General features: G+C 52.1%; 5 protein-coding genes, 2 long non-coding RNA genes and 1 pseudogene across 13 annotated transcripts; 4 read left to right on the top strand and 4 right to left on the bottom strand.

The window, feature by feature from the left end:
• Positions 1-384: 384 nt before the first annotated feature.
• Positions 385-2,260, top strand: Clic3 (chloride intracellular channel 3). Its single transcript, XM_032903097.1, has 6 exons — positions 385-438; positions 1,154-1,263; positions 1,342-1,467; positions 1,604-1,710; positions 1,792-1,967; positions 2,049-2,260. The coding sequence occupies exons 1-6, from the start codon at positions 403-405 to the stop codon at positions 2,205-2,207; spliced, it is 714 nt and encodes a 237-aa protein (XP_032758988.1). The 5' UTR covers positions 385-402; the 3' UTR covers positions 2,208-2,260.
• A 740-nt stretch (positions 2,261-3,000) lies between these two features.
• Paxx (PAXX non-homologous end joining factor) lies at positions 3,001-5,181 on the bottom strand. Its single transcript, XM_032903096.1, has 7 exons — positions 4,314-5,181; positions 4,182-4,242; positions 3,972-4,021; positions 3,694-3,884; positions 3,536-3,601; positions 3,296-3,380; positions 3,001-3,221 (listed from the first exon to the last, which is right to left on the bottom strand). Exons 1-7 carry the CDS (start codon positions 4,436-4,438, stop codon positions 3,182-3,184), a joined length of 618 nt encoding a protein of 205 aa, XP_032758987.1. The 5' UTR covers positions 4,439-5,181; the 3' UTR covers positions 3,001-3,181.
• Positions 4,553-6,135, top strand: LOC116901300. The gene is made up of 2 exons (XR_004387975.1): positions 4,553-4,635; positions 5,693-6,135. It is a non-coding gene; the product is annotated as an uncharacterized LOC116901300 (long non-coding RNA).
• A 4,422-nt stretch (positions 6,136-10,557) lies between these two features.
• Positions 10,558-12,978, bottom strand: Ptgds (prostaglandin D2 synthase). The gene is given in 7 exon segments (XM_032903095.1): positions 10,558-10,620; positions 11,031-11,132; positions 11,284-11,400; positions 12,044-12,120; positions 12,226-12,334; positions 12,337-12,364; positions 12,769-12,978. Coding segments are annotated over 7 exon segments (567 nt in total). The 5' UTR covers positions 12,883-12,978; the 3' UTR covers positions 10,558-10,600.
• A 24,700-nt stretch (positions 12,979-37,678) lies between these two features.
• On the top strand, positions 37,679-37,815 carry LOC116902552 (annotated as a pseudogene).
• Positions 37,816-42,093: 4,278 nt separating this feature from the next.
• LOC116901295 (epididymal-specific lipocalin-12) lies at positions 42,094-50,958 on the bottom strand. 2 transcript variants are annotated; one of them, XM_032903093.1, is made up of 9 exons: positions 50,379-50,958; positions 50,124-50,260; positions 49,874-49,944; positions 49,683-49,790; positions 49,323-49,424; positions 43,361-43,463; positions 42,585-42,661; positions 42,399-42,521; positions 42,094-42,255 (listed from the first exon to the last, which is right to left on the bottom strand). In XM_032903093.1, the coding sequence occupies exons 1-9, from the start codon at positions 50,514-50,516 to the stop codon at positions 42,137-42,139; spliced, it is 978 nt and encodes a 325-aa protein (XP_032758984.1). In that variant the 5' UTR covers positions 50,517-50,958; the 3' UTR covers positions 42,094-42,136. The 2 variants fall into 2 exon arrangements, with proteins under 2 accessions (XP_032758984.1, XP_032758983.1); XM_032903092.1 differs by lacking the exons at positions 49,323-49,424; positions 49,683-49,790; positions 49,874-49,944; positions 50,124-50,260; positions 50,379-50,958 and adding an exon at positions 43,906-44,391 and having other exon boundaries at positions 43,361-43,497.
• On the bottom strand, positions 48,963-49,316 carry LOC116901296. The gene is made up of 2 exons (XR_004387974.1): positions 49,213-49,316; positions 48,963-49,127 (listed from the first exon to the last, which is right to left on the bottom strand). It is a non-coding gene; the product is annotated as an uncharacterized LOC116901296 (long non-coding RNA).
• Positions 50,959-50,986: 28 nt separating the features above from the next.
• Fbxw5 (F-box and WD repeat domain containing 5) lies at positions 50,987-55,549 on the top strand. 6 transcript variants are annotated; one of them, XM_032903088.1, is made up of 10 exons: positions 50,988-51,141; positions 51,596-51,699; positions 52,164-52,379; positions 52,573-52,730; positions 53,026-53,200; positions 53,280-53,428; positions 53,558-53,987; positions 54,297-54,444; positions 54,526-54,738; positions 54,819-55,549. In XM_032903088.1, exons 3-10 carry the CDS (start codon positions 52,187-52,189, stop codon positions 55,060-55,062), a joined length of 1,710 nt encoding a protein of 569 aa, XP_032758979.1. In that variant the 5' UTR covers positions 50,988-51,141; positions 51,596-51,699; positions 52,164-52,186; the 3' UTR covers positions 55,063-55,549. The 6 variants fall into 6 exon arrangements, with proteins under 6 accessions (XP_032758980.1, XP_032758977.1, XP_032758979.1 ...); XM_032903089.1 differs by lacking the exon at positions 51,596-51,699 and having other exon boundaries at positions 50,987-51,141; XM_032903086.1 differs by having other exon boundaries at positions 50,987-51,141; positions 51,596-52,379.
• The last annotated feature ends 11,910 nt before the right edge of the window (positions 55,550-67,459 follow it).

Raw genomic sequence — 67,459 nt, 5'->3', positions numbered from 1 at the left:
CCCACTCATTCCCACTCCCTGGCTATCTGGGGTAAGGACTTGACAATGGAGAATGAGCCGCAGAGGGCTGTGAGACAGCGCCTGCCTGGGCTGAGATCAACCCTGTCTACATTCACACAGTAACTCCCCTCACAATCACACGGAGGCTTCAGTCTTTTGCTCTGAGCCAGCCTTCCATCCTCACAGCTGGCCCCAGACTCAGGCCCCCTTTGGCCACTGCTAACCATGGACACCCTGGTCTTGCACTGACGGCTGGCTCTGCTCTGGCAACCTATCTGTTGCCTAGGTGGCTCCATGGGGCGGGCCCACTGACTGGGGAGGGTGGAGCATCCTGAGAGACTTAAAGAGCTCCCAAGGCACACCCTGTGCCCTGCGCTGCCGCCAGATGCCTCAGCTCCCACCATGGCTGAAACCACCAAGCTCCAGCTCTTTGTGAAGGTTCTGGGCATGCTGGGTTAGAGGGGTGCTGGGTTGGTTTTTGTTGTTGTTCAGGTGGAGGGGTGGGTCTTCCTAATGGTGTCTACGTCTTATCCCTGTGGTGGGTTTGAGCTGCCCCACACAGGGCTGAGTAGAGCCAGGCATCCTGGGGGAGGAGCTACCATAAGGAGGATCAGATAGCCTAGGTCCTGCTCTTCCTTCACCTTGGCTCATGGACCTGGCTCAGCTCTGGGAGAAAGCTCCTTAGTGAGGAGGTGTCAATCGGTAGCTGGCACCAGCCATTTAGCTAGAGATTCAGGATCAGACTGGGCACTTGCCAGAGATAGCCTTATTAGCTATCAGGCCTGTGTTCAGATCTGAGTGGGAGCAGGACCTGACCTCCTCCTCGGTCCCTTCCCTTTCTGTCCCTGAGCTGTTAACCTCAATGCCCGGTTGTGTGGGTTAATCACTGGAAGATGATTCTCTGGCCTGCCCCACCCTGCAGCCAGTCTCTGTGACTAGAACCCTTTGGCTCTGGAAGAAAAACTTTTGTGCTCCCCATTCCAGGGATCAGTTCAAGGGCCCTCACTAGACACTTGTAGACGCCATGCCCAGCCAAGCCAGAGCCCTAGCCTGCCTCCAGAGCCAATGGCAGTGGGAGGCAGAGTCCCACCCAGCCAGGTGGCAGGAGTCCTGGGTCTGCTCAGAGCGGGACACCTCTCTTCCACCCACCCAGGCCAGTGAGGATGGCGAGAGCGTAGGACACTGCCCTTCCTGTCAGCGGCTCTTCATGGTCCTGCTCCTCAAGGGCGTGCCCTTCACACTCACCACAGTGGACACACGAAGGTGAGACACCACCCTGGACCCTCCCCTGGCCTCTGCCCACCTTGGGCCAGCCACCTCCCCTCTGCCTGGTGTCCACAGGGCATTGGATGTGCTGAAGGACTTCGCACCGGGATCACAATTGCCCATCCTACTCTATGATGGGGACGTCAAGACGGACACACTGCAGATTGAGGAGTTTCTGGAAGAGACACTGGGGCCACCTGAGTGAGCACCTGATGGGGCAGGAGGGCAAAGATGGGACCTCCTCGGGGGACACCTGGGAGAGTGCCTAGGTAGGGTGCTTTGGGGCACAGTGTACTTCAGGGTCTGATTGGAGTTCTCAAACCACTCACGCCTACAGCTTTCCTGGCCTGGCACCTAGGTACAGGGAGTCCAACACAGCAGGCAACGACATCTTCCACAAGTTCTCTGCCTTCATCAAGAACCCAGTGCCTACACAGGACGATGGTGAGACACAAGCCAGCAGGTACAGGCAGGAGGGCTAACGCCAGGCCAAGGCTGGTCCTCACTGTCACCGTTGCCCCTAAGCCCTGTATCAGCAGCTGCTCCGGGCCCTGACCAGGCTGGACAGGTACCTGCGTACACCACTGGACCATGAACTGGCACAGGAGCCACACCTTTCTGAATCCCGCCGCCGCTTTCTCGATGGCGACCAGCTCACGTTGGCTGACTGCAGCCTGCTACCCAAGCTGCACATTGTGGATGTGAGTGAGGGAGCAGCGGGTAGGTGTGGGTGGGTTGGGGGCATTGAGTGAGCCCCTCATCACGCTCTGCTGCACCCACAGACCGTGTGTGCGCACTTCCGCCAGAGGCCCATCCCTGCGGAACTGTCCTGCGTTCGCCGCTACTTGGACAGTGCGTTGCAGGAGAAAGAGTTCAAGTACACGTGTCCGCACAGCGCAGAGATCCTGGCAGCCTACCAGCCTGCTGTGCACCCCCGCTAGCACCCCTACCTCCATACACTCATCTGCATTCCCATAAAGCATCTCTGCCACAAGTAACCGTGTCCTGAACATCCATGGCCAGAGACCCACCATGATGCCACCTCACCTATAGTGAGAAACATAGTTAAAGGTGGTTGCCCAGAGAGATGAAGGCAAGAGAATCCACTGGGCAGAGCACAGTGCATCCTCCTCCATGGTGTGGCACAGAGGCCTGGGGCCCCTTACAGCTGCCTTGGCACAGAGGCATCAGGGATCTAGGGGACTGGATTAGTCTCCCAAACCAGTCAGGCCAGCACTGGGTGGGGTGCCCTGGATGGCCAAGAAGGGTGGAGAACAGAACCCCATGGAGCTCAGCCTTTCGGATCCCGGCCAAGTGGGTGGGGGCAGGCCTACATTCCTCAGTCCAGCCACAGGCTGTGGGCCAACCCTATCTATGAGGGACTTCCATTGCCTGATGCCCACCCTGTGGGGGCCTCCAAGACAAGTCCTCTGTGCACCTTTGTATGGGACAGGTATGATCTGCCTGGCCTGGGTGGGGCTTGGAAGTGTGGGACACCATTCTAAGCCGTAGAGAGTCCTGGCTCTACCAGAGCAGGACTCTCTCAGCTTCTGCGCTGACCACGTGGAAACAACACAATGGGTCTGAGAAAGCTCGCTGCCTGCCCTCAGACCCAGGCAGGAGAGCTTCCTGGATGCTGAGAGCCTGATGCCTCTGTTTGCATCCAGGGGCTCCACAGTACACCAAAAGGGTCTTCTCTGGTCCCCTCCCCAAGGCCAACCTTCACCAGTCAAGTCTGGCCTAGCATCTCCCCCCAAGGGAGTGGTTTATTTGATGGGGAAGGGATGAGAGGTACTTTTGCCCATCAGCAGGACCACAGGGGAAGTGAAGCAAAGGGTGTCTCTGGTTAGGGGTCCTAGATGTCCCCTTTCCTTGCAGACAGACTCCTGGCAAGGTCACACAGGCTTTGCTAGCTTCAGGTCTCATCGAAGTCTACACCACCAGCTGGTTTCTTACTAGAAGGCAAGAGAGTATGTAAGGCAAAGAGGAAAAGGAAGGGACCAGGGTAGGGAAGACAGGTGGCAAGTACCTTTTGAAACCAGGGTTGACGAGAGACTCCCCTGGACACCGTCTCCTGACCCCAGACCCAGAGCTGCCTCTCTGGTGATCAAGTTCTGCCAGAAAATAGGATCAGGGAAATCTTGAATTCCAGAGAACCCTGGCCAGAACTCTATCCACATTGAAAGAGTCTCCCTAGAGCGTGGGGCATCCGGAGAGGCAGTTCCGGGGAAAGAGCAGCCCCAGCCCACATGCCAGGCCTGCCCCTTACCTGGTAAGAACTGAGTGCCTGCTGGCTGGGTGCTCTTCCTGGGGCTAGTGGCGGTCTCTTCTGCGGCTGGGAGAAAGCCATGGCATCTCACTCAATGCCAGGAGGGTCTGCGAAAGCATGTCCCCGAGGGAAGGTACAGGTGCCCACACATACAGTACCTGCCAGCCGCCTCTCCAGGTTGCATACATGCTCTGCCAGGCTGAGAGTCAAAGCCTGCAGCCTGGGGGCTGCCTCTGGGCTGGGTACCTTGGAGAGGTCAAAGGCCAGGGCAGAGGTATCCCCTGAAAGGGTCATCAATGCTCTGTCCTCTTGCAGTCTTACAGTCACTGCCTGCTGTTGGCAGGCTGCCCTAAGGAGGGAGATGTGTGTTATGGCCACCATGTGCTATCACTACCCCAAGTTCCTCATTCATGTGGCCTCCCTAACTGGAACTCACCTGAACCGGGAATGGATATCCTCAGTCCCACTTAGGCCAAATCGGGCTTTCTGTTGGAAACACGTAATTGTCACTAAGTGCCCAGGACCCTGGACCCACTGGACATTCCAAACTGCCCAACCTTGGAAATGCTATTAGAACCACTGCCACGGGGAGGAGTGGGAGGTGGCAGGCTTCCAGATGTCTTGTATCCCCAGTGCAGTTACGCACGAGCGTCGCCAGGCTGTCAGGCGAGAAGCAGGTGCTCCAGAGCTCCGCGGCGTCCGTCACACTGGGTGGGAGGGGCTGTCAGGCACTGCGCCCGCTGCGCTCCCGCACCCCACATCCCTACACTCCACTCACTAGAGGTTGAAGTCGTCGCGGTCCCCGTCTCCACCATTCTCCGGCTCGCAGTAGCACACCAAGCGGGGAGAGCCGGAGCCCGGCGGCAGAATGCAAAGCGGCAGCGACAAGGGCGGAGGAGCCATGACAGCAGGGCGGTCTCTCCGCTAGAGCCAAGCCAAAGACAGGCTCAGGGCGCCTGCGCAGAAGTACGAACTCGGTGACTCGCAAGCTAAGACGTCCGTTCAGAGGCGGAACTTCTGGTGTCTGGAGGGACGGAAGGACAAGACTGCAGGGACCGGCGGTACTCAAGGTTGACGTTGTTTCCGGAATCCAGACTGGGGTACCTAGAGGGCGTGGCTTAGCGCGTGGGCGTGGCTGGAGGCACTCGGAAGACGGGGCTTAGCGCCTTAGCGCCGTCAGAAGTAGGCTCCTCAGTGCTATTCTGGGCTTTGCCATGTGGCCCTTGCACCCTAGCAGAGATCTACTATGGCCTCACTCCCTGTGCTCCTCCGCTTTTCTAGGTCCCTCTTAGCAACCGCACACATCTGCTGCTCTTCAATGCCGGTCCTCTTTTCCTATCTATCTCCCATGGGCTTGTCCTGGAGGGCCTCCAAACTGTTGGTCACTTGTCCCTTCATGTCACTTTAGATATAAACACATCTCTTTTCAAAGCTGAGTTGTAACAAAATACAAGAGTAAGTACAGTACATTTGACAAACGTTTGGAGACCTCCCCACATAATTTTCTCCCTGGCAATACCCTCCCATTGCTCGAGTCACCACCATCCTCTGTGTGCTACCTGTTGGCCCTGAGGACACCTTCACCACCACAAGGTCTCTGGAACCTGAGATCTAATGGGAGGGATGAATAATCCAATAGGACAGCACTCAGCTTGCAGCAAAGTGTTGATCAGAATCCACACAGGGCCTGCAGAATAGGGGCTGGTGCCACCTGCAGAGAGTGGAGCCCAGAGAAGGGTGCTCAGGAGGAGGCCTGCTAGGGACAGAAGTCTTCCCAAGGCTGTGCAAGACTATCATGAACCTGTAAGACCCACGGTGAGAGTGGTGAGTAACTTCGAATTGTGCTAACATTGAAGGGTGCTGTCAGCCAAAAACACACTCAATTCCCACTTTCCTCTAGTTTTGCTCAGGCCTACAGGCTCCCGACCAGAGCCTATGTGTGGGTTGTCTGTCCCCAGCCAGGGTACTACCCGTAGCTCCTTTGAAAGCATCCTATTGAGGCTCCATGTAGAACATTTTGCCTCTGCCCAAGTCTCCATTCCTCCCTCCCATGTCTTATTTTCCCTGCCTGTCTTTGTGTACCATACATCCTGGTCTTACAGCTCTGGTACAGCGTTGATGTCTGCCTGCATTTCTGTCGTTGTCTGACCCTCCCAGGAGCTGCATCTAAGGTCTTGCTACTGGAATATGGAAGGAATGATGGCTGACCTTTCTCCCACAACACAAGGCAACCCAGAGAAAACTTTGATATCAAAATACAGAGGCCTGCCAGTGCCGGTGCCAGTGCCAGAGCCAGTGCCAGAGCCAGTGGCAGAGCTGGGAAGCAAAGCCCTGTCCAGACCACGGGCCTGGGAGATGGATGTGGCATCATCTTCCACTAGAGGGCCTGCCCCAGCCCCTAAGGCTGCTTCTTGTGCTAAGCCTCTAAATTCTGCAGGGATTTGTTTCTTGGCCTCCTATGAGGCTGCTGGTTTTGTTTGCTTGCTCTGTTTTGTTTGTTTTGCCAATGTGAGTGAAAAATTTTAAACTGACTACAAAGCAGAAATAATACCATATAATGAGCCTCAGATGAAAGAATTATCAACATTTTGACAAATTTACAATCGGTATTTTTTATGAAATTCCATAACTTTTACAGAATGTTTTACATTACGGATAGCACTGAACTTTGCCCTCAAACAGTTCAGGACAATTTTGTCTTTTCTTGTAAATCCCGATGGAAAGGCTGAAGCCCAAGGATCCCAGGTACCTGCCTAGCAGGATTAGACGACAGGGTCCTAGCACGCACACAAAAGTTAAACGAGTTATGCGGTATCCAGTATAAACAGAAATAGTACACTTACCTTTCCCCGTGTGTTGTACATATGTGTGTGTGTGTACACATGTATGTGCAAGTAGAGACCGGAGGCCAATGTGAGTGCCACCCCCCCCAGTCATTCTCATTTTTATTTAACATTTTATTCATTTTATTGTGTATGGGTATATGTATGCCATGGTACAAAGGCCAGAGGTCAAAGGGTAGCTGGTTTTCTTCTTCCATCCTGGGTCCCAGGAATCAAAATCAGGTCATAAGACTTAGAGCAAATACCTTTATCCTGAGAGACAGCTCAACAGCCTTCTTCTATTTAAGGTACGTGAATGCTGAATCTGTCTACAGTGGCTCCCAGGGCCCGGGCACACATGAAGCAGGGTGGAATATGGCTTGCCCCATGTAATTATGGTCCCAGAGCAGGAGCTTCTGGGCAGCTAAACCAGCAGTATTATACTCTCAGGCCAGATGCTGGGGACTACAGGGTCCAAGAAGGGCCCTTAGGCACCCTGGGTCTTCCTTCTGAAGAACTAGGGTCTGGTTCTTTCCGAGCACCAGGGTGCATACCTACACCCTACCCTGCCCTAAGGGACCCAGCCTATGTGGTTTTGAGCCTTAGACAGGCCTTGCCACCCACCATCCACTCTCTGACTCCCTGTGAAACACACTGCTGCTGTCAGCTTCACCAAAATTTTTATTGTGCTTGGGGAGCTGCAGAGAGAACAGGGAGGTATTTGGAGGAAGATTCAGCGCAGAAGCATCATGACCGGATTGACTCTGCAGGTGGCTGGGTCCATCAAACAAGGAGCAGGTGTAGTGGGTCCCCAAGCATTACCAAAAGTGGGGGGAAGGGTCTTGAGGGGTAGGCGAGCTACTTGAAGCTATTGTGGCCTCCCTGCCTTCTCCATAACTGGAGACCACACCCAATGTAGTTCTAGGTTGGTGTTGGGGTGGGCATTAGGAAGGACCTCTGGGGACACTCATCTGTGCCAGCACAATACACTGATGTGTTGAGAAAGCAGGTCTCATGGACGCCTTCGCCCTTCCCTACTTCCTCCACCCTCAGCCGATAATAGTCTCTTGTGTATACTGACCTGACATTCTGCCCCCTCGCCTGGCCTAGACACTGAGCCCCCTGCTGCAGACTTTTAAGCATAGAAGTCCCAAGAAGACACTCTGAGAAACAAAGTTTCTTTCTCCATGAGAGAGCACATGGCCAGACCTGCCTTGGGCAGTACTCCCACCTAGGCTGGGAACACTGCTCCAGGAGAGGGGGCCTGTGGCTGGCACTGGGGGTTATCAGTACCAGCTCCCCTGCCAGCGTACTAGAGTGTTGCTTCTGTGTCTTGAAGTACACCACAGCAAAATCTCTGGTTTGTCCCTGAAGGGCACAGGAATGTCACTCTAGGTCATGACTCAGAGTGAGAGGTAGGTTGCTGACCAAGATTCAAAGATGCCTGCCTACCTCAGAAGCTCCCCAACATGGAAGCCGCCCCTGGGACACTCCCCAAGATGGCTACCCATTTGCCATCCTGCAGCCTATACAATGAGGTGCCCCACCCCACTTCTTTCCCTGCTGCCAAATGACAGTCTTTCGGCCATCCAAGCTCCTCACCTGGGTTGTGGAACTGCCTGGCCATGGCGCTCTTGGTGAAGGTTGCTTCCCTCTCCTGGCATCTGCCATCTGGCCTAGGGAGAAAGAACTCCACACCTGAGCCACCAGTGACCCTTGGTGGTGCTCAACCCCAAGATCTGCCTGGCTTTTTCAGGCAACCCCCGTGAGCTGAGGACATTGCCCATGCAGAGCTGTCACAGGGTCTCCTGTTGGCCCTCACAAGGGGACCAAGTGCTTCAGCTTACAGAGTGTTGTGTTGGGGCGTACTCCAAGGCATACATCGGCGGAGTGTAGGGTCCCCAGCCTCCTCTGCAGACACACATATACATACAGACATACACACCCTGTTTCCTCATGCAGGTCACAGGCAGACTTTCAGTGGAGGCCAAGGTCCTTTGGGGAGCTTCTGTGGCTCTTCCTTGGGTCCCCACTGCCCAGGCTGTCAGGAGTCTATGGGCTGCACTTTGGTATGTCAGAGACAGATCTAATCCCCACTCCCCGACCATCACTGAGCTTCATACTTGCCCTCGTCTAAGGGCAAATTGAAGTGAAGTCATAGGATCGCTCATGCGGGATTACCTAAACCTAACAGCCAGGTCACCGCTGGGCAAGGCTCTCACTAGAACCATGCATACCTTTTATAGTCCTGGAAGCCCTGCTTCCTTATATAGCCGCACGTATGTGCTGGGTCCTCTGGACTGCAGGGTAGGGCGGGAAAGATGGGCAGAATCCTCTGTGTCCTAGAAGAGCCCACTTCATCTTGCCAGGATGCTCTTGCTTTCCTGCCAAGGCTCAGTGTCCAGTACCATGGCCTCTGTACCTACAACTGTAGGTTGGGAGACTGAGGCAACCTATTCTAACTGCTGGTCCGGGACATTGTGCTCACAATGTGATCTGCTGTAGCAAATGGATGGAGGCCTTTCTTGAAGTCTAAGACACTGATAGGCTGGAACCAAAGAAAGTGTGCACAAAAGCTTGGGGTGAAGAAAGGAGATGGGTTTGGGCTTCCCTGGTTGACATCGAGGTTGTCCTGACTGGGTACTACAGCCAGGGACACTCCAAGCAGGGCAAAGAATGAACAAATCAGTAGAGCCACAGAATTCGGAGGGTCCTACAGGCCAAAGAACTCTCATGGCTTCCTCTCAGTGGCCTTCGTATCCCCAGGTGCCCTGAGGTAGCTGGCTTGCCCTGGGACACACCCAGTGTGATAGACCACCGATTGACTTGTACATCACACCCTGTCAGCCCATGGTTCCAGTGGGAGGGGTGAGGAACTCAGCAGTCAGGGGCAGGTAGCCCAAGTGACCTCCAGGCCTGAGGGCTGCCTAACACTTCTCGGGTGTCAGAACAGGCATAGTGTATCCCCTTTCTTCAGGAAGACTTCCCAGAGGCAACCCTCTCCGCTGACCCGAATCTTGGTGTAGTCTGCTTGGGCCTGAGACCTGCTCACTATGAACCAGGAGGGAAAGAGATGAGGACTTGGGAATAGTTGCTCAGGTGGAAATCTGGAAGAAAAGGGGGACTAATTGGGTGGCCATCTGTGGTTTTGGTGCCTTTGATGCTAGGGTCTGGTCAGAGGGCTGGGGTAGGAGCGGAGGTACAGGCAGCCTCTCCAGCCCAACTCTATCTGTTAAACGACTCCTTTTTGCCCTTCCAACTTTACTGCCTAATCCAGAGATTCTCATCCATACCTTGAAGAACCTACAGGGTCCGAGGCTCCCTGGATGGACGGGTAGACTTGTCTAAGGGATTAGCGGTTAAATGACTGACGCCCCGCAGCCCAGCCCAGGCCTGGCTGTGGCTGGCAGCTTGCAGGGCCTGTGACTCTCTTGGTTGGGGTATGTGGTGAGGTTGCAGCCCCTCTACGCAGAGTAGGTGCTGAACCTGATGCATCGGTCAGGCTGTTCCTACTCAGGACTTGAGCAGGGACAAACACCCATCTGGTCATCATACTGAGAAATTTATAAGAGGGCTATAGTGATGGCCCAGAGGACAGACAGACAAAAGCCGAGGTCTGACTTGCTTTGGATTTTATTTCTCCACCAAGGCAAAGCTGGAGGGCGGAGAAGCTCTTTGGGGAGCCAGGGCTTGGGTCTCAAGAGTGACAGAGCATGGGAGTCCTGAGGCCACATCACCTGCACAGAAGAACAAGAGCCATCAGTGACGAGGCAGCACCCTGAGCCCAGTGGGGCCCACAGTGGGGCCCAAACAGCACTCCGGCCAGGGCCTCCTAGGGTATTCCTCCAGGGCCTATGGTCTCCGAGTCTCAGTCAACAGCACGGGTGAGGAGCCAGCCCTCTGACTCGCCATGTCCATCCCTGGCCACCAGTCCCTTCCCGATCTTGTCCATTCTGGTTCCTTGGAGACTCATTTTGCAGGATGGGCTTCATGGGGCGGTCCCTCCCCATTGCTGTTATCCTTCTCCCATGAACCTTTGGCCATCAGCTCTATTCCTGCCACTGGAATTGGAACTGTCCTTTCTCTCTGGCTGTCTCACTTGGACAGTCCTTGGGCAGCTGCATCCCCCCCCACCCCAGCCCGCACTCCGTGGTCACATGACCACTCAGTGGTCTTATGTTGAGTGAGTAAATGGCACTTACCATGTGTTACCAGTCCTGTGACCGACTTCTCTCACCTGTGTTTACTCTTGAATGCACTTATCTGTTGAGAAAGAAGCCCAGGGAAGTAGTCAGTATCAGGCTTAGACCCACAGTCACCAGGACTTTGTCTTCTCCCTGGACTTTACGAAGCCTCCCCAAGGCTGAGCCCACACTTCAGACTCCATCCCACTCCTGCTCCAATCTGTTCTTTAAAACATAAAAGGTGTCTTTCTCCATCTGTTAGTACCCCTAAATCCCTAGCTAGGGGGCTGGCAGACAGGGCAGCGAGGTGTCCACCAGGAAGAGGGTTCCCAATAAAGGGGGCTGCAGGTCGAGGTACTGTCGGGACAGACTGACACCTCCATTTCTTTCCTTGGAGCCCCTGGACTAGTAGGCGGCCACACTCTCCCCAGTCTACAGGCTGCACTAATCTGACTGTAATTCCCTCCTCAGCAGCTTAGCCTCCCTCACCCGGTTGGGGCAGGAAAACAATGTCCTCCTCTGTGAGGCCCTGGTCCTTGCTAAAGGTGGTGAATTTCTCCTTCAGTTCCTGCTTCAGAAGCTGGGCTCTGCCTGGTTGATAAAGAAGGGGCCGGTGTCAGGAGGTGAAAAGCCCTCGCCCTGCCCCCACACCCCTTCGTTACTGTCCTCTGGGTCAGGCCTTGGTCTGTTTCCAACCTCAGGCATCTGCCCTGTGCGTGGGCCTGTGGGCTGGGATACCTACTGTAGAGGGTGGCCATGCGGAAGTCCTGGCCTGGGCCCTTGGTGCCCTTGCTGAACAGGAACGCGTACTCGTCGTAGTCGGTTTCCACCACTGAGAGGGAATGGAAGCTGCCCCAGTCTGGGAACCCAAGAAATGACACTGATTGAGACATGTGGCTCCCACATCACTATCTCCCTCTGCGCAGAGGGGGTGGCCTTTGTGGGCTTCTCTGTGGGGAGGGTCTCAGGCCTTCCTCCTCCACCCCTGCTTTCCCTGTGCTCCCCTGGGTGGCCACCAGCCAATCTCTAGCTTCCTTCCTGAACACTAACTCCAAACCACGAATCTTGGGGAGAGGGCAGAAAACACTTAGACTCAAGAAATCATCAGGCTGAGTTACAATATAGCAGGAAGGCCAAGGAAATAGGGTTCTGGTGGGAAGCCATAGCTCAGGTGAGGGATGGAAAGAGGTCCTTGGATAAGAGCTATGAAATGTGGGTAGGATTTGGGGAATGCCTGTATATGACCCACTTGGGCAGCAGAGCACTGGGAAATTTCATTTGGACAGGAAAGGGGCCTGGAAGAATGTGGCTGGGTTTCAGAGAGGCCAAAGTCCCTGGAGAGAGGTAGCCCTGTGTGCCTGAGGCAGATTCATAATCAGGTCTGGTCTTGGATGACTGACCCTTGTGGTGTGACCATTATCCCCACCTTTTGGGACAGGGGGCTGCACAGTCTGCCAGCATTTACCTCAGAATTTACCCAGATAAGGAAGTGGCTCACTCACGGGGGCTGTTGTAGGTGTACTGTCCGGGAACCTCTGTCGGCTGCAGTACCATCACCTTGGTCTCACACTGGTTTTTCCTGTGGGTAGATTACCCCTGAAGTAAGGGAACAAGCCCCAGGATGTCCCCCAGACAGGGATGTGGGGCCTTCTGTCCCCAAACTTGCCACACCCCCTTGTCTCACCTGAGGAAGGTAGAGGTGAGGTTGAGGCCGCCTTCTGTGGAGAGAGCTACCACTGTCTGGCACATAAACAGTAGTTCCTTCTTCTCCCGGAACCAGCTTGAATTGGAGCGAGGCCCGCGCTGTACCAGCGCCCCAGGAACTGTGACCAGTGGATGCCCGGGTCTGCTCCATGCGCCCCTCATGGGCAGACCCTAGTGGGCTGGCCTTCCCTACTGACTCCTCCCACACACAGGTTCTGGCAGCATCCACGCCCCTCTCTCTCTAGCAGGCTGGCTCATTGCCTCATTGACCCCTTCCTTCCCCAGGATGTTGAGCTCCTGTCTTTGTCCCAGTGCTCGCCCCAGTCTACTCTTCCGGTAAAGTGGGTATCAGAGCATGCCACATTCCTGGCGGAGTCAGGTGGACCAACCAGGCTGTGTGCCAGCGCGGTTCCAGACAGCTCCCATGGCTGACAGCGCCCAACGCACCCTCTCTTGTGAGAGAAAGCCTGGCTCTGACCTGAGGTTTCTGTTTCCTCGGGTGTGGGGTAGGGGACCCTCTCACCTTGTCTTGTTGAAAGTTGGGCTGCACTGTGTCATGGCCCTGGGCTGGGGTCTGTGGAAATCCCAAGAGACCCAGGAGGACCAGCCCGGTCCACAGCATTGGAAGAGCAGCCATTTGCTTGGAGTAGAGCAGGTGTCTGAGCCTGAGGCCAGCAACGTGGGCAAAGCAAGGAAGACTGTGGGCAGCTGGAGCAGAGGCCACCGTGGAGACCCTATTTATGAACCAGGCTTGGCCTCCACCCAAGGCCCAAGGACTGCCCACTGGAGGCTCGTGATGCTGGTGTGAGGGAGGGCGGGCGGCTGCCCCAGCTGCAGCCTCATCTGTTCATTATGTAAGAGGCTCCAGCTGAGCCCCATACCTCAGTGAAGAATGGGCAGGGGTGGGTCAGCAGGGCAGGGCAGGCAGAGGCCTCTGCCTGTCCCCACTCCCCAACTCCAGAGGCAGAAGTGGCCCAGACCTTGTCCACCCTGCCAGCAAAGCCCACATACCTCACATGGTGCCCGATGTACTCTAGAGCTTCCCCGCTGCTGGAAAATCTAGTCACTGCCCACCTACGGCTAAGACCTGCTTCTCACAAGCCCTACCTACCATCCCTTTCCAAGTCCCATGACCCCAGCAGGGAACACAAAGAACCATGTGTGCCTTGAACATTTGGTCCTGAAAGGCTAGCAGTCATAGGGCCATGAGGAAACCTCACCAAGATAAAGAAATCCATGCACTCTACCCTGAAGTGAACCCAAGAACCAGTCGTGCTGAGTACAGTCCTTCCCTGTGGTCATCCACTGGGGTTCATATGGTGGCCCTTCGGGGTCCCATAGAGGTGGTGGGTGGAGCGGTGGGCTTCAAGCTACTGTGGGTGAGGACAGAGTCTGTGGCTTCTTCTTGGCTTTCAAGGCCTGTCCCTGGATGGGAGACCGATGATCTCAGAAGAGCTGGTGAATACCACCCTTCACCCCTCCCTGTGCCCCAGGAATCTTAGATTCTGGGACACAGGATCACTTAGCACGAACATCTGAGTGGTCTTTGTGAGGAAGGTCTCTTGCTTTCTCACTCATAGTGGGTAGATTGGAGAACTACCCAGAAGAACGCAAGATCTCACCCTGTCACTCGGCCCCCATCAGCGCCTGCCTGCCAGAAGGCTCAGCTCCACCCGCACACTGGACCCAAGGAGAGAGGCTCTGTCAGGGGGAAGCTGACCACAGACCCTGACCCCAGCCAGGCCCGGTGGCTGATTTGGGAGTTTTCTCCAGAGAGGCTGAGCATTCCCGTGTCTGGGTGCATCAACCTGTGTGTGGGGTCTTGTAGATGACTGAAACCCCTGAGCAGAGTCATCTGAAATAAATACTTGCAAGTGTGGAAGCCTCTTATGGTTTGGATCTGCAATGTCCCCAGCACTCTCCTGCTTTATACAGCCTCTGCTGGAGGCAGGTACTGCCTGGGATCTGTGGAACCTTTAGCAGGTGTGGTCTCGCTGGTAAAGTAGGTCGTTGCAGAAGGGCCTTTGAAGGTGATTTCTGGTCCCTCCTCCTGCTGCTTTCTTTTCTCCTTTGTTCCTGGTTCCACACCTCAAAATAAATCTTTCTTCTCTAAAGTTATTTCTGCCCAGATACTGTGGTTTTATTTTTCCCCATTATTTATTTATTTATTTATTTACAGTCTGATTGCTGCCCCCTCTTCCTTGCTCCCCCCCTCCCACAGCCCCTCCCCCATCCCTGATCCCCTTCTCCTCTGAGGATGGAAGCTCCCCCCTCCCATATCCCCCTCCATGGTACATCAAGTCTCTGCAGGGCTAGGCAGATCCTCTCCCACTGAGGCCAGACAAGGCAGACTACTTAGGGGAACAGGATCCATAGGCAGGTCCCCCCCTCCATCTACCCTCTCCCAGCTCCAGTTGTTGCAAGGGATACTGTGGCTTTAATGACAATGAAGAAGTAATCCAGACCTCCTGGAGGGGCCATGGCACTCAGACTGACTCTTGGTGGTTCTACGTCCAAGGTCAACCCTGGTGCACTAGGGGCTGCCCTGTTTCCATGCTAACGACGTTTCTCTGACCATGCACTCCTGTGTGCCCCTTCTGGGCCAGTGCCAGGACCCCACCTTACTCCACACCCATCCACAATGCTGCTCAGGCTGGGCTGTCCCTCTGGGGACGATGGTGCTGATTCTGGTGGAACCATGAATAAAGGTGACTAAGAAGGGACACAGGGGTTAAGGGAAAGCTCTGAAAAAAAAAAAAAAAAAAAAAAAAAAAAAAAAAAGAAGGACAGCACATTGGTCCTGGGACACCTCTGGAGGGGACAAGCTTCTGAGGTCCATAGCCTTGCCAACCCCCACCACAGCAGAAGGCTTCTCCCCACCTAGATTTGTGCCCCTGAAGTGCCTTGTCCCAATCTGCTCAATGGCCCAAACCAGAGTCACAAAGGAGTGGGGAACCTATAATCCTTTCAAGTCCTCCTGTGGCCCTGTCTCCTGTCTGAGAGAGTTGCTGTTTTTTTTTTTAAAGATTTATTTATTTATTATATATAAGTACACTGTAGCTGTCTTCAGATACACCAGAAGAGGGCATTGGATCTCTTTACAGATGGTTGTGAGCCACCATGTGGTTGCTGGGAATTGAACTCAGGACCTCTGGAAGAGCAGTCAGTGCTCTCAACCACTGAGCCGTCTCTCCAGCCCAAGAGTTGCTGGTTTTACCTCCCAAGTGTGTCTGCATCAGTGCCTGCCCCTCTCCCCCTCTCCTAGGAGAAGCCTGAACGCCTGCAGGAAGCCTGTCAGGAAGCGCAGTGGGGTTCGGACTGGGGTCCTCCCTCCCCTGCTCTCACAGTCCCATTCCGAGGATCGTGGTGTCCGTTTTCACCAGTGTTTTCCTGTGGGGACCTAGGAATGCAAAGCATGCCAGAACTCAGCCGGTGTGAAGTGAGTCTGTGAGTCCCTCAGCTTTAGCCTCTGCACGCTCCTGGGTGCCAACGTTGCCACTGAGGTCTTCTCTCTTGGGTGCTGACGAGGTTGAGGGCATCTGCTTCCCATGAGCACAGGGCAGCTGTGTGTTAGAGCCCAGCTTCTCCCAGATTCCCCTCCTGCAGCCTCTAGTGGCTGAGAACCAGGGGTAGATGATATGAGCAAGACAGAGATGTCATCCTGCGTCTAGCAGAGACGAGGTCACCCAGGCCAATGTCCAGCCTTATGTGCCTCAGTTTCCCCATCTGTGCAAAAGGAGTGGAGATGTTCCTACTTTGCAGGAGCTCTTGGAAGTTTGTTAAATGTGGGCCTACCAAGTCACGAGGACTTGTTCACAGTAAATAGGGGCATCTGTTGGGCCAAGATAAGACCTTGGACCGTCTTCCTCCCCTCAGCCTGGCTCTGGTCAGGCCTCCCCTCTCAACCTTACTGGTCATAGAAATTGGGCTGCATGAGGAGTCTGAGAAATTGAGGATGAACTGAGCTGGAGGCCCTTACCCCACTTAGTCTCAGACCTGCCTCTCCCCATTGCAGCACTCAGGCTGTCCTGACGGGAAAGAGCCTGAGTCAGCATATGGGCCGTACACAGGACTGTGCCTGGGGTAAGACCTGGCTGCTCTGAGCACCCGAGAACTCTTGGACTTGGAAGGTTCTCAAGGTCTGAGCTTCTAGAAACAGTCCCAGCCTTGTCCTATAGGGAAGCAGATCCCTCTCCAGGGATACTCAGTACCGAGTGGGAGGTCATCTCCATGATAGCTTCTCCTCAAGGCCTGGTGGGACCTGAGCCAGGTGAGAGACTGCTGTCTGAGTGACATCAGGGGTGGAGTGAGTCCCTGAGTCCCCCAGTCCACCAGCTGCCAGAGTATAGCCCCTCAGTGTTAAAAGGTGCACATGTGTGAGTGTGTGTGCGCGAGTGTGTGTGGCTCCTCTGTGTTAAAAGGGCATGCATTTGCGTGCTCGTGCCCGTGTGTGATCTTCAGGGGACCTAGGCTCCCATCCTCTCAGGCCTGATATTTTCTCATAGTTCTTCCCAGAAATGTTCCTCAAAGGTCTGTACGTAGAAGAATGTCGTTGCCCTAGGCTGTGGAGAAGCAGCTGAGTGGAGAATTTTGGACTCTGAAAGCTGACCTCAGTGGTACCCTGGTCTGTAGCATGAGAAAACCAGGCTGGTCTGGAGATTACAGTGTAGCAGGCCCCGCTCACTGACCAGCACTCCGGGCTGCCTCTGAGTTTCTGTTCAAGACCACACCCTGTTCTTCTCAGGGCTGCTTTCTACAGCTGTCGGGTTCACCTCTGTTGATTTTGGACATGGCTGTCTCTCCCTGCCACCCTTCTAGGTTACCTGCGCCTTTTCTCAGCTCTGTAGGGTCTGGGACCAGGATCAAGGATGAAGCAGGAGCCTGGAGTAAAATTTTTGCCTTTAAGCCTCATGCATATTGTCAGCCAGGCCCAGAAGGGTCCCAGGATGGGCAGGCCAACTGCTGCTGTTCAGGAAAGTGGGTCTAGGCAGGCAGCTGTCGGAAGTCAGGAAATCTGGTGGGACTGCCAAACACGTTCTCTTCTTACAATGGGGGATCCAGAAAGCTAGTGGGCTGCCAGAGGGCCCGGCCTGGCTCAGCAGTGAGTAAGCCCATGTTCTTTAGCAATGAGGCTATCAGTGCTGGGGGTATGGTGTAAATGGTAGCAAGGCCTCCTCTGGAAGCAGTCAGAAATCAAGATCAGAATAGACTGGACAAGGTAAGCCCAGACGGGCTACAGCATCCTTAACAGTGTCCCTGGAGGACCAGGCTGACTGGGGAATGGCTTGTTCTTCTCGGGCCAGGCTGGATCTCCTGGGCAAGATAGGCTGGGAGGGCCTTCAGCATCTCCTGGCTCCCACATGTGGGTTCACAACAGCTACAGGGTCTGGATTTCTTTTTCCTTTCGTTTTGAGACAGGGCCTCATTGTGTATCCCTAGCTGGCTTGAAACTCTCTATATAGATCAGTCTGACCTTGAACTCACAAATGACTGCCTCCTGAATGCTAGAACTAAAGTTGTATCTGGATCTTAATTTAAGTCCAGCCATGAGACAGAGCTCTGACTTTCACTGTGAGATCTAAGAGGACCCAGGGAAACCGATACACAGTTCTGAGAGACCTTACAGGTACCTAGCACGGTGTGGTACCACATTCTGAGGCACTGTGCTTGGGCGCTTCCCTTTCAGCCCCTCCTGGGATCTAGGCTTCAGAAGATCCTGGGGTCACATCTCCCTGCTCCCCAGCCTGAGGCCTGGTGCTGTTTAAATACAAGTGTCTCTCTGTGTTTCTGAGCCTAATGAGGAAGTTAGGTCAACAAAGCAAACAAAGGAAGGCAAGTGTCCCAGAGGATACTGCAGCCCCCAAATCAGAAACCCTAGCACATATACTTGTTGGGAGCGATGCCCTTGAAACCCTCCATTATTAATGTTATTATAATGGTTAGTTAAGTATGACTGGGTTCATGGAAAATCCCCAGCCAGCTGCAGAAGACTAATACAAATCTGGTGGTCAGGATAAATAATAGGGGTTGGGGATTTAGCTCAGTGGTAGAGGGCTTGCCTAGCAAGAGCAAGGCCCTAGGTTTGGTCCTCAGCTCCGGAAAAAAAAAAGATAAATAATAATATGATAAAGTTCTCTTGCTGAGAAATACACCTGACATCAAGATGCCCAATGTGATGACCTGTAACCTTTCTGAAAAGCCAACATCCTGCTGACTAATAGATATGACAAACCTGTGACCTTTCTGACGTCCTGTCAACATCAGACGATTCCCTGACCACACGAATACTGTGTCCTTGGCCTGCGTAAATGTTTCACACTTCCCTCCTCCCACTGTTACCCCTGTTGTGGTATAAATTCAGCCTTGGAGAAAAATAAAATTGTCGCCTTGATCAGACTCTTGGCGTCCTTCTTCGTGTCCCTTGTCCCCCATTCTCTTCCCGGTACCCTCATACCCGTCGCTTACAAGTGGTGCCCAGCATGCAGCAGTTTGGAGGTCTCCTGGAGGAGAACGTCGTCCCCCATGAATAGGCAGGCCTGTCTTCCTTGTTTGTCGGAGCCTTTGCTCCCCTGCTTGTGGCAACCAAGGACTGCCCAACCTTGGTTCAGAGGCTTGGTGTGTGTTTCTCCCCGGACGACGCAGATCTCAGTGGTGAGTGATGGGACAAGCATTCTACAGTCACCTTTTGTGACAGGACTCAGGGAGTCACTCAGGACGCGAAGAATAGGATTAAGAAAAAAGATTTAAAGAAATTCTTAGACTTAGTAGGAAGTATTTGTCCATAGCTCCCCCAGGAGGGAGCAATTGACACAAAAGATAGTGCAGAGCTAGTGATTGTTTAATGGATCGGCTGACCTTGTTGCTGAAGTCTGCCCTCCGTAATGAATAAAAGTTGTGTGCTTTTTGGGTTCAAGGTTGCCTCTCCCTGTGAGCAACCCCTCGTATGTGGATTAAAAACCTTATACCCGGGGTTGGGGATTTAGCTCAGTGGTAGAGCGCTTGCCTAGCGAGCGCAAGGCCCTGGGTTCGGTCCCCAGCTCAGAAAAAAAGAAAAAAGAAGAAGAAGAAGAAAAAAAAACCTTATACCCTCATGCTATTGCAGCAGTCACTTTGCCAATCTGTGCTCTGTGGGTGGCGCTCCTGAGGTAAGGCCACTATGGGGTCTTACAATATTTTGGTGCATCGGCCCGGAACTATGCTCCCCCCAGACCACAATTGGCAGGGAGATCAGAGGCAAGCTGGAGCAAATCTGTGTTTTGTGTTCTGTGTTACTTTCTGTTTTGTCTCTGTGTCATGTCTCGTCTTTGTTTCATGTTGTCTTGTGTTGTCTGCGTCTGCTGTCTGAAAGGTTCGAGTTCCTTCAGAGGGGGGTTCAAGTCCCCCCCTGGAGAGGAGTTAGAGTCCCCTCGGTGGTCGCTGTGGGTCCCTTGAGGGGCTTACAGCTATGACAGGCAGACATGCTAGTTGTCACAGGCCACAGGCCCTAGAGGATGTTCTAGGAGGAGAAAAAATCTACAAGGCACTCTAGAATCCGATTGGGAGGTGAGATCAGACAGTCCACCTCATCCCAGAAGCAGCTGAGGTTACGCTGCAATTTGGGCCAGGTACTGAAAGGTACCAGGCATCTGTTAGGACGCCTTGTCTTGGTCTTGTTTGTCTTGTTTGTTCTCTGTGGTATTGTCGAGTGTCTTTTTGGCTTTTGTTTCATTTTTGGACTTGGACTGACGACTGTGTTTGAGATCATGGACTGACGACTGTGTTTGAGATCATGGAACTGTTTGTTTTGTTTGTCAAAGGGTTTTATTTGGTCCTCTTGGTGTTTAACTTGGAAATAATTTGCTTGAGAGAAATCGTTTTCTGCCAGGGAGTTTCGTCTTTCTCCCTTGAGCCTCCTCCCCAAGGAGAGATGCTCCTCCCTTTGATCCCCTTGACCAGTCTAGCTGCTGTTAACAGTTCATCACACATGTATACGAAGGACTCCAGGTTAGCAAGAGACCCTGTCTCAAACAGGTATTAACAAGAACCTGAAAGCTTTGCCTTGGATCCTGAAGAAGGGATCTCCCTGCTGCTTAGACATTCACAGCTTCTAAGGAAGGGAAGCACAGAGTGAGGAAGTGTGGGGCTGAGGGTGGCAGCTAGCAAGCAAGCTGCAGGCTGCACACAGGCAGCTGCGAAGCTCAGGCCAAGTCAGCCTATGAGGAGTATCAAGGTGATGAGGCCAGCTGGGGCTGACGCTTTAACAGCAAAAAGATAGTGGAGAGTTAGTGATTATTTTAAAGACTATTATGAGACTTTTGGCCCTGAAAAAAATTCCAGTTGCTGCCTTCAGTAGCCAGACCTTCAACACTTGCTCACAGGAGAGCGTTCATTAAGAGAAGTTCTTTAAGGGAGCCTGCCTTATCTGCTGGCCCTATTCCAAGAGAGGATTCGGTCTCCAACATTAAGTAACCTTCCCTGTTAGTCATTATTGACATAGCCTCTGATCCTATCCCCATAGCAGTCAATTCCTGCCCCTGTGGTCAAAATGCCCCAGGTTGGGGGACAGGGGAGCCCCTAAAGTAGTTTCAGAAAGAGTCTGCAGCAGACTGTGAGTAACTTTGTTTTGCCAGACAGAATTTGGAACAGGCTTTGACTACGTTTACCCTACAATGATATCAGGAGAAAGTCTTGGCACCGGCTCTTCAGCTTACTCCAACTGGAGGCTGTGGCCAAGGTCAGCATCAATGTTTTCTTTTCCTTGGCCCTCTAACCCAGTGAGACAGCTTGGTGAAGGGCTACTTCTGCAGTCCTGGGGGGGCTGTAGTTCTATTAAAGATCAGTACTCCGGTGTTACCAATCTCTTTACTGAATGTAGGAGGCAGGAAGCCCAACCCAATTGTGACCCCTGCCTCAGGAATGGCAGCAGAAAGAGTCCTTATAACCAGTTATTTCTGATTATAGCTTACTTTCTGATACCTGAGGCTTCAATCGGATCACACGCCCCTGGGTGAGCCTCATTTCAACACACTAGAGGCTCAGATGCTTTTCTCCCCTGGTCTCTTGCCTCAAGGTCGCCAGGCATGTCTGACAGCCTTGGAAGAAACTTCCCCCCAAAAGCGGACGAACCACACAATTCTTTTGTCAGCCACTTGGCATCTAGCACCCAGGTCCTAACCATCTCTCCATCCTTTTGTTATGAGTTCTTACTGGAAGCCTAGTGTCCTTCAGAGGCTGGGTCTCTTGAGAGGCAGAGCCACTGAGCTGACACTGAAGTGAGGTACTCCTTAAGAGAGAATCTAAGTCCAGAGAGACAGCTGGGAACAGACTCTGGCTGCCCCTCTGCTTGCCTTTCTGTTTCATAAGCGCAAAGCTTGCATTTATTTTTGCAATGGCCTTTTCATCCCAAGAAAGATTCCTCGTTTAGCTGCATGACTGAATGCTGTTTGTCACCTGATCTCGTTGTTCCACCAGCTCTCAACGGGTGACCCCCTAGCTTTCTTGCCTGGCCCCTTTCTCCTGCCCTTAGAATTTTATCACCTAATTCATTGTGTTGTTTGACTTATAATACCTTCCGTCCTACTAATATACATGTCCCATTGTGAATTCTAATTCTAAAACAAGGGGATGGTGCATCCCCCTAAATATTAAATTTACCTCTGGGGGGTAAAACCAGGATTGGACACATGGATATACTTAGGGTCTTAGAATGTATTCATCGGGTGCTGATACAGGGATTATATTTACCACAAAATTGTTAAAAAAAAAAAAAAAACCTGGACATTCCTACTCCCCCGCTTCTGGGTGCTCACCCAAAGTTGGAGCCCAGGGAGGCACTGACCACGGTGCAGGGCACATGCGACTTCATCTACAGCCTGCACTCCACCGAGTTGAGCTGCTTGCTCAAAGAACTGCACCGCTTCGAGTCCATTGCCGTCGCACAAGAAGAACTGGAAGCTCTGCCACGCACTCCAGGACGCTGAGATATGTGTTCTCCCACAATGCGATACCTTTTGTAGGACTTGACTTTTTGGATAATGCACTTATGATTGTTACATGAAACCAAGTTGAATTGTCTATTGGAATTATTTTGTGAATGTCAACAATGTCAATCAACATGTTATTTTTCCTTCCATGTATCAACATATTATTTAACTTTCAGTCATTGATACTGTACTGTACTGAGTTGGGGTTTGCTTATTTCTGACATAACATGCATGGGATACCTATGTATGTCTTTGTTTTTTTCCTGATGGTTATAACTCAGTGCTGATGTTTCTCCAAATTATTTAAGATGTTTAATATCAGTTAAAATTGTAATTTTCTGCCTGGTGGCATCCCTTCTGTGATATTTCATGGTAAACATTTACAATCATATAAATTCATTCAATTTTAAACTTCCACATCTACCAAATATGAAGCAGTGTTTTAAGTATATCTGAATATTTTAATTTTGAATCACACTGTCTTTAAGAGTCAGAGGTTAATCAAAAAGAAGTTTCTCAGCAAGAGAATTTTATCATATTATTATTTATCTTGACCACCAGATTTGTATTAGTCTTTTACGTAAGCTGTATATGCTAACAAGTATACTTATTTGTGATTGGCTTTTTACCTTTAATTTCCCAACTTTGAGCAATCACACTGAATTCTGGTTTGTGAGAGAAAGGCAGTGCTTGGATACTCACTGTGTCTTAGAATATGGTTAAAGAGAGCATGAATAAAGTCAGAGAAGGCTTGGAAAAGAGAAAATGAGAAAGAGAAAAAGCTGAGAGCTGATATCAAAATTGGTTCTCCACATTCCCTTGGTTGTCCACCCTGCTTCCTTCTCTGTTGGGCCCCCTAGTAGGCCTTCTTTTGTTTATATCTTTTGGCCCTTGGGCACTTAATCCTTTAACCAGCTTTATTAAACAACAGGTAGATAATAGAGCAGCAAAACCTATTCAGGTATATTATCATAGGCTAGCTGTGGAGGATGCTTTGATGATGGCCAAGCTCACCTACATATCTCCTCCCAGCCCAGGCAAGGACATTTTTGTCCTTCAGCCAAATGAAGCCAACATTCTTTTCTGCCTGCTGTCCTGATGCCTTTGCTGAAATGTCAACGAATTGTCACCCCTGCATGCTGAGCTGGACAGTCAATGATGGGTAAGAGAGTGATATATTCACGAATAAAGGGCCTAAGACAGGAGGGCCGCCATTAGCTGCTGCCTTATCCCATGACGGACCCTGGCCACAAGATTCTCTTGGCCATGTGACAAATATTACTCCAACCTAAGACAGACACAGTTCCCGAGGGGCTCATTCCAGGACAGCATGGCCATTTGGTCACTTTTCATTTGACTATAAGGAAGGGGGAGATGTTGGGAGCAATGCCCTTGAAACCCTCCATTATTAATGTTATTATTATGGTTAGTTAAGTATGACTGGGTTCATGGAAAATCCCCAGCCAGCTGCAGAAGACTAATACAAATCTGGTGGTCAGGATGAATAATAATATGATAAACTTCTCTTGCTGAGAAATACATCTGACGTCAAGATACCCAATGTGATGACCTGTAACCTTTCTGAAAAGCCAACATCCTGCTGACTAATAGATATGACAAACCTGCAACTTTTCTGACACCCTGTCAACATCAGCCGATTCCCTGACCACACGAATACTGTGTCCTTGGCCTGCGTAAATGTTTCACACTTCCCCCCTCCCTCTGTTACCCCTGTTATGGTATAAATTCAGCCTTGGAGAAAAATAAAATTGTCACCTTGATCAGACTCTTGTCTGGGCGTCCTTCTTCGCGTCTCTTGTCCCCCATTCTCTTCCAGGTACCCTCAGCCCCGTCGTTGACAGATACTCTGTCTAGGCCTGGCACACCAGGGTGGAAGGGGCGGGAGCCCCCACCCACCCAGCTCACACTCCCCATGACAGCCAGGACAGCCAGCCCATTCCTCTATCTTAGGCATTTACTGTGCTGGGGGCAGATGAGGCTGTGGAGTAAGGAGGGACATGAGGAGGGACATTGTGGATCTAATTGGGACGTGATGAGAGCCCTGAGTGAGGACGGGCATTGTGGGTCTAGTCGGGATGTGGGGAGGACCAAGTCTTCCATGGTCAGCCAACCCTGACGGTGGTCTTCTAACCTAGGAAAGAGGCAAGGAGGAGAAGAGAAATGAGAGAGAACCTGGAGCCAGAAGGACCTGGGCAGGGACACACCCCAGCAGGAGGGGCCTAAGAGGAGCTAGCCTAAGAGGAGCTAGCCTGGTGCAAGAACACGAGGAACTAGAGACACAGGAAGGTCACTAGAGCAAAGGATAGGGTCTCAGCCAACACCTCCCTCTCCCCCATGACCCTTCCTTGTTCACCAGACAGACTCACAGTTAACTCAGAACTCTGGGTCAAACTCCTCAATGGGGACAATGCTAGTTAGGGAGCCCAGGGTACTAAAGACACACTTGCATGATCTCTGATCTCCAAAGCCCCTTCCCTACTCAACCCACGCCTGGCTTAGTACCTTCAGATGGACAACCCAGACCAGGGCTCCCAGAGACTTGACAGGAGGAACATTTCAGGCAACTGTGTTCTGGCATGGGCTCCCCCCCGACCTCCCATGTTCATGCATATCCAGGCTTTGGCTCCAACCTTACCATAATGTCCTTCAAGCCTGGACCTAACTTCATGTCTCATTGTCAATTTTTTTCACAATGTATAGCCCAAGTTGTCAGTGTCAGGCATGGAGGTGGATCTGTACAGTAGATCCCGCTCTCACTTTGCCCAAGACTATCAGGATGCCTCCTGCTAGGGTTGGTACCTGCTGAGGCCTGAATTATCCAGCCCTGAGTGTACCCTGCCTTCGAACTGAGAGAGAAGCATTTTATCTCATGAACTGTGGGGACCTTCCTCCTGTGCTGAGAACCTTCTGCTTAGCTCTGGGCTTTTTCCTCCCAGGCTGTGCCTCAGACATTCCTCCTGAGACTCAGTAGCTACCCTGTGTGTAGCTGGAGGACCTTCTCCCAGCCTTCTGCCTTCTAGTCTTCAAGGATCAGGGCTGAGCTCGTGACTCTCTTAGCTTGTCAGAGTTCCCAGCTCTGATGCACAGTAGTTCTCAGGGCTTGAGGCCACCTCACAGCCATCTGTGCAACCTCATGCCCCTTCCCACCACTCCTGGGCCCCTGTACCAATTTTGGACAGGGTGATCCGGTCCTGGAGGATACCCAGTGTCCCAGGAAGCTTAATAAGCCACCTCTCAGATAAGAATCCAGTTCCCTCCTCCCTGTGTCAAGATGAGAGATGAGTCCTAGGGAGGAACCTCTGATTCCACTCACTCCCTAGGGGCCTTGGGAAGGACCCAGGATCATCCTCACCCAGGATGACCCCCTCTATCCCTGCCAGCCCATCTTCCACCCAGGTTCTTATCCAGCAGCCCGTAATCATCCATGACCCTTAGTCCTTACATGGAGGACCAGGGGACATTCTCGTAGTCCTCCGCCAAGTCCACCTTGTAACTTTCTGACCCTGATTCTTTGGGGAGCAGGAGTGGGAAGGGGACTGCTGACTTCGGCCATCGAGTGCTGCACCAGAATGCTCTTTGACTCAGGGCTGCTTCAGGCTTTCCTTGGGGTTTCAGACAGGGGGAACTCACCTTCCCAGGTTCTGAGGAGGTCCTGGCTTGGCTGACCCTCAGAGATGGGGTCCTGGGGAGAACGGAAACCAGAGAGGAAGCCTTTGGTTGAATTGGTCTTTGAGAGGAATGTGGGATGGAGTAGTAGGAGGAGACTTTGGGGTCTCCTAGAAGGGTCCTGCTTCTCATACTTTCCCAGACAGGTCCTGACTCATGGTAGCCTGCATTTCCCAGAGCTCCCACTGGGACCTCAGCGGAAGTCACTGTGTTACCTACTGGTCCTGACTTTTGTGTCTATCTTAGACTTGAGCGTCTTCCTGGATTCAACCTTTCACTGCCCTGACCCTGCATGCTACCCTGCTGATTTCTCCTTCAAATCACAGGTTCCAGGACAAGCAGGTTCATGTGTTTGGAAGTTATCCATGAGCTCATTCAAAACAGATTGTCCCTACTGCTATGGGGGTGTGGGGGTGGTCTCTCACTTGCCTGTAAATGCTGGATTTTCTACTACCAGCTACCCACTGCTCCCTCACGTGGCAGGGGCCATGAGAGCTTGGTCTCACCTAAGTGGAGCAGATACAGTGGCAAACAGGCTGTCACCCACATCTGGAACAGGACTTTCTCCTAAAGGTGTGGTCCATCAAGCCAAGGATGAACCACTCTCCTTGGACTAGTGACAGACAGGCCCAGCCCTCTCCCACCCCAGATGTGGCCCCAAGCTGCATCTCCTGCATCTGGCAGAGACCTAATGACTTTCAAAGCTTCAGTCTTGCCACATGGACAGAGAACGCTGTTCCCACCTGGATGCTTTCGAGGGTCACCGGGAAATGTGAAGTCAGTGCAGGGTTGGCATTGGGCTGGGCTCCCCATTTCTTTTTCCTACCCATGGGAACTGGGCCTGTCTGGACAGGGTTCATAGTCACTCTCTCCTTCCCAAGGCTAGGCACAAGACAGATCCTGTGAAAAGGTATGTTGGGGAGTGGGGCTCAAGGAAACCCTTCATGCCTTCTTGGACCTTGGGCCTGAGTCTGCTTCATCACCAGCAAGGTGAGCCCTATCCACAGGAGCTCCATTGAGTGGAGGAAGCTGATCCTGGGTAGCGTGGCCTGGCTGGTGGAGGAGAGAGTGAGATGTTGGACTCAGGCTGTCACTGAATTTACGCTAGCCCTGCCCAAAGCAGGCAGCTCTGGTGTCTACATCCAATAGGGGAAAGTCCGTGCCCGTTGGCTTCCTCACACTCCAGCAGGCTCCACGAACCCCGATCCAGTCCTTCCTGCTCCACTGCCCACCTCCTGCACACTCTGTGCCTTACACTTCTCATGCAAACAGGAACAGAGCTCCAGCCTGGGCGGGATGACAGCAGGTGCCTGTTAGGGACCACTGTGTGCCCAGCATAAGAAGCAACCCCAGAACCCACCCACACCTGTCTTAGTCTGTTGAGCCTGGGCTCTGCATTCACGCTCACCCCCTGCCTGGGAGCAGATTGAGTTGTTCTTTGGGCTAGGCAAAGAGGGACAGAGTGTGCCAGAGCTGGCCCAGGGCCACCTGCTCAGGCCACATAGCTAATCTGGGCCACGGCCATTCACTCATGGGGCTACTGCCTCCTCTGTAGCTCTTTGCTCCCTCTTGACCTTGGATTAGCCCTCAGCTGGCCCTGAAACCTCTGCCTGAGTGGCTACCTGAGGACCATAGAAGCCTCCTCTTGCCTTCCTCCCCTCTGGCCTCTTTTCCATATGCTGGGGGGATGGTTGTTAGGATTCCATCATCCTGGTTCTGAACTGTGCCCCTGGGGAAACCCTGACGGCCAATTTAGATGCTTCCTAGATACCTTGGTGGTCCAATTCTTAGCACTGCCATGTATAATCCAGGAAGCTACTTTGGACGCCCAGGCCAGAATGGGCTCTGGAAGCTTCAGGGAAGCTGCAGTTCAGCCTGTGAAGAGCTGTAAGTGCCAAGAGGAGGAAGCCGGACAGCCCAACCTCTGGCACAGGAAAAGGCAGCACAAAAGGCCCAGCGCAGATCAACAACTTGAATTTTAACGATGGCCTTAGACTCTCAAAGGAGAGGAAGATACACACATGTGAAGGGAGAAAGTGCGGAGCCGGGAGGCTTGGTGGAGAGAAAAGGACACTGGGTAACTCACCTGCTGCCTAGAGACTGTCTTTAAAAGTGAGTGTTCAAGCTGGCAGTCCTGGCACCAGCTCGTAATCCCAACACTCAGAGGGCTGATGCAGGAAGGCTGGCAGGGGCAGCCAAGGCAATACGGCGTCTTTAAAAAATACATACAACTTAAAAATAAATATATAAAGACTGGGGAGAGAGCGGAGACAATAAAAGGTCTTGGCTGGGACTTATGCTCTCTCCGAGTTTCTAATCCCAGTGCTGGGGAGGGGGAGACAGGCAGCTCCCTGCACTGGGGGCTGGCGCAGCCCAGTCAGAGCCAGCAAGTTCTGTGAGACCGTGTCTCAGAAACAAAAAGCTTTAAAAATAACAACAGGCGATGGCACCCAAGATTGTCCTTGGGCTTTATACACATGTTTGCACACAGAACACCAACACACGACGCAAATGCATACATATGTTTTGGTTTTCAAACAGGTTTAGATTTGCCTGGAAAATGGGCCATTGCTCCTGCTAGAGTGCCTGGTGCCAGTGGGCACAGTTAACAAGGCCACACGGAACAACACTGAGTATTGAGATGCTAAACCACGGAAGGCCCGTACTTTCATCAGCATTCTCGCTCTCTTGGTGCAGTGTTTGGCTGGCATGCAGCCCTGGAGTTGATACAAAACAAAATCAAATAGGAAAATGTCCTAGCCCAGTTAAAGGGCTTGTCCACTTCTGTGTCTGGTCAGTCCCTTCAGGAGGTTTTGCTCCATGGTCCTTGGGCTCCCCTGGGCTGGGGAAGGTCTTTCAACTATTCCTTCTCGGCCATGATGGTTTCGACAGTGCTGATCAGGTGTTCTGCAGAAGTCCCTGCATAGCTTCCAGATCTCTGAACCTGGCAGGTCTCTGGGAGGGAAAATCGCCCGTGCAGCTGGCTAGGTGCCGGCTCTCTGGCTTGGCTGCTTTTGGTTCGCACTCCAGTCCGTAAGCTTCGCTCTGTGAGTAAGCCTAACACACCATTGGTTCCCCAGGAGGAACCAAGAAGTGGTTTGTCACTGGGGCCTTTGGATGCCGATGCTGCTTACGCTCAATTTCCCACTGTCCTTTGGAAGGACCAAGATGTGCACAGCCTGCCCTTCAGATGAGACTCCGCCTTCCGGGTGCTGGCCTCTTCTCTATCTGTGCTTTCTGTGTTTTCTTATTCACTCCCTAGCTTATCCATCCCCCTTTGGACTCAAGGATCTCTGTTTATTCTCTGGGGTGTAACTTTGTACTTTTTTAGTCACGGTGTTACTTAAATTGTTTCAATATCAGCCAAAGGGAGTGCCTTGGGACTGCCCTTGGGAAAGAGGGCAGAAAGAACTACTCAGGAGGCTTAAAGCTGCCGTGGTGGAGAATTCAGACTGCCTCTGCTCTGGCTTAATGGCAGTCTCTGCGACATAACTTTATCTTTGTGGCTTTGGGCTTTACAGGATTTTTTTTTCTTTAATTTTTGAGAAGTTATAATACATGTGTGTGTCCTGGAAACCATCACCACAAGGGTGAGATAGTGCATGTGGTAGTTTGAATCAAAATGGCTCCCATAGTCCCAGGAAATGGCATTATTGGGGGTAGGGCCCTGTTGGAGTAGGTCTGACCTTGTTGGAGGAAGTGTGTCACAGGGGATGATGGGCTTTGAGGTTTCAGAAGTTCAAGCCAGGCTTAGTGTCACTCTCTTCCTGCCGCCTGTAATCCAGATGTAGAACTCTCAGCTCCCTCTCCAGCACTATGACAGTCTGCATGCCACTATTCTTCCCGTCTTTATTTCTTATTAGGACATTTACATGGGGCTGGCTTACAGGTTCAGAGGTTCAGTCCATCATCATCAAGGAAGGAGCAGGGCAGCATCCAGGCAGGCATGGTGCAGGAGGAGCTGAGAGTTCTACATCTTCATCTGATGGCTGCTAGTGGAAGATTCCATTTCAGACAGCTAGGAGTAAGGTCTTAAAGTTCCCACCGTGACATATCTACTCCAACAGGGTCATACCTGCTTCAACAAGGCCACACCTTCAAATAGTGCCACTCCCTGGGAAGAGTATATACAAACCATCACATTCCACTTCCTGGCCCCATAGGCTTGTCCAAACATATGAGTCTATGGGGGCCACATCTAAACATAGCATAATGCAAGATACATTTTTGTCAAACTTCTAAAGTCCCCATAGTCTATAGCAGTCTCAACAATGCTAAAAGTTCAAAGTCTCTTCTGAGATCCATGCAATCACTTAACTATAATTCCAAAGCAAGACAGGAAGCCAGCTGGGCAAACTCTGAACTCCACATCTCCATGTCTGATGTCAATGCAACCTTCAGATCTCCACCTCCTTTTGCATCTTTGTTGACTGCAACAAACTTCTTTCTCCTGGGCTGGTTCCACTCCCTGTTAGCAGTTTTCCTCAGGAGATAAACCACAACTCTGGCATCTTGAACATCTTGGGGTTTCCAAGGCAACTTCAATGTTCCAGCTTCTTGTCTCAGTGTCTGGGACCCACACATGATCTTCTGGGCTCTTCCAAAGGGCTTGTGTCACTTCTCCAGCTCTGCCCTTTGTGTCACTCAAGGCTCTGATTAATCCACTCCACTGTCACTGCTGTTCTTGGTGATCCCCCCATGGCACTGGCATCTCCATACACTGGGGTCTTCCGCTGCACCTAGGCTTCACCAATACCCTCTCCTAGGCTCTCAATGGTGCCAAGCCTCACTCCTTTGCATGACACCTTCAGTCCTGGGTCATCAACTGCAACTGAGGCTGTAACTTCATCAATGTCTATGGCCTCTCACAGTGCCAAGCCTCAGCTGCTCTCCATGACCCCTTCATATCTTCAAAGCCAGTACTGCCTGGGTGACTCTTACACATTACCAAGTACAGCCACAGCACGAGGTACAACCTTGGTTATCTCTGGAACACAGGATCTGTGTGCTCTCAGAAAACACTTCCCAAAATATTTCACCTCGGTGATGCTGGTCTCTTCTTAATCACACTCATTTCTTAGCTCCAGCTGACCAGCATCAATTGTCCCAAGAATTTAGAGTGAAATGTCAGGCATGGGGCAGGCGGAGCTGAGAGTTCTACATCTTCCTCTGAAGGCTGCTAGTGGGAGAGTCTGCTCCCTGTCTTGATGATAATAGACTGAAGCTCTGAACTGTAAACAAGTCCCAGTTAAATGTTGTCCTTTTTAAGAGTTGCTGTGGTCATGGTGTCTCTTCACAGCAATAAAATCCTGAGACAGTGAGAGTGTCTACCAATCCACACAGATTCCTTCATCGGGAGGCAGCGGCAGCTGGGTCTTTGTGAGCTGAAAGCAAGGCTGGTCTAGGCAATGAGTTCTAGGCTTGCCAAGGCTGTGGAGATGACTCGGCGGTTAAGAGGATTTGCTGCTCTTCCCAAGGACTCGACTTTATTCCCAGCACTATGTCAGGAGGCTCATGAGCACCTGTAACTACAGACCCAGAAGATCCAACAGGGCCTTTGCAGACACCGCTCCATCCCACATACGTAGATAAAAGATAGAAACCAAGAGCTTTTTAAGATTCCTTAGTGCCACAGGGTAGGGGCACATGCCTTTAATCCCAGCATTTGGCAGAGAAGCAGGTAGATCTTTGTGAGTTCAAGGCCAGCTTGGTTTACAGAGTGAATTCCAGGACAGCCAGAGCTACACAGAGACACAAAGAAACCATGGGCTGGCGAGATGGATCAACAGATGAGAGAGCACTGGATGCTCTTCCAGAGGAATCCTATTTGATTCCCAGCATCCACATGGCAGCTCACAGTCCACTGCATCTCCAGTCCCAGGGAATCCAATATGCTCTTCTGCCTTCTGAAGGCACCAGGCATGTAAGCAGTGCACAGACACAAGCAAGCAGAACACCTATGTACACCTAACATCGGTCTGTAAAACATTCCCTAAGCTCCCTTGTGTCTTCCTCTCCGCCGCTCCCACTGCCCCCAAGCCACAGCGGTTGTCAGTCCCTACAGAGCAGTTTGCCCTGTCTGTAAGGGGAGCCATACTCTACATGTCCTGATATCCTTTGAGCTCAGTGAATTGCAGTAGCAGCCGTTTGCAGCATCTGCAGCTGCCAGGTGCCGCCTTCCACAGTTGGTGATTGATGGGCATGGGTGTTCCTTTCAGTTTGGGGTTCTCTCATGCAGAGCTGCCGTGAACATACAAGCACAGGTCTTTGAAGGGCCACGTGCCTCCTTTACTCGCTGGGAAACCCACCAGAAAAGCAAAGGGGGATGTTTGGGTCTCTGGTCCATCCAGAACCACAGGAAGGACACGACAGCCCGTGATATACTCAGATCAGGTGTAAAGTTCCCTCTACTGTAAAAATGTAGGCAAATTTGCAACAGCCTGTGAATCTCCCATCCAATTCTGACCCCGGCCCATGCTGAGGGTCCACACTGTAACTGAGTCACTCCTGAGAGGGGTGAACCTCATGCCTATCTCACCAGCCAGGCGGCCGCACCCAGGGGCTGCCATCAAGCCAGAGCAGAGGCAGCCTGATTTCCTCCCCAAGGCCTGACTTTGTGGACACCCAAGTACCTCTCTCTGCTCTCGCTCCCACAGACAGTCACTGTTGCATCCTCGCTATCTCCCTGAACAAGCTAGAGCTCCCTTCCTTCCCAGTGCTCCCTTCCCCAGCTCAGAACAGGGCTACTTGAAGCTGATGTCCTTCAGAGTCCCACGGTTTGGCATGAACGCTGGTCGTATAGAAGACCCGTGAAAAGACCAAGGGGTAGTGAGTATGACTTGCTCTGCATTCTGCAATCCTTAACTACACCAGGAGGTCAGGGAGATTACAGCTGGCTCCCTTGGCAGTTCCCGGCCCTGGATTCCGGGGACTCCCTGTACTGCCCAGCTTTTGCCAAAGGTATCCCGTGGCCACAGGGTGCCATGCCATGATGGCCATGATGCCCACTGCCCTAAAGGTGGGGAGGAGAAGAAAACTCTTTAACCCTAGACCCACCTCCAAGGTAGTGTTAGCACAGCAGCCTGCTTCTCCCTGGTCCCAGGTCTAAGAAGCCTCTTCTGGGTCTGTCACAGGAGGTGGGAGGGTCCAGACCTTTATGGCAGTTTCAGGCTTCTCTGGAGGCTGAGACCTAGTGTGAGATCCAATTGGAATCTAGACCTCGTGGCAGCCTGCACATCTCTGGCGCCCCCACCCGGCCATTATCTTACTCGCCTACAGGAGCCTACAGGTTCCAGCAGACTCTGGAAGCAACCTAGGTCTTCCTGCTAGCACTCCTAGGCCCTGCTGCTGCTACTCTGTGTGAGCCAAGAGGCTAGCCTCCTTCTCACACTACTGCCCAGCCTCTTAGCCCAATTGTCTGTCCCAACTGGGAACAACTGTCAGGCAGCAGACAGTGCCCAGTTGTTTGAGTAGTAGTCATGGTAGTGACAAACCATGGGTAGACAGACAGTCCTGGGGTTGTACAGCTGGGGGAATCTGAAGGTCTATGACCTCCACAAGGCCATCCTCCCTGCTCACCAGGCTTGGCTCCAGCTGAGCCTCTGGGTTCCCGGGGCCAGGCTCAGTCTTAACCTCAAGCCTCCAGACCACAGCAGTGAGCAGGGTCGGGGTAGAAATGCAGCATGGGGAGTCTCCCCTGACCAGCACTCTGACCACGGGCAAGCCCTTGGTGAGCCGATCAAACACGTTGGCTGATTATCACCGTCCTTAATGACTGGGTCTGCCAGAGGACCTGGACCTGGCACTCGGCACCTACCAACCTGGATGATGACAGCTGAGGGTAGACTCAAGGGCCAATGAGAAACCCTCAGCTAGGGACTTGATTTTCTTCCAGGGAGGTGTGAGGGCTACTGCTCATGTTGCTGGTCCCATTTCCCACCCAGAGGGGTGGCTCATCGCTCAGGTAGTTCATCTCCTCCCTTCCAACCTCCCTCCCGACCTGCCTACCCCCCATGTTCTTCCAAGCCTCAGCCTGAGCTCCCCCCTCTGCTTCTCTGCCCTAGCCTCTCTCCGAACTTTCAGTTCCCCACGCTGGTCACCTCTTTGATTAGCGCTGAGGAATGAAGGGTTCCTACCAAGCCTGGCTGAGAGGAGGACTCTCCCTGTCGTTGGTTGACGTTAGGGACCTCACTACTTCCTCCTCTGGCTCCCCCTCCAGAAACGAACAGCCCGAAGGGCTAAGATGAGACCCCACATCACCCACTTTAAGCATGGCGGAGGTGTCCCAGAGGCACAGAAGCCTGAGAAGGGAGGTGGTTACGTCTCTTTATTCTTCCCCGTGGACCATGAAGAGCAGAGGGACTCCCGGATCATTCCAGCAGCACAGATCTTGATCCTGTCGGTGTCTTCGGGGAGCCTCAAGCTGTGGGGCTGAGTGTAAGAGAAAAGGAGGAGGGCAAGACCCGGGTAACATTAGGGAGAGCAGTTTCCCTTGGGAGATAACAGAGTAAGAGAGCAGTAAGACCTGGAGGGTCTGGGTGACTGGGAGTGGGGGCAGCACTTGGGATATAAATAAATAAAACAAATATTAATAAAAATAAAGGAACTGATAGCCTGGAGGTCTTAGGACCCAGAGGGGAGGGTGTTGAGGAAGGGCTGCTCTGTGGTGCTGGGTCAGGTCTTTCACACGCCTGATCTCCTGTCCAGTGCTAACCTCCAGGTGGACGCCGCAGGTTCGGCTCTGGAGCCCAGCAGGCCCAGGTGGTGCTGGGAAGGCCCCCCCCCCGGGCCTGGTCCTAGTCCAGCTGACCCCGTTTCACTTCCAGCAAACTGCGGGCTCAGCTCTAGGGCCCAGCAGGCTGGTCCAGGCCCAGCAAGCCCAGGTGGTGATGGAAGGGCCAAAGTAAAGAGACTTATCTGACCATCTGGCAGGCCAAGGGCTGGGTTTGTTGTCCCGGGCAGAGCTAAGCAGCTATATGTGATACAGGATTTAGATACAAGGTTTCTTTTTCTGCCAAGAACCCAGAAGGGAACCAACCTCATTTGGGGAGCAATGCCCAAGCCCCATTCCATCTAGCTGGGGATCCCAGTTGAGACTATGAAACTTCCAACCCCACTCCTCAGGAAGCCATGTGTATTAACTCCAGCCTCCACGCTGACCTCTGTACTCTGACCCCAGATTGTCCTCTGGTACAGCACAGTTCCTGCCCACTGAGTCCTGCAGGACGTTTGCTGCACCCTGGTCCCTGCGCTCACCTCTGGAAGCCTGAGAGCTGCTGAAGGGGATAGAGGTCTCACAAACATGCCCCGCCCCCACACTGGGCCTCCGTGACTAGGAAGGGTGTGAAGGGCCCTGTGGGCTGAGGCAACAAGCCAACAGGTGTGTTCAAAGGGGCCTCTGTGAAACTGTCCCTGCCCCTCTGCACAGCACTGCTCCTGCCTCCCAAGACTGCACAAACAAGTTCTTGCCATGATAGTCGCACCTTTCCGGAGGCTGCCCTGGAAGATGTGTTGGACAGCCCCTCAGCAGTAGAGCCAGAGAGCCTGGCTGCTCTGTTTTAGAGCAAGAGTGTGGTCAAACGCCGTCTCCCCGTTGCTGGATTCCAAGAGTTGGAGAGCCATTGGGTGTGGGAAGGCCCTCCGACTTAATCGCCAACTCGCAAGAGTTGGTTTCCTGTCTGGTCAGATAGCTTTCGGCTCTCAGTACACAATGAGTCCGTCTGACTGGGGGTCTTCACACTACTGAGCTGACCAGCAGAAAGGAATCATTGTCTTAGCTGGAGGGACTCATGTCTCCTTGCCGAGAGGAAGTTGCGTTTCTGCTTCAGAATAGAAGATACCTGGGGTTGCCTGGGGTGCCTTTTGAACCTAATAGTGAAGGTCACAGGACGACAAACACCCAAATTTAAGGTCAGTGAAGGTAAGGTCTTCTGGAAGTTATAACCTTATGAAGGCAAAGAGGAAGCTTAGAATGGAGCACACGCCTAGCACATGCCTAGCACATGTGGGATCCTAAGTTCCTGGGATCCCGTCTCGGCATCACTAAAAGAAAGACAAGCAAAGTGCAGCTGAGGCCCCGTCCGGGCAGAGAACCGGGGGAGCTCACTTAGAGACTGGCCTGCTGCTCCTCACTGCTCCACAGTGTTGAATGGAACTGAGATCGAGAGAGAAGGGTATACAATGAATGCCACAAACACTGGAGGCTGTGTAGTTCCTATGACGTCTGTGTCCAGCCATATACACTGTCTTCTGCACGATAACGTGGCCTCAGATGAGGGCATGGGTCAAGGCAGGAGCTGTGTAGGAGCCTCCAACTGTGTGAGGGATCGGTGCCTCTCTCTGGAGAGACACGGGTCACACACACACACACACACACACACCTCTCGGGCTCTAGGGTGATGTTTTCAAATGTGTGTTTCAGGCAGAGAGACAGGTAACACACACACACACACACACACACACACACACCCCTCTCGGGCTCTAGGGTGATGTTTTCAAATGTGTGTTTCAGGCTGAGAGACACGGGTGACACACACACACACACACACACACACACACACACACCCCTCTCAGGCTCTAGGGTGATGTTTTCAAATGTGTGTTTCAGGCAGAGAAACACACACACACACGCCTCGCACACACCCACACGTCTCTCTCTAACACACACACACACACCCCTCTCAGGCTCTAGGGTGATGTTTTCAAATGTGTGTTTCAGGCTGAGAGACAGGCTGAGAGACACGGATCACACACACACACACACACACACACACACACACACACCCACTCTCTCTCTCTCTCTCTCTCTCTCACACACACACACACACCTCCTCTCTCTCTCTCTCTCTCTCTCTCACACACACACACACACACCCCCTCTCGGCTCTAGGGTGATGTTTTCAAATGTGTGTTTCAGGCTGAGAGACACGGGTGACATGCACCCACCCACTACACACACACACCTTGGGCTCTGGCGGGAGGAGGGCTCAGTGACAGCCTGGTGTGGCCACCCTTCTCTCCTCCGTCTCCTCCATCTATCACACCAGAATATTTTCCCAGGGATTGGTTGTGCTTCTCCAGGTGAGCCTTCTGCTGGGCTTTGCCCAGTTTATGGCCAAGAGCTAGTCCATCTGCTTATGGGAGACCCTCCTTCTTTAGAGACACTTTACACAGAAGGACTTTTGTTTTCAAAGCAAACATTCCAAAGATGACTGGAATGGGAGGCTGCTGCCGGGAGATGAACTTCCTAGGGGGTCCTGCCTTGTGGATTTTAAAGTAGTTGTTGTTGAATATTTCTGAGGTGGTGGCACAGTCTTGTAAGTGGCCCTTTTCCCCTATCAAATCATAGTGGACTCTACCTCTTGTTATAGGAATCCTGGCACCTTCCCGCCATAATTCCTATAAAAGGACTTGTGAAAACCGCAATCCAAGTGGTATTATACTGGTGTCGGGTCTTTCGAGGATCGGACCTTTTGTTAGCGTTGGAGAATGCCCTGGGGCTTTAGTTCCTGCTGTGGAAGAACACGCTCACCTGCACTGCACAGAAGAGCTCTCTGCGTCAGGAGACACAGCCACCTAGGTTGGAAGCCATGTGCTCTGTGGATACAGCTCTGGGATGAGAACAGAAGCCGTGCTGTTCTTAGGTTTGACCCAGCTAGGCCAGGCTCTGATGATCATAGAAGGCATGGTCACATAGGTGGCTCTTCTGACATCTGTCCCTGATGTCACATGGTGGTCAAACTCCTTCTCTACAAGGAAGGCTTGGTTCATAGAATTGGAGGCTACGTCCCCTGGTGAAGGGCAGAGAGACACTTTGTTGGTGACGCTGTTCTTATATCAGTCAGGGGCAGAGCAGTCTTCTGCTCATCCTAGCTTGACGCCTGGCTTGGTGGCCAAAGCCATCTTATGCCTAGGACTCATAATAATCAAATCAAATCAAATCAATTCCAGGCAGTGCAGCATCGGAGGAGAAAGACAGATGGAGACCTTGCCACACAGGCCTGGTGGGGAACGACGCCGACAGATCTGCCCTCTACTCCACAGCAGGACAGACACACTGAACCCGGCCTACCATCACGCAGGGCAACGGGGAAGGAGGAAGACAGATCTGCAGACTGCCATGCCACCCACATTCCTGCCATCATGATATAGGGACACATGGTGTCACTCAGGGCCCCGCCAGTCACAGGCCCAGCCTGCAGCAGGAGCCACCACAATGTGCATTTACGTGGTGGTCAAATGGGAGGGAAAGGAGAAGTGGAGCAGCGTGAGTATCATGAAGAGAGACGGAGCTGGAGACCCGAGGGTAAAGAGAAACAGCCTGCTGTGAGTGTCCAGCCCGGTCACCTGGAGCCATGGGGAGGTCCCAGCCTGAGCTGCCACTGAGGGCCTGTAGCTCTGCGGTGTCAGGAGTCAGTGGCTCATTAGAGAACATGGGATGTCCCTGTTCTGGGCAGCTACTAGGAAATATGTAAATACCCAAGGGCTGAGCAGAACTACCTAACCGCTCATTGGCTGGAGCACTCTGGAGAGCTGGCCCCACCTCTTACTGGTGGCAACACTTGGGAGAGTGTGCGTCATCCAGGCAGCACAAAGGGGCTGGTAGGGGTGGGGGTATCTGCCAGGGAGGTGGTGTAGGTATGGGGTGGGGTGTGTGTGTGACATCCTCTGCCACTTCACCCCACCCCACCCCGCCCTGCCACCTGAGGCAGTCTGGAGAGCTGGCCCTGCCCCCTCACTGGCTGTAGCACCTGGGAGAGCAGGCCCTGCTCCACACCTGAGCAAACCAGTGGACCTGGCCCTGATGCCAAAGGCTCAGATGAGCCAGCCCTGAGGATGTGAGAGCGGGAGAGCTGGCCCAGCCCCCGCAAAGGCTGCAGCACTTGGGTAAGTGGGCTCCACACCTTGCCTGGGCAGCACAGTGGAGCTGGCTCTGGAGGCATGGGTGTGGATGAGCTGTTCCAAGGGCAGGAGAGCGGGAGAGCTGACCCTGCCTCCTGCCGATGGTGGTATTGGGTGGTCTAGTCTGAATGGTGCTGGAGAATTTGCCCCGATGATTTGGATAAGGGAGAGCTGACCAGCTCATCTACTGCCCAGCGCAGATCCAGCACTCTGAATTGGCCCACCCCAAAATCTACATCATCTGTGAACATTTGGGATGTGTGAAAGGGCCAGTCCTGCTGACCCAGAGCTGCAGGATCTCCAAGACACAGGGCAGCAAAGGGATAACTGGGAGGAAGCCCAGGGAGGATTCAATATCGATGGTGTCTCAGAAGCCAGAGTCTGAAACCAGACCAATGACTCACTGCAATGAACATTCGCCACAAGTGAAGATGTGGACACAGGGAAAGATTGTGAGACACACTGTGGCACACTACAGCTTCCATGATGAGATGGTTTCTATGCCTTTTGTTTATTCATGTGCTTCTTATTTTGAGGGGGAGGTTGCAAGGGTGAAGGGTGAACATGGGGGCACAGGGAGATGGGTAGGACTGGGGTGCATGATGCTAAACTAACAAAGATTCATTAAAGAGTTAAAAATAACAAAGGCTAAGCCTGTTTCAGTGTTTGGGGTGAGCCTGTATCATTCCTTTCCTCATTGCTGTGGAAAGTATCTGACAAGAAGCAGCTTAAGAAAGGGGGTTGGGGATTTAGCTCAGTGGTAGAGCGCTTACCTAGCAAGCGCAAGGCCCTGGGTTCGGTCCCCAGCTCCAAAAAGAAAGAAAAAAAAAAGAGAGAGAGGAAAGGTTTACCTCAGCTCAATTCTACGTAGGTCCATCACCATGAGGAAGAACAGAAGCAGGAACGTGAGGCGGGATCTAACCACATCCATGGTGGGGAGTGAGGGGGATGATTGATGGGGCTCAGCTCACTTTCTCCTTTCTATGTTGTCTGAGGCCTCCCAGTCCATCCATTCATCCATCTGTTCATCTATATACCTGTCCATCCAGCCACCAGCCACCCATGCATCACCCACCCAGCCACCAGCCACCTATGCATCACCCACCCAGCCACCAGCCACCCATGCATCACCCACCCAGCCACCAGCCACCCATGCATCACCCACCCAGCCACCAGCCACCCATGCATCATGCAGCCAGCCACCAGCCACCCATGCATCACCCACCCAGCCACCCACCCACCCATGCATCATGCAGCCAGCCAATCATCAGTCCAGTCTTGCAGTGAGTCAGGTGCCATCTTGGATACATCTGGGACACAATTAAGGGTGAAAGAGACAAGGCCTCCCTTGTAGACTTTGATTTGGAGGTCAGATATCAACAGAATGCTGAACTGCGTCCCAAGGCTCTACTTATGGCATCCCTTGAGACTGCAATAGGGTTGGCCTTATTGGTGTCATCATTAAAGTCCTCAGGTCTGTACCGACCATGCCCCAGCCAGGGTCAGAATGTGCTTGGTTTCTCTACAACTTGCTCAATAGGAAGTGGACATGAGGCCATGCACCACTGCCCAGGGCATGGGGAAGGTCCACCATCAGAGGGATCGTAAACTCTCCCACTCCTGCAATCCCTGGGCCACCCTCCCAAGCAGCAGAGTGTTTCTAGGAGGGTAAAGTTAAGTCTGGAGGCTGGCCTGTCTCTGCTGGTTGACTTCTGTGAAGGCCGACAGCTGTGAAGTCAGCCCATCGGAGGGCTTTGGCCCATGACCTACTCTGCCTGTTTCTTGGGGCTGAGATGGGCTTAGGCATGGGTAAGACAAGTGGTGGCCCACTGCTGTGGACCAGGTGACGTGAACTTTGTGCTGACCTCTTGCACACTTGGAGCTGGGATGCTTAGGTTCCGAACCCACTGCTTTGTGCTTCGCTATTTTTGAATGGTCCCCCTAGAACGAGGGTCAGGCCTAGAAATGTTTGTCTGCACATCACACAGAAGGAAGGCATGCCCTGTCAAGGCTTCTCCTGCCTGCTCTGGGGCTCTGAGTGTTCCTGTCTGCCACACGGGACCCAGGGCTGCACAGTCCACCATGTCCAGCCAGAGCTCTGCTAGATACACGGGTGACTCGTGATCTCACACAGGGGAGGAGTGGAGTCTTGTACAGATTGAAAAGCCAGTTTGGGGCTGCTCAGGGGATGACCGTCATGGTCCTGCCGGGCTAGAGGCTCGTGCCTCTTACCCACCCCATGATCACAGTAGTCACGTTCCGGAGACACACTGGGTGTTTATTTATGTTGAGAGCAAAGGCAGGCTGAGGCTTTACTGGCAGGAACTGTTTCCTTCTTCAGCAGACTTTTGGATCCGATAACCAGTCTAGTGGGGAGGGGACAGACAGTATTGGGATGGTGGAGAAAGAAGAGGACCAGGGGACTGACTTAGGAGGGACAACAGACAGGCAGACAGGAAGCTGGGCAGGGAGATGAGACCAGAAATGACTCCAGGGAGGGGTTAGGAGACGTGCCCCACTCTGTCACCAGTCCAGCCTCCTCCAAAAGTCCTTGCTTATCACTGCCTTTCCCCACAGAATTTAGACTTGTGGTAGATCATGGTGGCATGGTACCATGAGTATTAAGGTTAGTGAAAATATGCATGTGACCCAGGTGTGGTGGCACAGGCCGGAAATACCCTCGCCCAGGAGGTAAAACAGAATCATGGATTCCAGACCAGCCTGGACTATGCAACAAGACCCTATCTGTGAGGTGATGGTACATGTGTGAGCAAGTGTGTGCAAGCGTGTGCCTGTCTGCATGCTTGTGGGTACATGCTTGGGTGTTCCAATGTGGCTGAGCAGATATGTGCCAGAGGTGGCATGATGGGAAATGGGCTGGCCTGGGTGGCGACTGGGAAGAGGCCCTGACTCCAGCCATGAGAGGCCGAAGACAAGGCTCAGCCTGAGGCCTCTGGGCCTTCAGTCCTCCCAGACTTCCCTACTCAGAATATGCTGTCCCTGTTCAAGGACTTCCACGGATGGACTCCAGTGTCCTGCAAACAGGAAACCAGAGTAGAGAGGACAGAACAGGAGAATCTGTGTGGGGAGGAGGCAGCCTGTGACAAAGACATGGGGTTGGGACAAAATGGTCTAGGACTCAGATAGGACCATGAGCCATGGCACCTCCCTTCTGGCTCAGGCTAAACTGTGAACACGCACTTGGTTCAGACGGTCTGGGACTGTAAGGCCTACACATGTCCCCTGAAGACCCACAGGACCTGCCTGGAGAGTGTCTAAGAACTTGTGACGGCCAGGGGAGGTGCCACCATTGTCTAGGGTCTCCAGACCCCATCACCCTCTTCATACAAACCCATTACCAGTTAAATCAGGGAAGAGAAAGTTGTTCTTTGTGAGGTTTTGGGTCTTGGTCAGGCAGATGAACCTGTCTATTGTCTTATGAGTTATCTTCCAGTCTCTACCTGTGGCCAGAGGACAGCACAGCTCTCAGTACTTGGTGGTGGTGAGGTATTTGTCCCCAAGCTGTCCCACACCCACTGTCCCACACCCAGGAAGCACCCCTTGAGGACAGTCATGCACAGGGCCCAGGGAAGCAGGGGCTCACCCAGAAGGCTGACCCTTGTGATGTTCTGGTTGCTTGCCTGTCTGAGGGACAGCACCAGGGCGAACTTGACGTAGTCTGTCTCTATGACCTGTATGTTTTCTTTGTCTGCCCCAGGCCCTGACCCTGGGGGACACACATGTCAGGTTCACAAGGCAGCCGTATCCCTCCCACCCCTGTCTCTCTTACCTCTGTTGTCCCTGGTGAATTGCCCAGGCTTGTTTGTTGGGATCAGGGTATAGGACCAAGTGCTGCAATGCTTGCCCCTGTGGGAAGGATAGGCAGGAATAGAAACAGAGGTGGGGCAGAGGGCTAGGAAGCCAGCCAGGCCCATCCTGGTAGACTACCAAAAGAAAAAAAGAAAAAAGAAAAATCAGCCGTTCATTTGGAGGGATCTGCATCCCAGAAGAATGGAAAAGACTGGAGCCCCTCCCCAACCCTGCTGTTGCCCCGGCCTCAGTTCTAGCATCAGCTACTGTGTGCTCTTCCTAGAAGTCTGTCCCAGTGCCACAAGGGTGACTCCTGCTCAACCCATACACAGGTCCTCAAATGTACAGGGACTTGCCATGTTAAAAAGAAAGTGTTTCTGGGTATCAGCCTCTAGCCCCCTCTGGCACCCAGGCCAACAAACTCCAGAAGAGCCAAGGACAGACTTCAAAGTGGAGATGTCTGCCACTGCTGACTAAGAGAACAAGAACCTGCCCAGGAGATCAAGGTAGGACAGGCAGAGCCAAGACAGAGACTGAGAAAGGGGTCCCTGGCTCCACAAGGGTCTCTAAAATCCATCTGGTGAGTCACGCTGGCCACAGGAAGTCACCAGAGGCCTTGCAATGGCCATGAAGCAGGCTGTGCTAGACATGGCCTCCAGATGTGGTTCCTCAACCCACAGTGTGGCCAGGCCATGCAAAGCTCCCAGAACACAGCCCCAAGTCCCTGACTGCTTGCACAACAGACACCCCACTCACCGAGTCATGAAGTTGGTCACCTGAAACTCACTGTTGTCTCTCAGCTTGAACAACGTGATGAAGGAATGCAGCAAAGGCCGGTGCTCTCTCTTGTAGGTGTTGTCTGCCAGACCGAGGACAAACCACTCCCCCTGAAACTGCATGGCTGGTGATGGGCACAGGCAGCCCCTGCCCACCCTGCCCTGGGCAGCCCACGGCCAGTCAGGACCCCTCTTCAGCAGGCAACTGCAGGCCAGGGCTGCATCAGTGCCACTGGCAGACCCTCAATCTGCCTTTGATGTGGCAGGCAGAGAGTGGCCTTGCTCAGGAGCCAGGTGGGATTCCCCAGTCTCTGCTTGTCTCCTTACACAGAGGAAGCGATCCGTGCAAATACAGAAAGTTACGGGGGTCCCAGGCCCTGTTCTGCTGAAGGTCATAGGCTCACTCTTAGTTCAGGTTCCGCCCTGGCCTCCCTGAGCAGTGCACACAGGCCTGCATGCTCCCTCCCTCCACAAGCTGGGACCCTAGTCAGTGCAACCTGTTCCTCTCCTGTGAAAGCCCTATACCTTGTCGCTTTGGAAGCTCGCCATCTGGGAAAAGCCTTGAGGCATGGTTGGGTTCTGACCCCCCAAAATTTGGGGCAGGGTGAGTATCAGCCACAGAGCCCACCAAGGGCCCATCCCAACAGCCACCAGACTCCAGAGGGACATAGCCTGACCGAGGTGTGGCTGCCGCTGAAGCTTGTTCCGAAACCTGTTTCTTTACAGCCTAAGTGGCAAGCGCCTGAGGAGTAGGGCAGACGGGTGGGTGTGGAAACAGGGCAGGGCTGACCCTCTTAGACCCCAAACACTTGCCAGGGTCTCTTGAGTCCCAGCCAAGGAAGAGAACGCCTACTGGGTCCAGCTGGGGCCATCTTGTGACTCCAAACACCTGTCCTAAGTGTGCTTCTAGGTGGGACAGAAACCCGCCCACGTCCACCTTATCTAGCTGTTGTGCCAAAGAACAACCTGTTCTAGGTGGGGATCATAACCCCAGTGTTCACAGCTTCTTATCCATGGATCTGGCCGCTAGCCCCCAGGCCACCCCCCAGGCCATTCCATGGCCCCCTCCCCCACCATGTGCTAAAACCGGTGTGGGCTTAAGTACTGTCTGTCCACTCTCCGGAACACAGCGCTGGTCAGAGGGAAGGGAGGGGCCTCAGGAACACCAGGGCCCGGTAAGTACTAGGGGGATTTCAAAGAGACCTCCCACGCAGATGGGAGGGGTCTGGGGGAAGGACAATGTAGGAGTCTTTTTTTTTTTTTTTTTTTTTTTTTTTTTTCAGAGCTGGGGACCGAACCCAGGGCCTTGCGGTTGCTAGGCAAGCGCTCTACCACTGAGCCAAATCCCCAACCCCCAATGTAGGAGTCTTAAGAGAGCAGGAACAGTGGAGGCAGGACCTCATAAGTCTCATTTTTTTTTTTTTTTTTTTTTTTTTTGGTTCTTTTGTTCGGAGCTGGGGACCGAACCCAGGGCCTTGCGCTTCCTAGGCAAGCGCTCTACCACTGAGCTAAATCTCCAACCCCATAAGTCTCATTCTTTAAGAGCAGGACCCTAGAGCTGGAGAGATGGTTCAGTGGTTAGGAGCACTGATTGCTCTTCCAGAGGCCCTGGTAACCACCCATAATGGAATCTAATGCTCTCTTCTGGTGTATCTGAAGCTAGCAACAGTGTATTCACATAAAATAAATTAAAAAAAAAAAAAAAAAAGCAGGCCCCTATAGGAGTAGGCTCCATGGGATGGTCCAATGGGGATGCTCTGGGCGTGGCCTTCAGCGAATGGGGTCCTATAGTTTCCCAGGTGCTAATTGGAGCAGATTGTGGTAGAAACCCAACACCCAAGGCTGTGAGTGATTGGTGCTAAGCTCTTTCTGGTTACAGGGTGTAGATTCAAGAGAAAAGCTATGCAAACTTAATGTAGGTGATTCCTGCCTGAACTTCCTAAAGGAGGTTCAGCGCCATCCCAGCCTGTTCCCTATGCTGTTTTGTGCAGGGCAGGAGGGCACTTAGAAGACTTGAGACCCTGGGTTCGGTCCCCAGCTCGAAAAAAAAAAAAAAAAAAAAGAAAAAAAAAAAAAAAAAAAAAAAAAAAAAAAAAGACTTGAGAGCCGGACAGACCCAAGCGGGTCTGGCCCAAGCGGGCCCTGATGGACCAGGCTTTCCCAGGCCTGTTGAAACTTTGCAAAGGGGACTTGGCCTCAGGAGCTAAGCCCATGGTGACCCAGTGGCCTAAGCAGTGTCCTGGCTGTGCTCTTTCCTAGGTCTTGGAAGCTGACGTACTTATTGTACTCCATTTTCCTTCGAGCCTGTCCGGAACTGGAGGCGGGGCAGCTCCTCCCACTTTAAATGTGATTGGTGGAGTCTCCGTCCAGGGTTCTACCCTAGATTTACAGCAAGTAAACAATCCAACCATCTTAGGACAGAAAGAGATCTGGGGCCCCGTGTAGTGTCCTGAAGCTGACCGGACTTCATACAAGGCCAGGATTGTGAGGAGGTGTCACGCACGTGATGACAGAGATCACCACACAGAGTTCAGACAACCCACTCCACAACAGCCACCCTGGAAGCGGGGCCCTCCTTTCCTCCTTCCCTGTCCTATACTGTCTAGGACCCCTTCGTGGTGCTCCTCTTTCTTCCTCCTACCTGCTCACTGTTGTCTCTGTCCTCAGCCACCTTCCTCTTTCGTTCCAATAGGGACAGGCAGAACAAAACACTTCTTCATTGTGTTCCATCTCCTCTCTCGGGAAGACTCACTCCCCTTCCCAGAATTCTTTCCCAGGACACTGTCCTGAGTGGCAGGAGGCCCCTGAGAAGGCCTTCAGCCATCCTCATAGCCAGGGTGCTACCTGTACATGGAGCACCTGGGTGTACAAGAAGGACAGATGCCCTACTGCTTGGCCTCTTGAGAAGAGCATAGCCCCTGAAGTCCAGGTAGGCAGAACAGGTCACCTACTCTGCAGCCCCTAAAGGTCAAGTCCTCTAATCCTGTGGTCTCAGGCAAGATTTTTTTTTCTTTTTTTTGGAGCTGGGGACCGAACCCAGGGCCTTGTGGTTGCTAGGCAAGCGCTCTACCACTAAGCTAAATCCCCAACCCCTGACCTCTACAGATTTTTAAAGTTATTTTCTTCTTAGATATTATAAATTGCCTATTAGAATTCAAAGGCGGTATACAAATTAGGAGAAACATGTGTATGAACATGTGTATGCACTGTACATATATATGCACGTGTGTATGTGGCTGTGCAAGCATGTAGAGCAATAGGACACTGGGTGCCCTATCTGCCCATTCCATTGAGGTGACACTCTCACTGGAGCCATGCTAGAATGCAGCCAGCTTCGTGGTCCTGCCTCTGCCCTGCCTCTGATTCAGCATGGGGTTGTGGGTGGGGCTGGCCATGCCGAGATTTTTAGGTTAATTCTGGAGCTCCAGACTATGCCCCCATGGTTGAGCGGCAAGCATTCTTAACCACTAAGCCATTTCTCCAGTCCCTGTAAGAAATAGTTAAGTGGTTAAATGGGACTGGAGAGATGGCTCAGTGGTTAAGAGCACTGTCTGATTTTTCAGAGGTCCTGAGTTCAACTCCTAGGTACCACGTGGTGGCTCACAATCATCTGTAATAGGATCCAATGCCTCTTCTGGTGTGTCTGAAGACAGCTACAGTGTACTCACATACATAAAATAAATAATTTTTTTTTTAAAAGAGAGAGATAAAAAAAAAATATATATATATATATATATATATATATATATATATATATATATGCATGGGGCAGTGAGATAGTCCAACAGGTAAGGAAGCTTGCCTCTAGGCCTGATATTCTGGGTGTGACCTCCAGAATCTATTAAACATGGCCTGCAAGTTGCCCTCTGTCCCCCACAAGTATCCTTCGACACACGCACGCATGCACGCATATATAGATATCACAGAAATACCTAATATTTTCAAAGGTAACTCAAGTTTTTAAGACACTTTTTTAAAGAGACTAAAATGGGTATCAATTCTAGAGCTCTGTGTCAAAAGCTAATGGCTTGGTCCATGCTTGGCTCATTCAGACCCATCGGGCAACAAGGCAGAAGACGAAGCCTTGGCCATGTCAGCCCAGCCCCTACCAGAGTGAGACCATCACTTTCTGTTAGGGAACACAAGAGAAAAAGGGAAAGGTATTCTTGGAGCTAGGGCAGTGAGCCCAAGGCCAGGCCCCACAAGACTATGGGCCTCCAGTGAGCTCTATTTCTGTGGATAGGACAGTCACCTAAAATTCCTCCTTCTCAGGCCCCTTGTGGTTCACTTTCTCTCCAGTCTATTTTCCTGCCCTCCCAAAGTCCAGCTGCCCAGAGACCCTGTGTGATCAGAGCCTCCTCCAGGACAGATGTGGCCCCAAGAGCAGCCCCCACCTGTATCTCTGTAGCTTTCATTCCTAAAACTATGCCAGCAGACGGGGCTTCTCCTGACTGCTCCAGGAATCACAGAGCAGTCTGCCAGTGCTACAGCTCACTTGGTGCATTGCTCATGGGGAGGACATGACAGAATGGGAAGCAGAGGAGGTACTCCACCTCCCTAGGAGAGCAAGGACTTGCCTATTTTGTGTCCTCAAGGGTTGGGGCATTTGAGAAATGCTTATCAAATGCACATTGGAAGTTGCCAGGCCAGCAGCAACGCAGACAGGAGCCCAGCTGCGTCTGGGATGATGCCCAGTTCCCTGAACTCCAGCCCTACAGGGCCAAGCAAACCAGCCCAGGTCTAGAAAGAACATTGCTTCTGTCTGGGGAAAAGGCCCAACTCCTCCTTTATGGGGATATATACAACCTGCTTCCTGCTCCCTGTAGCTGGTAACCTTGACTAGAGTCAGGTTAGGGGGTCCTGGGGGGCAGCTATATCAGGAGTTCTACCCATATGCCAGAGCCCCATGCTCTTTCCTGACTGGAAGTCTGCCTGCTCCTGGGCTGCAGCTTACTACTCTATGCGCTCCAGCTGCTCCCTCAAACCTACCCTGGTATCTACCTAGCAAGTGCCTCTTGGCCTATAGATCTTTAGTCTCCAGGGTCAAGGATTAGGAGGGGCTTAGAGGGCTTATTGGCAGGAAAGGTACTCTAGCAGGACCCTGAGTCCCACCCCCCATGGGTACTAAGCCAGAGCACAAGGCTGGGGTGGGAGAGTAAGGGAAGGTAGGTGCCATAGACTGCTTTCATTACAGAGAGGAGCAAGCTCAGGGAGAGAGTGAGGACGTAGTGCTGTTTCTAGTCCTACCTCCCTAGGACAGAATCCTCACATAGCCAAGGGGTGTGTATGGGCATGTGTGCATGTGCATGTGCGTGTGTGTGCGTGTGTGTGCATGTGCGTGTGCTTGTGCATGCGTGTGTTGCATGTGTGTGCGTGTGTGTGCATGTGTGTGTGCCTGTGCATGTGTGTGTGCATGTGCATGTGTGTGTGTGCCTGTGCGTGTGTATGTGCATGTGTGCGTGTATATGTGTGTGGGTGTGTATGTGTGTGTGTGTGTGTGTGTGTGTGTGTGCACGTGAGTATAATATAAATTCACCTGGGCTGGTGGAACTCCTGTTGAGGTTGACAGAAAAGACCCAAGGCCAAGTCTGATGTTTACTGAAAAGTCTCAGGACAACAGAGCCATATGAAGGGGTGCTTCTGGGGAGAGACAGGAGAGACTCCAAGATTGTATTCAGGATGCTCAGAACTCTCTGAGGGGAGTCCATAGCTTCTCTACTAGATGGCCTCATTTCACTTCGGCATCTCTGCAGAGGACAAAAACCTTAGCAAGGGCAGGAACAGCCTGACCTCACCCCCTCCACCCTACTGCTCTGCCCTGCTGACACTCACCATTCAGGATGTGGAATTGGTCTGCAGTCTCACAGACACCTAGGGGACCAGGCAGTAGTAAGGGAGGGTCGGGTGCCATCCAGGAGGATGACTGGGCTGGGGATACTCACCATACTTGGGAAAGAAAAAGATCTGGTCTTCTGTCAGGTTGGCTCCCCTGACTCGCTGCTCAAACGCATTCAGGGCAGAATCACTCACAGGCAGTGTGCGGGCTGTGGGATAGGCAGAGTTGCCGTGGTTTCGACAGGGCAGGGTGCCCAGGACACAGCCAGGTCAGCTACTCCCCACACCAGCCCCTGTGTAGCCATTCCTCTAGGGTGCCTGCTACTGAGAATATGGGGATAGAAAAGGAACAGGGTCTGTGTGCCCATCTGGGGTCACCCGGCCCATCAAGATGGATTCCAGGATGCAAAGCACAAGTGAAGTGTGAAAAGCACAAGGCCGTGTGTGATGGCAGGACTAGTACGCACTGTATAGTTTCACAGACAGCCTCCTCGCCTGCTCCAGATACAGGATGGCGAAGCTCTGGTAGTCGGTCTCAGCAACAACCACATGTACTGGCCCACGGGCCCGTGGAGCTAAGGCAGAACCACGGTAGCACATCATTCCCTTCCCCTCTGCCTCCAGCCACAAACCCTCTTGCTCGATGCCCTTGCCTCACCTTGGAGCAAGAAGCGGCCAGGGACCCCTGTGATTCCATAGAGTTGGCGCACCTGCCAACAGATCCCATCTCTGGGCAGGGGAAGAAGGAAAGTTATAAGAGGAAGCACCGAGGCTCTAAGAACTCCAACCCAGGGGTTGGGATAGTTATCCAGGCCACAGAAGAGCTAGAGATGAGGTTCAGGGTCAGGAGGGCAGGGTAAGGTGGGCTCAGAGTCTGGGCTGAAGATGGAGGCCCCACTGGTACTCACAGCTTTCGGAAGGTGCTGGCAGCCATAGCTGCACCCTGGGGAGCTATGTGCAATGTAGTGGCCTCAGCCCGGTGTCCCTGCTCCTGAAGAAAGCGGCATGCAGAGCCCACAGCCACAAGGAGCCATGTCCCTGCAAACTGAAGGTTGAGTATGAGGGGTCAGAGCTGAGGGAATGGGAAACCCTGGACCAATTCTGTCAAGCTAGGCAAGTTCTTGCTGCTCCTTTACCTACCCCAACTCACTTCCAGCTTTTACCTGCTGAGCATTGAAATTGGCCTGGGCCTGGATGGTGCTGATGGGGGATGTAGACCCATAAGGTTTTCGAGTCCTTTGGCCCAGCGAACTGGCCATCAAGATCAGGGTGAAGAATAAAACAGCCCCGGGGAACAGCATGGCCGTTCTGTGACAGTAGGTGATAGGACAGGGAGGTGGAGGGGTGCACTGTTCTAGGTCAGAGTCCACTGTCCAGTGCCACAGGAAGCACAGTCCAGAAGTTCACATCTGTCTTCCGATTATTGAACCCCCAACCCAAGCCAGGGTCCACCCTAGAACCTAGCCTTGACAGGAGCTTGACATTGTGTCCCAAGTGCAAAGTTAGAGTTGTCCTCTGCACCCCTATTTCCACTTGAGGTCAGTGCTCAACCCTTTGCACGCAATAACTGTCTTTACACCCACAACGAACAACAACATGCTCATAAAAAGCCACTTGTTCAAAGCTTAGCAGCAGAGAGAGCAGGGGCAGAGTCCCAAACCCGCCCAGCTGAGCCTGGCTCATTACAGCGGTCCTTTCGGGTACCCAGGAGCGAGTACTGTTCTGCGAGCTAGAAAGTTAAGAGCGCACGCAGGCGCAGAAAGAGACGCAGGCCGAGAGTCAGAGCCTGAGGCGCAGGCGCAAGAGAGGGGACCATCGATGCCTCGGGGCTCTGGGCGTCGAGTCTGGCTCCTCTATAAAGACTCGGAGGCGGGGACTAGAGCGGCGGCGGAAGCCGGGCGCAGCGCAGCGGGCAGAGGCACCGCGGTGAGTCCCGGCTTTGGCCCCGCCGTGCTCACCTGTGTCATCTGCCCTGTCCCCAGTCACCGGCCTTGTGCCCCATTACTCCCAGTCCTGCGGTCACCAGCCTTTTGCCACTTTCGGTGTCCCTCGTCCCCGGTCCTGGCCTTCGTTTATTTTCTCGGGCCTGGTCCCGGTCGTGGGCCTCGCCCTGCCTTGTCCTACTTTAACTGGCCTTTGCTACCTTCACGGGCTTTGTTCACTGTCACCGTCTTTTCTCCTGCAATGTCTACACTTGTACAGCCTTTGGTGGCTTTATCTGGCCAGTGATAGCCTTGGTAGGTTGACGTCGTCCTAGTTCACCCACGGTGTTCAGTAGGTCACTGAAGGAGATGCTGCCCCGTCTAGCTAAGCAGCGTGGTCCCTGCTGTCTGCTCTGACATTCATAAACCTCACTCATTCTTACCACCCTCCTGGCTAGGCTCTCTCCTGAAGCCACACGACAGCCACTGGGCAGCAGGAGCCCCTTCTCAGAAGAAAGTTAGCCCTGACCTGAAGTCCTGTGGCAGCAAGGTCAAAGACAGGGTGAGGTGCTAAAACTTGGACCTGCCAGTTTGGGCAGCCCAGACCTGTTTGCCTGCCTTGGTGCTCACATGTCTCTCTGGGCCCTGGAGCATTAGGGAAGGTGTCAAAGGCCCCCCACCTGAAAGGTATAAAGATGGGGCTGCCCCCCCACCTTGCAGGTTGTATCTGGCCTAGTAGTACTCAGGTGCTTGCTGTCTGGCGCCCCTGGAGAATGTGAGGTGGTGCAACATTACCGTCTGGGTGCTTCAAGAGGGTGTGTGGTGGGGCAGTGCTACTTGTACACACACACAGGGACACACACACATCCCCCCTCCCCCTGCACATGCTCAGTGCAATGGAATTCTCGGCTGGGCAGTTGGTGGGGCTGGCTAGGACTGCCATGTCTGGAACCCCAGACCATCAGTCTCTCCCTGGGGTTGGGGGTGAGGAGGCCTGGGTTGAGAGCAGCCACTGGTGGGTTTCAGGACCGTCTGGGCAGAATGTCACGATGGATGAGGGGGGCATGCCCCTGCTCCCCGACAGCCTGGTCTACCAGATCTTCCTGAGCTTGGGCCCTGCAGATGTGCTGGCTGCTGGGCTGGTGTGCCGCCAGTGGCAGGCTGTCTCCCGGGACGAGTTCCTATGGAGGGAGCAGTTCTACCGCTACTACCAGGTGGCTCGAGATGTGCCCCGCCACCCAGGTCAGTACTTACACACCCTAAACCTGCTGGCCTCGGGCAGGGACTCATGGCCCAAGGACCTCACACATTGGTCACACTGGGGGAGAGGGAGTCTCTGTAGTTGAGACCTAATTAGTGCATAGTGAGTTCCAGAGTCCCTACAGAACAGCTCCGAGTAGCCATGCTGTCAGGAGTGACACTATATTGCCCACAGCGGCCACATCCTGGTATGAGGAGTTCCGGCGGCTCTATGACATGGTGCCCTGTGTGGAGGTGCAGACACTGAAGGAGCACACCGACCAGGTCCTGCACCTCAGCTTCTCCCACTCGGGGTACCAGTTTGCCTCCTGCTCCAAGGACTGCACAGTGAAGGTGAGGGTGCCTCTCCCATGCAGTAGAACTCAGTGGGAAGAGAAGCCAATGGTGAGAGAAGCAGAAAGGGCCACACAGGGCCTGGAGGCCTGGTCTGGACCACTCAAGACCCAAAGCTAAGAACAGCTCTAACCTCTAGTCAGCTATTGGTACGATGTCCTAAGAGTGGGTGGTGAAGGCCTAAGCCAAGGTTCTTGCCCATGAGGACCCAGCACCCTCAATGGAGAAGAGTGAGGACTTCTGTGCTGCCCTGGTGCACTGGCCTGGTAATTACCCTGCAGCCTCTCTGGTACAGATCTGGAACAATGACCTGACCATCTCTCTGCTGCACAGTGCAGATATGAGGCCATACAACTGGAGTTACACCCAGTTCTCCCAGTTCAACCAGGATGACTCACTGTTGCTGGCCTCGGGGGTGTTCCTGGGGCCACATAACTCCTCCTCAGGCGAGATAGCTGTCATCAGCTTAGGTGAGTGTGGGCACCGGGCTGGGCTGCCTGTCCAGCTGTGCCCTGTCGGCAGCTTGCCCATCTGTGCCCTTCCCCCCAGACTCCTTCGCCCTGCTGTCGCGTGTGCGAAACAAGCCCTATGATGTGTTTGGCTGCTGGCTCACAGAAACCAGCCTCATCTCGGGGAACCTGCACCGCATTGGAGATGTCACCTCCTGCTCAGTGCTGTGGCTCAACAATGCCTTCCAGGTTCAGACCGGGACAGGGGCAGGCTGGGCGACAGGTGGGGTAGGGCAGGGCCCAGGGTAGGCTGCACCCCAGGCCTAGCCCTCTGGCCAGCACCCACCTGTTCTGGGCTTTGGATTATGTCCCACACAGGATGTGGAGTCAGAGAACGTCAACGTGGTAAAGCGGCTCTTTAAGATCCAGAACCTCAATGCCAGCACCATCCGCACCGTGATGGTGGCTGACTGCAGCCGCTTTGATAGCCCGGACCTCCTGCTGGATGCTGGTGACCAGGCTGGGCTCCCCTGCCGAGTCTTTGACCTAGGTGGGGACACTGAAGAAGAGGCCACTGACCCAGGTTTGCACACCTCTGGTTCTGGCCATGTCAAGGAAGGTTTACGGCGTGTGTTTGATAGCGTCCTGGATGGACATGGACAGCTGTCAGATTGTGCACTGGAGACCAAGGTGGCTGAGCTGCTGGCCCAGGGCCACACCAAGCCCCCAGAGTGTCCTGACGCTGACAGCAGGAACAAGTACCTCATCTTCACCACTGGCTGCCTCACGTACTCACCTCATCAGATCGGTAATGGTGGGCAGGGCAGGGCCGGGCCTGGGAGGGTCAGCAGCCATTGTGCTGCTCCCCGGACCAGCAAGGCCCCTTAGGTGAAGCTTGACTCACGCACTGGGATACTGTTCTGGCCCTGGCACACTTGAGTAAGAGTGGTGGAAACCCAGGCGGAGATTGGTCAGCAAGTGAGCAGATGTGCAACTGTGCTTGAGTCTGAGTGTAGACAGTGTTTGTGGACTCTTAGGCCTGTTCTTGGATTGGGAGTGCCCTGGTGGTGATGTCCTTGCAGGCTCTGGATGACCCCTCACCCTGCTCTCCACGCAGGCATCAAGCAGATCCTGCCGCACCAGATGACAACTGCAGGGCCCGTGCTGGGCGAGGGCCGGGGCTCTGATGCCTTCTTTGATGCCCTGGACCATGTCATTGATGTGCATGGGCACATCATTGGCATGGGCCTGTCTCCCGATAACAGGTGGGCCCGGTGAGCTGGGGGCAGCACATACAGCCCTGTGTCCAATAGCTGGCTTGCACCTAACGTGTGCCCCTTGCCCAGGTACCTGTATGTGAATAGCCGTGCCTGGCCCCCTGGCTCAGTGGTAGCCGACCCCATGCAGCCACCGCCCATTGCAGAGGAGATTGACTTGCTGGTGTTTGATCTGAAGACCATGCGGGAGGTGAAGCGAGCTCTGCGAGCACACCGTGCCTACACGCCCAATGACGAGTGCTTCTTCATCTTCCTGGACGTCAGCAGGGATTTTGTGGCCAGGTGTGGGCTCAGGTGGGCCCCGGGGCTTGGGTATGGGCTTCAGCAGATGGGAGTGGGCTCATCCAGATGCTATCCCGCAGTGGGGCTGAAGATCGGCATGGCTATATCTGGGACCGCCACTACAACATCTGCCTCGCCAAGCTGCGGCATGAGGATGTGGTCAACTCAGTGGCCTTTAGCCCCCAGGAGCAGGAGCTCTTGTTGACAGCCAGCGATGATGCCACTATCAAAGCCTGGCGCTCACCACGCATTGTTCGTGTCCTGCAGGCTCCACACCCACGCCCACGCCCCTTCTTCTCCTGGTTTGCCAGCCATAGGCGCTGAAGGCTTCGGTGATTTGAGCCATTGGAACCTCCTGGGGAAAATGGCCCCTGTGGTTCCTTACTGCCCTGGGACAGAGTAGCTTATAGCAGTAACGCCTTAGGAGGGGCAGCCTGACCCCAACACACAACCTGCTCACTCAGCCGCAGGCTTAGCACTAGGGTAGGCCTTGTTGGCAGCACCAGAGACCCCATGTTAGCCTCTTGGCCACCGTGGGGTACACGGGACACTGGAAACCCTGTTCTTCACCTACCCTCTTCCCTTGGGTTGGCCAGCTCACATAGCCCCAAGCTGACCTCTGCCTGGTACCTTTCATACTCAGCCAAACCCACACCCTTGGTGTCTTGAGTGTACCCTGGGTGGCAGGCCACAGGCACTGGTCTCTGATAATTCGGGTCTTGCTACTGATGGAGTGGCCTGCAGTGGACCATGGGTGCTGCATGCTGCACTCATGAACTGTTTGGGCCTGAATAAACAGTTGGCAACAGCACATGTCATCTAGTCTGTTTGTAGGGAGGGGCCCCAGGCCTTGCTGGCCAGTGTCATCCTGGTGATGTCTGCCTCAGGTCCTCTAGGTGTGTATCCCTTTGACTTCAGCCTGTGCACGGCTGTGAGAGCCAATGGCTGCAGGAAGATGGACCCGCCCAGCCTGGACAGTACCCAAAAGAGGGTGGGTTTTAGCACAGTTGGCTGCATCCTCTGGATGCTCCCAGAGCAGAGTAGGGGTGGGGATAGTGACGCAGATCTGTAATCCTTGCTCCTCCGGGAGCTGAGGCAGGAGGATGGGGAGTTAAAAGCCTGATTGGACTACAGAACAAATTCAAGGTTGATCTAGGCAACTTAGTTAGACCTTGGCTTAGAAAAGTAAGAGGTTTGGGGGTTGTGGTTTATGGGGATAGTGCTTGCCTTCAGTTCAACTCTCGGTGCCACCATAACCCCCTCTGAAAATGTGTAAAGTGCCAGGGTGCAGGAGGGCAGCTCTAGGCTGTCCTGGGAGCTTACATGGTGTATGGTGCTGGCAGTAGAGAAGATTTGGGACTCCAGCGGGGGCGGCCTCCAGAGTGACCAAAGTGACTGGGTGAGCAGCCTGTTACAGTGACATCTCATTTAAAAGCTGTCCTCCCATCAGGAACAGAAAACTTACCCAGGGGACTGGATGGACGGACAAGGTAAGTGTCCTTGCAGGTCCAAGCTAGCAAGTGAGCACAGGTTACCTCCCATCCTGCATCTGGCTGCATCAAGGGGATTAGGACGGGCACCAGGCACAGATGCACCAGAGAGCCAGGCCTGGTCTATGTGACCGCTGCAGTTGGAGGGCAAGTTGCAGTGAGCATCCATCAGCGTGAACAGTAGTGCCAGCAGGATAGGAGGCAGCCCTGTTGGAAAGCACCTGGGTTCCTCAGAGGACAGCTGTGTGGCTTGGTGTGGAGCACCACGTCTAGCATGGTTCCCTCCTAGGGCCAAAGCAACAGTGCTAACCATTCTTCACAAGATGAGCATGAAACTATGAACTCAGAGCCCATAAGAATCTTTTCTTGCCCTAGAGAGTAGACCAAGCTTGTACTTCTGAGAAGTCCAGCAGCTTCCCAGTAAAGACTTTGGATTTGACTGATTCAGAGTAAAAAGAGAACAGCAGTTTCTGTAGAACAGAAAGAACACATCACACAAAACCAGGGCATGTAGGAATTTGAAACTGAAGTGTGGAAACAGTAACAAACTACAAGTTCAGCCTTTTAAATGCTGGGCTTTACGCAGGACAGACAACATGGCTCACCAAGGGAGCCTGTGGCCAAGCCTGTCTGACTGCTCCTCAGGTCACACGCTGGGAGGAGAGAGCCTCTATGTGCCAGCCTTGGAGTGCGTGCCCCCATATGTACAAAATAAAAATATAACTTTAAAGGAGGAGGGGTACTCATACCTCACCTCCAGCTGCAGTGGCGAGAGGTTCAGGGTTTAGAACTTGGCACATTTAACACATCCCTGTGAAAAGCAGCCCAGCCAGGAGAAGGTCTGACAGACAGTGCTTAGGGCTATGGGTCCACAGATGTGGCTCTAAGTGCAATGGCTGAGAGTCTGGAGACTGCAGGGCAGGAGGCAGCCAGTTAGCTGCCAGCGTTCACTCTAGCCTCCTGAATTGGGCAGCAGGGCCCAAAGAGCAGTCCTGAGCACTGCTGGCCCGTGAGCTGCTTGAAAGTGCCCCACATCCACAGTCCCAAGGTGAGACTCCTTCCCCCTGTATCTTCTTGCCATATGAGCCCTCCTGTGGTTCAGTCAGGGAGGGCAGGACAGGGCAGCCAGGTGGTTAGAATCCAATCACCTGGCTAAATGGCCAAACGAGGCCTAAAGGGGAGGCTGGGAAAAAGTGGGGGAAAAACAAGTTCAGTCTGAAGTACAGGGGTAACAGAACTGTGGGAGTTCTACATTTAAATTTAAAGCAAAAATAACTCCCCGGAGACCACTGAAAACTTGGTATTCAAATTTTTTCTTACATTTTTGGGGCACCTGATGCAGCACTTTGGGGGCCAAAAGGCAACTTGCAGGAGTTTGTTCTCATGGTGATGTGGGTTCTGAGGATCCCAGGTCACCAGGCTTAGCAAACACTTCACCTAATGAGCCTTCTCACTGGCCCTAAAGTGCAGTTTATAACCTTTAGAATACTGAAGCTACTATACAGAGAGAGAGTTAAAATTATAATAAACTAAAGTACACTAAATGGTCGAATAGCCATCCCATTATAGGTAGGAAAACCAGAGAAGAGTGGAACACAAAATCTAAGCATATCAAAGGTCACATAAAAATAATCTTTTAATTTTTCCCTGCAACAAGGTATCAATGTGTAGCCCAGGCTGGCCTCAAACTTGAGATCCTCCAGAAAAGTGGCATGGTAGATGTGTCCCACCACACACAGCTCCAAATGAGTCCTGAATAAGAACTGAGATCCGACTCTGCCGTGACACCCGGCAGCAAGCCTGGGCCCTCCCTAAATAAAGCCTGCAGCACAGCTGGGTTAGGGCACGGACAAGGGTCGCCCCAGGACCCAGGAGGGAGAGGCAGAGTCAGCACAGCGCTCTGCTACAAGCCCCACATGGAGCAAAAAGTAAAGCAGCCCAGCGGGAGGGAGGCAGCGTGACAGCCAGCATCCAGGACAGAGCCGCTGCCAGCACAGCTGCATAGAACACTCCCGGGCACAAACACCCAGGCCGTGGCTCTGGGTGTCGGCAGGGCACAGCAGAGGCTTGTCCGGGCCTTCCTTGGCTCCTGGTGACTCGTACCTATCTTGGTTTGTGCAGTGCTCCTGTCTGTCCTCACACAGGTGTCTGTCCCTTTAATCTGTCACATTTGCTATGTGTGTCTAAGTCAAAAGCTCCACTTTTACAAAGCATCGGCCATAGTGGATTCGGAACTACTTTGATGACTTTTTTAAAACTTGTTCATCATTCTAAGGACCCTAGTTCCCATTCCGAGGACCCGGTTCCCAGGGCATAGTTCAGGGTAGAACTCAGCCTCTGACAGTGAACTACGTGCACGGGACAGGTATACACAGAGCTTCCTACCCACTCAGGACACGCTCTTCTACAGTATCCACAGAGAAGCTACCAACAGACCACAGCTTAGGTCATCGAGCAAATCTCAACACTTCCAAGCTTTTATTTAAGGCTGAGCATCCCTGTGTCTTAGTCCACTCTAACCAAACACCACAGCCTGAGCGGCTCACATGCAACACGAGCTTACTTCCTACAGTGCCAGGGGCTGCGAGTCCACGACCAGGTGCGCAGACCCGAGGCTCCCTGAGGGCTGTTTCCTAGGCAATCAAAGGCTCTCTCCTGACAAAACGCACACGGTGGAGGGCTGGGCACACTTCTCCAGGCCTACAACGGTTCTATTTTCATAATCCAATCACCTCCAAATACTGTCTCTTTGGAGGCAGGTTTCTACATTCGTCAGTCCTGCCTGGCAGAGGTGGCTCTCCGGAGGCGGGGGTGTCAGCCTCAGGAACTCACACAGGTCTGTTGACTGCAGTTCTCCTAGGCAGGGGTTGCACCTGGCAGCACCCTACAATTTGGCAGCCCAACGATTTCCAAGATTTCACTAGGTATTGTCGATGGTTGGGGGTTTTGCCCCTGTAATGTCCAGTGCCCTCTCCTGACTGCAACATCCTATGACAGCCAGCTGGGGTCACTGTGGCTCAGCTGCTGCAGGATCAACACCATGGGTAGGGGGCAGCAAAAACATTTCAGATGTTTCTAGGGCTACCTTCTGGTACCCTCGCCAGAGTCTCCCTGGTCTCCCTGGCCAGCCATGGACAGAAATCCAGGCCTTTTCTGGTCAGGTCCTCTAATCCTCCCAGCTCCAACCATTATCCAGTTCTAAAGCCACTTCCGTGCATCCACACCAGATACATGTTAAAAGCAAATTTTAAAAGCTTCTGTGGCCAGCCAGGGCTACACAGTGAGACTGCTTAAAACACAAAACTGCTTGGCTTGATGTTGCACACCTTGTATCCCAGCACTCAGGAGGCAGAGGCAGACACATTTCTGAGTTTGAGGCCAGCCTGGTCTCTATATACCCTGTGAATTCCAGGATGGCCAGGGCCACAAACAAAACCCAGTCTCAAAACAAAACATGGTATCTGTGTCAGGCACAGTGACTCTCAGCACTCAGGAGGCAGATGCAATTGGATCTCTATGAGTTCAATGCCAGCCTGGTCTACATAGCAAGTTCCAGGCCAGTCAAGATTACTTAGTGAGATCATGTCTCAAAAAATCAACCAACTAAAGGGATCTGTGCGTGTGTGTGTCAAGAAGTGGCCTCCTGCTGCCTCCCCCACGATGAGCCTCTCAGCCTAGGTCCTATCCAGTAGCTCACTTGTGGCCACCCAGGGCCATTATAGGTGCCAAGGGCCTGAGCCCCCGGTCCAGGAAAAGCACCCTAGAAAGTGCTGACTATTCAGGGGATACAGTGCCCCAGTACTTAGGCTTTCCAAGGCTGATCCTGGTCACTGGCTATGGGATGATGTCACAGGTGAGGCAGGTACAACATAGAATGAGGCCTGTCATTGGACGAGAAGGAAGGATGGGTGGGAGAAAAGTTTGAGGGAAGAGGAGGAGACTGGTGCGGACCTAGATTGGGTTTTTGTTTTGTTTTGTTTTGTTTTGTTAATTTTACAACAACAGATGGAGAACCAGGGACCAGAATCCACTAGGGCCTTGTGTTGAGGAAAGTTTTACCACTTTTTTGAGCCAAATTCAATTTAGATTGGGTTTTAGACTGTCTTTTATTGTTATAATTTTACAACAACAGATGGTGAACCAGCGTGCTGGGCGAGAATCCACTAGTAATCCTAAGAGTTGAGAGAAAGTTTTATTTTCAAGGTAAGACATCATGATGTCTCAAGTGCGGGAACGTTAAACACAGAAACACGAAGCAGCCTGGGCGGCAGGCTGTAGGTCCCCTGCTGTGTGAAAAGCAATGGCAGCGGAGAGTTAGAGATAAAGCTGCTTTAGAAGTCCTTTAGGACACTCATATTCCTTCTAACGTGGGCTCCACGGGAATTTTGGGTTTAGATCCTAGTTAGACATGCTACTTCTTAATGACAGGTATTATTAAAAGGTGATTAAGTTTGTTTTTAGAAAGAAAAGAGTAAAGAGATTACCTGAATCAGGTGGGGATTTTCGTCCATGGTTCGGAACTTAGGGAAAAATTAGTCACTAACTCCAAGTAGAGTATTGTGATATTTACAAGTTATTAAGGTTAAATAAATATCTGTGACTCCGGGTAGAGAGCTTAACAGATGGATATAGTGGGCTAAAGTCCTGGTTTGATATGTTGCTTATTAATATTGGAATTGATAGAAGGTATTTGGTTTGTTTTACGAATTACCCCCCTAAGGGCCATATGGCTCATTGATGCCGGCTAGTGAAGGTTTGTGGTTATTTTTGATATTTACCATAACAGGAAGCTCGGATTCTCTTAACATAGGCTCCACGGGAATTTCAGATTTATTTCCTGATATCACAGAGTACAAAAGCCTATCAGGCTTATTGTTTAATTGTTTAGCTTACTTCCTTTTTAAAAAATTGTTTAATCTTTGGAATGGGTGTGACTTTGAGTTTTATGGTTATATTATTCCTCTGGGAGAGAGAGCAAGATACAAGTTTTTCTGGTTACAGACTAAGGAACACAGTATTTTGAGAGAAAAATTTTGTCTTTGTATATTTAAAAAGTGTGATTAGGCTCTGGAAACCTCACAGAGTTGTACTGATCAGATTTGATAAAGGTAGACCGCCTGAAAAACTAGATTCAGGAGAATCAGACAAAAAGATATCTCGATTCTAAACTTTTGTCTTGAGAGTTGTATTTTACAGAGTGTGCCTACTTGGATTCCTGGTCTCAAGGACTTTCAGCTGGGTCCAGTCAGGACACATCGGCTACAGCATTTGCTTCATTCTTCCTACCCCCTACCCCCAAGGATATCTCAACGCCCATGTACAGCTTGAAGAAGTTATGGAGGAGTCATCGCCCCAATTCCCTGGACTTTGGGGGGCTGAAAGTGGTTATTCTAAAGTTGTTTTTATGAGGAATTTAGAAATGGTTGTAATTTGACAGGGAGGAATTAGCTAGATTGAGTTATACAGTCATAATCTCATTTGGTAGATAGGCTGGGATCTTATCTTTGCTTTGGTATAGAATTTATTTGTCAAAAAAGTTTAAAAGTACAAGGTTTAGAGCCAGTCCTTCTATGGATGTCATAACAAACTTTCTGAGTTGATTACACATGTGAGTTAAGGGCCAAATAGCAAATTCAGGGCTCTGACTTTGTGAGAGAACTTTCAAGATAATATTAAGATATAAAGACAACAGTCCAGATTACCTTATATAGATGGTTTTCAAAAACGTCAGAAATAAAATTTGAGATTTAAAGTTATTTATCTTTTGTTGAGACATATCTGCTCCTAACAGTTCCCCTTTGGCAGATTTATGAAGAATTTGAACATCTCTACCTCCAGGTGAGGCAATACTTTGTGGCTAGGCAGCCACTGGACAAAACTGCCTGTTTCATCTGCAGACTAATACTGTCCAGAAAAGGACAAATTATGCAGAATAGTTGACTGATGAGCTCTGCCAAGACAGGGTGATCAGCCCTTCAAAATCTGCATTTCTTTCTTTTTTTTTTTTTTTTTTTTTTTTTTTTTTTTGGAGCTGGGGACTGAACCCAGGGTCTTGCGGTTGCTAGGCAAGCGCTCTACCACTGAGCTAAATCCCCAACCCCAAAATCTGCATTTCAAGAGTCTGTCAGTTGATTTTGGGCCAGAAGGCTGAAGACTTGAGCTCACATGTTGCTAACAGGGGACTGTGATAGTGGAGATTTGTCTCTACAACCTCTCAGTTCTGGAAGCCATGTTAGGCTTCCTATGTGTATAGATATTTGGTCATTCTCAGATTTCTGATGGAGTTGAAGACGGATTATAATCTCATAGCCCATCAGGCTGTTTAACTCTGAAAATACATATTTCATTGGATAGTTATCAGATATTATACAAGCTAGCCAGGATATAATATAGATTTTAAGCCTTTCTTAAGCTGGAATGGATAACTAAATGTTCTGTTCAACTGATATAGTGTTGGACTGGGTGTTAGATATATTTTATGCTCTTAATTACAAAATGATAATAGTTGTGCTCAGCTTATATTTGAGAAAAAAGTTTCTTTTTAATTAGGCAAAAAGGGTGAAATGTGGGATGATGTCACAGGTGAGGCAGGTACAAGATAGAAGGAGGCCTGTCATTGGAGGAGAAGGAAGGATGGGCGGGAGAAAAGTTTGAGGGAAGGGGAGGAGACTGGGGCTGAAAGGAGAGCAGAGGGAAGGCAGAGAAGCCACCTCTGAGAGAGAACATGGAGGCTGACGTTGAGATTCCATGCTGTACTGTTTTTATGTACTTACAGGCTGTTATGAATGTTCTTAAGGGATGGATGTGTACCGGGCTTTGTATGTTTAGGTGGGCAATTATATCTTATCAATTGGATCAAAGGTTACTGTGTTGAGTGTTCTTTCATGTGCAAATTTAAGTGTAAGGAGTGTGGGGCGGCTGGTCTGGGCCGCCAGGGAGTTGGGATGTGTGGTTCTGGCATGGACACCTGCCTTGGGAACTAGATAGGTAGAGAGATGGCTGCCAGGCTCAGAGAGAGGCCATCAGCAGTGTGATATGGGATGGAGCAGAGCGGGTGAGACGCTTTGCTGACTGAGATGAAGATGTCTATCAGATATCTTGGGGCACTGTGGTGCCGGACCTAGTGGGGGGGACAAAAGACAGCTTTTATTTTTTATATTGTTACAACAACAACAACAACAACAACAACAACAACAACAACAACAACAACTGGCTATCCACTTCACTCTCCCATTCATGGGCACCATGTTTGCGTCCTCGTCAACTGGCAAATTCTGCCATCCCACCCCACCCCTAACTTCCAGCAGTATGCTCACTGATGGCCTGGTTCATTCTGACCAATGCAGGGTTCTGTGGTACCAGGCTCAAGTTAGCCTCCCTAGCCCTTTACTCCATCCCACAGGGCTTCCCTGACCCCAAAACTGTCACTTGCACAAAACAGAAAACAAATCCCAAGCAGCTACCATCACCAACACAAAATAAAGACAGAGAGGGAAGGCCCCGGGTGTTAGCTTCTGGTCTCCACATGCACAGGCACCGCATGTGCCTATACACACTTAAAACAAAGCCCTCCCACTAACAAGTACATAAGAACACACAGTAGACCTCCATATCTCTAGCAGGACCGAATGCCAGCAGCGCTGTGCTCAGGTGCTCACTAGGTAAAACAAGGTCACAGTAGAAGGCCTCTGCACACGTCCTCTGGTCCCTGAGATGGGCAAGAGGCCAAGCGTGCAGGAGACCGAGTGGAGATGCTGGAAGGAATAGGTCAGGAGGGAAGCCGATGCCAGGACGGTATGAGATTTCATCAACACCAAGAACTTACAACTTATCAATCGCAGAGTTTAAAATTTACGAATTGCTTAGCTTTGGAAAACTTTCCATTTACTTACTTCTGGATCTCAGTTAAAGCAGGACACTGAAATGTAGAATTAATCCAAACCCTACACCTTGTGCAAACAAATAAGGAACAACATACCCAACTGTCACATGAGAAACACTGTAATGACTGGAGATCACAACAGAAAACTGTCATATTTGATGTTGGCAAAGAATTCTGAGAGGCTTAGGGAGACAGTTCCACTGGTAAAGCAGTTACAAGGCCAGCATGAGGACCTGAACTCAATCCCCAGAAGTTTTACACACACACACACACACACACACACACAGAGCTGGGAGTGACCTGGGTGGCAGTAGTGGTGCACACTCCGGAGGCAGGGGCAGTCAGATCTCGAAGTTCAAGGCCAGCCTGGTCTACAGAGTGAGTTCTAGGACAGCCAGGGCTACACAGAGAAACCCTGTCTTGAAAAATAAAACAAAACAAAAGGAAACAAAACAAGTTGGGAGTGGTAGTGTGTGCTTATAATTAATTCTACCACCAGGGACACAGAGATGTTGTCCCTGGTGCTTAATGGCCAACCTAGTATTCCAGGCCAGCAAAAGGCTCGGGTCTCCGAAAAAGGTGACTGGTCCCTGAGGAATACCTGAGCACACCTCTCCAGAAGTGCACGTGCCGTGCATGCTTGTGTGGCACATGGCATGTGGGCTCCTCCTTCCAGCATCTCCACTGTCTCCTGCACACGTGGCCTCTTGCCCACCTCAGGGAGCAGAGGACGCCTTCTACTGTGACCTTGTTTTACCTAGTGAGCACCTGAGCACACAATAGGCCTCCAGTATCTCTTCGGCAGGCCTGAATGCCGGCGGCGCTGTGCTTGTGTGACACACAAATCTGAGACAAGATACTGAAAGCATAACCCACACCAAGCACTGCTCAACAGCTCATCAAAACCAAACGCTTTCCTACAGAGCAGACACGAGATGAGAAAATGAAGCTAAAAAAAAAATCCAAATAAGTTATATATTCAACCAGGCTTGCATCTAGAACAAGTCTCAAGCTCAACCCTAAGAAAATATGCAACTTAAAAGCAGGTAAAGCACATGGGAATTTAAACCATGGCGAGATGCGATGTGTTGGTTAGCGACTGCTCTGAAAGCAGCGTGAGGCCCAAGTGCTGCTGCGGCTGCAGAGCGACAAGAATGTAGCTCGCATGGCACTTCACCGAGAACACAGCCACACCAGGGGTGGTGGCGTAGCCTGTAGCCCCAGCTATTCTGGAGGTTGAGGGAGAGGAGCCACTGAGTCTGAGATCGGACTGGGCAGCATAGGACGCCTATCTCAGTAAGTAAAAGAATGAGATGAAATGCATTTTCTATGGGGCATGGTACTCTAATCCCAGCACCTTGGAGTCTAAGGCAGGAGGATTATGAGCATGAGACCAACATGGACTAGACAGTAAGACCCTGCAGCAAAAAATGTATTTAGAGCCTGGAGATGCACATCAGCGAAGTGCTTGCCTCACAGGCCAGTGCTCTTATTCAGAATCCCAGCACTCTGCGGGACCTCTGTGAGCGTCGCCAGCCTGGTCTAGAGGGAGTTCCAGGACAGCCAACGGTACAAGGTGAGACCCTGTCCCCCAAATAGATGATTGATTGATAGATAGATAGATAGATAGATAGATAGATAGATAGATGGATGGATAGATAGATAGATAGATAGATAGATAGATAGGCAGGCAGGTAGATGACAGATAGCAGACATAGACAGATGACAGACTGCATAGACCTACCTGGTGTGGTGCTGTGCCTATAACCCTGGCATTGAGAGGTGTCTCAAAAATAAAACAAGCCTCACGAACTTAACACATGACCCGGCAGCTCCACTCTTCGGGTAAACATTTGAGAAATGCAGCTTGCTTCGTGACAATCCCAAAATACAGCTGTCACCCTGCAAAAACCTGAAAACCACCCCAGTAAGTTCCCACAGGTGAGCAAACAGACACATTCACACAGTGGGACACTAGCCTGGGAAGGAAACATTGGACGGATGTTTGTTTTTTTTTTCTTCACGTCTCATTGTATAGCCCTGGCTGGCCTGAACTTGCTATGCAAAGCAGCCTAGACTTGAACTCACAGAAATCCAGCCGTGTCTCTGCCTCCAAGTGCTAGGATTAACGGTGTGTGCCATCACACCGTTACACACAGTGCTCTTTAAAAAGACAACCTGAGTGTGCTTAATGGTTTTGTGTCAGTGTGACACAAACTGAAGTCACCAGTAAGCAATACCCCTCATGACTTCTGCATCAGCTCCTGCCTCCAGGTTCTTGGCCTGACTGAGTTCTTGGCCTGACTGAGTTCTTGCCCTGACTGAGTTCTTCCTGACTGAGTTCTTGTCCTGACTGAGTTCTTGTCCTGACTGAGTTCTTGTCCTGACTGAGTTCTTGCCCTGACTGAGTTCTTGGCCTGACTGAGTTCTTGCCCTGACTGAGTTCTTGGCCTGACTGAGTTCTTGTCCTGACTGAGTTCTTGTCCTGACTGAGTTCTTGCCCTGACTGAGTTCTTGTCCTGACTGAGTTCTTGCCCTGGCTGAGTTCTTGGCCTGACTGAGTTCTTGCCCTGACTGCCCTGACTGAGTTCTTGCCCTGACTGAGTTCTTGCCCTGACTGAGTTCTTGGCCTGACTGAGTTCTTGTCCTGACCTGCTTTGCTCATGGTGTTTCAGCACAGCAATGGGACCCTTAAGACAGGAGGTCATCAAGTCCTTGCAGTGGTTGCCAAGCAGGAGGTCTGGGTGGATGGAGACTCATCTACACCACGTTTACCATGGGCTTACACCTCACCACGAAGAAAATCTGATTGTGCTAATGACGTTTACTCTACTGGCTATTTTAGCTGTAAAAGGTGACAGACCAAGTGGTGGTGTTTCGACAGGTGACAGGACGCGCGGTCTGAAGTGCTAGAAAAGACTAATAAAAAGAAAAAAGAAAAGAAAGACCATCAGGCAGGAGGCTAGCCACACGCCTGCAATCTCGGCACTCAGGGGAGCTCCGTCAGTCTGAAGTCGTCCTGCTCTACTCTACAGCTTCAGGCCAGCCACAGTCACGGCTGAGACTGTTTCAAAGTGGGGGCGTGGGGGACAAGCAAGCAAAGGAAGAAAATGAAGGCAGAAGGCAGGGGTTGTAAAGCACCCTCTCTGAATATTTAAAATGACTAAGTATTATAAAAACATGAGTGAACACAAGGGGCAAACAGGGCCCACATTGTTTTCCCTGGGGCTGGAGAGATGGCTCAGCTTTTAAGAGCACTTCTTGCCACTGCAAAGGACGGACCCTGGTCCCCAGCACCCAAATTAGGTGGGTCATAATGGCCTGACTCCATCCTCCAGGAGTCCCATAC

The sequence above is a fragment of the Rattus rattus genome, chromosome 5 (genome assembly GCF_011064425.1).
Source record: "Rattus rattus isolate New Zealand chromosome 5, Rrattus_CSIRO_v1, whole genome shotgun sequence".
In the NCBI taxonomy this organism is placed as follows: domain Eukaryota; kingdom Metazoa; phylum Chordata; class Mammalia; order Rodentia; family Muridae; genus Rattus; species Rattus rattus.
The sequence above is the reverse complement of the archived record's forward strand: the minus strand, read 5'-3'. Positions and strand labels throughout refer to the sequence as shown.

What these genes read in the sequence shown, in the direction of transcription:
- Clic3 (XM_032903097.1), top strand. Translation starts at nt 403, where the DNA reads ATGGCTGAAACCACCAAGCTCCAGCTCTTTGTGAAG. An exon ending in GAGACACTGGGGCCACCTGA is followed by an intron (nt 1,468 to 1,603) that starts GTGAGCACCTGA and finishes TCACGCCTACAG; the next exon opens with CTTTCCTGGCCTGGCACCTA. An exon ending in AGTGCCTACACAGGACGATG is followed by an intron (nt 1,711 to 1,791) that starts GTGAGACACAAG and finishes GTTGCCCCTAAG; the next exon opens with CCCTGTATCAGCAGCTGCTC.
- Paxx (XM_032903096.1), bottom strand. Translation starts at nt 4,438, where the DNA reads ATGGCTCCTCCGCCCTTGTCGCTGCCGCTTTGCATTCTGCCGCCGGGC. An exon ending in CTGACAGCCTGGCGACGCTC is followed by an intron (nt 4,022 to 4,181) that starts GTGCGTAACTGC and finishes TGTTTCCAACAG; the next exon opens with AAAGCCCGATTTGGCCTAAG. An exon ending in GTCAACCCTGGTTTCAAAAG is followed by an intron (nt 3,222 to 3,295) that starts GTACTTGCCACC and finishes CTTGCCTTCTAG; the next exon opens with TAAGAAACCAGCTGGTGGTG.
- LOC116901295 (XM_032903093.1), bottom strand. Translation starts at nt 50,516, where the DNA reads ATGCTGTTCCCCGGGGCTGTTTTATTCTTCACCCTGATCTTGATGGCC. An exon ending in GCCAGCACCTTCCGAAAGCT is followed by an intron (nt 49,945 to 50,123) that starts GTGAGTACCAGT and finishes TCCCCTGCCCAG; the next exon opens with AGATGGGATCTGTTGGCAGG. An exon ending in GTGACCAACTTCATGACTCG is followed by an intron (nt 42,662 to 43,360) that starts GTGAGTGGGGTG and finishes TCCTTCCCACAG; the next exon opens with GGGCAAGCATTGCAGCACTT.
- Fbxw5 (XM_032903086.1), top strand. Translation starts at nt 52,022, where the DNA reads ATGCTCAGTGCAATGGAATTCTCGGCTGGGCAGTTGGTGGGGCTGGCT. An exon ending in GATAGCTGTCATCAGCTTAG is followed by an intron (nt 53,201 to 53,279) that starts GTGAGTGTGGGC and finishes CCTTCCCCCCAG; the next exon opens with ACTCCTTCGCCCTGCTGTCG. An exon ending in GGCCTGTCTCCCGATAACAG is followed by an intron (nt 54,445 to 54,525) that starts GTGGGCCCGGTG and finishes CCCCTTGCCCAG; the next exon opens with GTACCTGTATGTGAATAGCC.